Source organism: Rana temporaria, chromosome 9 (genome assembly GCF_905171775.1).
Source record: "Rana temporaria chromosome 9, aRanTem1.1, whole genome shotgun sequence".
Classification (NCBI taxonomy): Eukaryota; Metazoa; Chordata; class Amphibia; order Anura; family Ranidae; genus Rana; species Rana temporaria.
The window spans coordinates 58,041,651-58,102,785 of NC_053497.1; the positions used below are offsets into that span (position 1 = coordinate 58,041,651).

At 43.8% G+C, this 61,135-nt stretch overlaps 1 protein-coding gene across 1 annotated transcript; it reads left to right on the forward strand.

Annotated features, from left to right (window-relative positions):
• Positions 1-15,087: 15,087 nt before the first annotated feature.
• On the forward strand, positions 15,088-60,612 carry CLPTM1 (CLPTM1 regulator of GABA type A receptor forward trafficking). Its single transcript, XM_040323568.1, has 14 exons — positions 15,088-15,218; positions 31,138-31,262; positions 35,526-35,649; positions 36,127-36,285; positions 38,627-38,744; positions 41,100-41,185; positions 41,281-41,401; positions 43,870-44,114; positions 47,744-47,837; positions 47,935-48,125; positions 50,052-50,147; positions 54,239-54,374; positions 58,612-58,779; positions 60,037-60,612. Exons 1-14 carry the CDS (start codon positions 15,126-15,128, stop codon positions 60,222-60,224), a joined length of 1,944 nt encoding a protein of 647 aa, XP_040179502.1. The 5' UTR covers positions 15,088-15,125; the 3' UTR covers positions 60,225-60,612.
• The last annotated feature ends 523 nt before the right edge of the window (positions 60,613-61,135 follow it).

Below are 61,135 nucleotides of genomic sequence, written 5' to 3' on the forward strand. Positions count from 1 at the left end.
CACTGAGAAACGCTGCTCTAGGTGATGCTTTAACAGCATTCACAGGTCAGCAGTTTGGAGTTTACCAGTAATGACGGCCCTTAAATTATTGCACTCACTCTGGTGTAGGTGGCAATACCTTTTCGTACATATGCGCACTTGTCACAAATTCATCCAAAAATTACCTTTTACAAGAAAGCTGGGAGTACAGCAAAAACATTTAATTAAATGCTTGTCTGCTATAGCTCCAGAACAGTGACAGTAGTGGTAGAAAAAACGGTGAAAGGCTTCAACAACATTTGCTTTGTAAAGGCTTCTATGTGACAAGGGCCTAAGGGCTAGTTTACACCTGCTTTCTCTATGAAGAGTGAGACTTGTTCAGAGAGGATCATTTTATTGCCTCCTTTTCGCTGGTTTTAACCCCCTTTTAAATGCTGGACTGTCAGGTGAGCTGTGTGCGTTTACAGGCTGGTTGCAGTGCGGCCCTATTCACTTGAATGGGTTGCGCTCAGTGGGCGGTAATGCCTGCTGAGTGTGACAGGATGCATAATTTCTGCTGAAGTCAGGAAGCAAAACGCCACGGGTTGTGTACATCCCCAGCTTCTGCCTCTGCAGCTAAAGTGGGAGCAGCTAAGGGGCGATAAAAACACAGCTCAACTGCCGTTTCCTTGCCCCCCATCTGCAAGTTTTAACAAGCCCTAAAAGGCTGATTTACACGTGCTGTTACTACAATTTTTAATTCAATTTTTTTTCCTTTTGCTATTAAGCAATCCAGCTATTATAGTACCTCCAGGACCACCACAAGTTGTATAATCCCTTCCAGTGCTTCCAATGGTACTCTCAGAATCCCTACCAGTACTTAGAATGGTGACCGCAGAATCCCTGCCAGCACTTCCAAAGCTCTCTGGAACAACACTGGGTGTGTCGTCTGACCCAAAGGGTATTTAAGCATCAGTTCATACTGGCCTGTTGCTGACTTAGATTGCCCTGACTATTCTGCTTCTCACCACCTCTGTCTGGACCTGACCATTCTGACCATTCTCTTGATACCGCTCCCCACAATCACTGCCTGGAACTGACCACTCCCAGCTGGACACCTGCTATGACCACTGCTTGGACCTTACTATTCTGTTGGTGATCCCCTAGTGTACACTTTCCACACTGTTACCTTCCTGTCCTTGCTTACCCCTTTGTGGATCAATCTTGATTGCTGCACCCTGGTAACAGCCCACAGCAAAGAGCTCCAGGGGCTACTAGCGCTCACGGTCCATCTTTGCAATTGGGAGTTCTACTAAAGACCAGATAGTGTTTTAGGGTATTGCCTTAACTATCTCATAAAAGGTTGCAGATTTTTTTGTGCATTTTATACAGTATTGGTTTAGGTCTCACTAGACATTGCGACTCTTGGTGCGGGCAGTGAGCCTACAATTGTTGGCCAAAATACAAGCTAATACCTTTTTTTTTTGGTTGTTTTGAGAAGCAAGTCAAAATACGTTCTGAAGCTTCCCTCCAAACACTTTGCATATTATTCTATATATAATGATGTTCTGTACCGGCCAAATATGCTACAGAAATCTCCCTTCACTAAGTCTGGCTGCAATCATTTTTAACTGTGGTCAGCTGAATCTGCTGCCTGTTCACTTCCTGAATTTACACAGAGGCACGCCTCTAGCTCTGCAGCTCTCATTGGCCCTTTTACAACTCATCCCCCCTCCCTTTCTGGTAAACAGAGTGAGAGCTGTACATAATGTCATAAGCCTAGGCTTTTTCCCCAGACTAGAAACAGGAGGTGGGCTGTATAAGGTATTTACTGGCAGAAAAAAAATGTTTTACTATCCAACGTTAAAACAACAAGGGCAAAGCATTTAATAGCTGGAAAGATGAAAAAAAATATTGAAGTTCTGCTTTTAATAAGAAGTATTGGCATCACTAAGAGGCTAGTTTACAAGCATTGTGCATCTACACTGGATGGCCCAGGGAGGCCTAAAAAGCAGAATATGTTGATGTAGCGCCCCCACCTGGCCAGGGTAGAGGGTTGACTTGCCTCAAGCGCAGAGAGAAGTATGACATTACCACAAGGTGCATCCATGGCCATTGTGGAGATCATCGTGATAATAAAGGGTGGCAGTCACTTTAGCCCTTTTTCTGTATTTTATTGCTCCAAATCACAGGGAAAGGGTCAGGATGGAGGTTGCAACAGGCTGCCAGACATTTTCTTCTTTACAAGGATCATCTGATGGCAAACTCCAATCCCCCTCCAGCAGGACTGCCATCGGGGTCCGCTACTTTGCCCTTTTCGGCCAGATAGGAAGCTTAAGGAATTCTGTGCTAGGCCCCATATAGATTGCAAGCCTACATAGTGCAAACACTTTCCCAAGTCGCAGCCTGGGGGAAAGAGAGCTCACCAGGCCACTCCCCAAGCTTTTAAAACCTCTCCCAGCATGCACCACTGGCAAGAACCTCCTAGTGGTCACCAGAGAGGACATTAATGCCCAATAGCAAAAGATTGTTACCGCCCCCATAACTATTACCCTGAGTGCCAATGACACATAGTGGCAGTAGGGAACTACAGCTATCCTAAACCTAGGGAAGAAACCAAATGAGAAAAACTACAAATTGTCCTGAGCAAACTACTACCTAGGAAAGTAACATTTACTAGACACCTCTGATGACAAGTTGGCTTTACAAATTTTAACTTCAACCGAGAAATCAGTCTCGGTTACACCCCTCCTAACTGCCCCACTATTGGACAGTGAAGTCTAAGGCACTCTGGGGGGCAGAAAAACAGTCCAGAGTTTTGTGGTGTTCAATGTTTGCGTATTAGTATGCTTAGGGGTTTCCAGGAAACTTTGGGTTCCTGCTATACAATGCTGTTGTTTTATAATTATTTTGGATAATGATAGGTTTACTTTTAATACTATGGACTTCCCTTTTTTCCCTTGAAAATCAAGTTGCTGCATTGCTTCCACCGGTATTGCCCAAACAATGAAACAAAAAAAAGTGTGGACTCCCTTACCCTAAACAAGCAAGGATGTTTACTATGATACATAAACGACCTGGGGGGATGGGGGTTAGCATTTCAATCTCTATATTTGTGGATGATACTAAGCTAAGCGGGGCAATAACTTCTCCACAGGATGTGGAAACCTTGCAAAAAGATCTGAACAAATTAATGGGGTGGGCAACTACATGGCAAATGAGGTTCAATGTAGAAAAATGTAAAATAATGGTTGGCAAAAATGTGAATGCAATCTATACACTGGGCGGAGGACCTCTGGGGGAATCTAGGACAGAAAAGGACCTGGGGGTCCTAGTAGATGATAGGCTCAGCAATGGCATGCAATGCCAAGCTTCTGCTAACAAAGCAAACCGAATATTGTCATGTTTTAAAAAGAGGATTAACTCCAGAGATAAAATGATTCTTCCGCTCTACAAGACTCTGGTCCGGCCACACCTAGAGTATGCTGTCCGGTTCTAGGCACCGGTCCTCAGGAAGGATGTAATGGAAATGGAGCGAGTACAAAGAAGGGCAACAAAGCTAATAAAGGGTCTGGAGGACATTGGTTATGAGGAAAGGTTGCAAAAACTTAACTTATTCTCTCTGGAGAAGAGATGCTTGAGAGGGGATGTGATTTCAATTTACAAATACCATACTGGTGACCCCATAATAGGGATAAAACTTTTTCGCGGAAGGGAGTTTAACAAGACACGTGGCCACTCATTAAAATTAGAAGAAAAGAGGTTTAACCTTAAACTACGTAGAGGGTTCTTTACTGTAAGAGGATGTGGAATTCCCTTCCACATGCAGTGGTCTCATCGGGGGGCTTCGATTGGTTTCAAGAAACTATTACATAAGCACCTTAACGACCACAACATACAGGAATATACAATGTAATACTGACATATAATCACACACACAGGTTGGACTTGATGGACAGGGCCGCCATCAGGAATTATGGGGCCCCTTACACAGCTTCAGGCATGGGAACCAGGGGGGGGTGCTGCCGCTTGAAATTGAGAAGCAGGGGGGGCCTTTACAAAAAAAAGAAGAAATATATATAATATTATATATATATATATATATATATATATATATATATATATATATATATATATATATATATATATATATATATATATATATACATATATAAAGAGGGGGTAGCCCTGGGGACCTCTGGGCCCTTTAATAAAAAGAAATAAAAAATCTATATATATTTTTATTTTTTTTAAAAAGGGGGGTTGCCATATAAAACATTTAATGTTTTTATATAAAAAAAGGGGGAGTTGCCATCCGGGGCCCTGGGGACCTCTGGGCCCTTTAATAATAATAATATTTTTTATATATATTTATATATAAAAAGATTTTTTTTTTTTTTTATAAAAAAAAAAGGAGGGTTGTCATCCAGGGCCCTGGGTATCTCTAGACCCCTAAAAAAAAATGTCCCTTTTTAAAAAAATATATATTAATTTATTTTAATTTTTTTATAAAAAAAAAAGGGGGTTGCCATCTGGGGACCTCCGGACCCCTAAAAAAAAAGGGGGGTTGCCATCCGGGCCCCTGGGGACCTCCTTGCCCCTTACAGGTGTACTGCCTGTACCCCCCTGATGGCGGCCCTGTTGATGGACATGTGTCTCATTTCAACCTCACCTACTATGTAACTTTAAGGATATACATACTTGTTCAAGGTCAAAAACCGAATACTTTTTGAACCCAGTTGGTCAGTACACGAGTCAGAAAACACGTGTTTTTTTTGTTTTTTTTTGGTGATTGGCATTAGCAGCCACTATGCGTCTCTCAGGAAAGGTTTGCTTTAATATGACAAAACTGTTTTTGGGACACATAAAAGAGATTGGACAAATGATTGAGGATATTTTGGTTAGCGCTGAGCATGGCTTAGCTATTCAAGTTATCAGTATGTAAAAGATTTCTATAATGCTAAACAATGCTATGTTATTAGTGACTGATCCATGCAACACTGAAAAGCCCTGAATACAATTTTTTTGCAGACGTGTGCCAGAGCCTGCTTCTATGGCCTGGCCGAAGGAACAAAAACTGCATTATTTAAAAACGTTATACTGTAGGCATCTATTGGCTGTCTCACAACCTTGCCTACCACAATAATATCACTATGTGAATAATACTATATACTGTATGAATAAGAAATGTGCGAACACTCTCACTCTGGTGTTAAATCCTCTGTACCAATAGTACAGAGGACACCAAATTTAAAAAAAGTAGATGATGAATAAATTATCATTATTGTTTGAATAATGTAAATATTTGACCATCAAGATGAAACTTCCCCAACATAAAATGCATGTGAGATCTTATCCAGAAGAATTTAAAAAAATTAGTTTGTATAATGCATTCAATTGTTTTCACAGTTGTAAACTGTAGACCAGTGCAGCAGTGGTTTAAAGTCTAGTCTGTATAGTGCGTTCAATCGTTTACACAATTTCAAAGGTGCAGATTAGTGCAGTAATGATTCACAGCTTGAAATTCGTTTATTAAATGCTCATCCTTAGATTGGTGCTCCAAACACAAAAAAGAAAAGAAAGACTTACCCGTTCAGAATGAACACTTATGGGTAGATTCAGGTAGGGGCGCCTAAAATTAGGTCGGCGTAGCCTAGCGTGTTTACACTACGCCGCCTTAAGTAAGAGAGGAAAGTACATGATTCAGAAAGCACTTACCTCCTTACTTAGGGTGGCGTAGTGTAAACACGGCGGGCGTAAGGGCGCCTAATTCAAATGGGTTGGGGGGGGGGGCGTGTTTAATGCCAATGAGGCTTGACCTCACGTTTTTTGACGTTTTTACTTACTGCGCATGCGCCAGGCGCCTACATTACCCAGGGCGCATTGCGGCTAAGTACGCCGTACGGGCCTATTGATTGATCGTCTTTCATTCTAAATGTTGTACACTGATAGGCAACCCAAAAGCAATAGCGTTTTACATTTCTCAACCTTACAGTTACACCTCTGCAGTATATATACTGTATAGTTATATAGTTAATCTGGTTGAAAAAAGACACATGTCCATTCCGTTCAACCCAAAAAAAAAACTATCCTATAGACCAGGGGCAGGCAACTTGGGGCCCTCCAGCTGTTGCAGAACTACAAGAACCATCATGCCTTTGGTAGTAATTGTAACTGCCAGCCTTGCAACGCCTCATGGGAAATGTAGTTCCACAACAGCTGAAGAGCCCCAGGTTGCCTACTCCTGCTATATAGACACTTGTACAGACAGTTGTTCCAGAGAATGGCAACAAAAAACAAAGCATAATCTAATTTGTTCCAGCAGGGAAAACATTTTATACATTTATGAACGTCTACAAGCCGTCTTTAAGCAGACACAAGAGTCAGGAAGTTTACTCATTGCTGCCTCTTCTAATTGTATAGTTGTACCTAAATGAAGGATGAATAAGGGAACACATTGGAAAATTATGGGAAGACAAAAGAAAGTGAAAGAAGGCGAAGGCACAAATAATGGTTTAATTAATAGTGGTTTGTTAATAATAGTTTAGTTGTGTTTGTGGGATTCAGGGTATAATCAAATTGCCATTTTTGGAGTTAAGAAGGATTTGTTTTCCTCAGACATAATGAGCCAGAAACATCTCTGGTGTTTTCCACATTTTCTATAGATTCATAGAGCAGTGCTTCCTAAAACAGACCTCGGGGAACCCCACATATCTGTGAATTAGTCCAAATGACTTAACTAGGGGAGCACCGATAGTAGCCGATACCAAGCATTTGCATGAGTATCGGTACTAGTGCAAATGCTCCGATGTTGATCCGATACCTGTTGTATCGGACCAGGCATCCACGGTGTGGGAGCGGCCTCACAGGTGATTGGTGCACTGGTGGGGGCAGTTCCAGTCCCCCCCCCCCCCTGTATAGCCTTTCAATAAAGCAGCTGACAGCCGCTTCTCCCCTCTCCCTCCTGTGGCTATATGGGAGGATCGGTGCTTGTAACTGCCCCCACTGATTACCCCTGATTGTCTCTCTGTGTACTCCTCTGGTGCCCTGGCTTCAGGTGTCCTCCTCCCTCTCTCCGTGTCCTCCAGGTCCCACTCTGTGCTCCGTGGGTCCTCCTCCGCCTCTCTCCTCCGGGTTTTCCTCTGTACTCTGATCGAACACCCATGCGATCCAATTTTGGTGCTTACCAAAAAAAAAGGGTCCTGTGCAAGTTTAGTCCAATGCGATGCGTTTACAGCCATGCTGTCTCTGTGGCTGAAATCACATGGCACGGACATTGCATGTAATTTGCATAATTGTGATCTCACACCACGCGGCTCTTACTCATTTAGTTTTAAGGTGACCTGACACATGCATGAAACCCCCAACACAAAGAACTGTTGGAATAAAATTGCAATAGCCAATATCTGTCTGAAGTGAGCAATGTACCTGGAGATCTTGCAGTTTTGGCAGGACACAATTGGGTCAACAACCAACATAATTGTTGCCTATCTTGAGGATCATCCCTTGAAGAAGTGGACCAAGAAGTGTCTTGGAATGTGGACTGCTGACATTGCTGTAGCATTCAGCCAACTAATAGACATAAGATAGTTCTATTGTTTCGCTTCTTGGTAATGAATGTAATGTGAGGGGAAAAAGTATTTGATCCCCTGCTGATTTTGTATGTTAGCCCATTGACAAAAAATTGGTCAGTCTATAATATTAATGGTAGGTTTATATAGAAGTCAGTGTCTCGAGGGTCTTTTTATATAGAGATCGGTTTCTCAGGAGGTCTTGTATAGAAGTCAGTGTCTCAGATGGTCTTATCTAGAGGTCAGTGTCTCTGGGGGTCTTATATAGAGGTCAGTGTCTGGGGCGGGCCTTATATACAAGTCAATGTGTTGGAGGGTCTTATATAGAGGTCAGTGTCTCTGGGGGGGGGTCTTGTGTATAGGTCAGTAGGTGTCAGGGGGTCCTATATAGTGGTATGGAGGTGTTGAGGGGGGTCCTATATAGTGGTATTGAGGTGTCAAGGGGGGTCCTATATAGAGGTAGGTCTTATATAGGAGAAGGGGATTGCCAAGCTTCATATTGGCACCTTAGTGACTTCATGCACCAGGAATTTGGGGTCACCTCTGGAACAGTGGGACCTGCAGGCACCTTGCAGTCCCTAAGTTTATTTTGAATGCAAAACAACGACAATTGTGACAGATGCTCTTTAATGGTTCTAGATCAGGGGTGTCGAACTCAATTTCATCGTGGGCCGCATCAGCATCTGTAAAATTAGATGTCCAGCGCATCCCCTCCCCTTTACATTAGATGTCAAGAGCCACCCCACCATCAGAAGTTGAGTCCCGCACTCTTCCTTACTATACAATGCACCCTCATTCCTTATGCTGCTACTGGGAAGAAGCTGAATGCATTTTTTGAAAGCAGAAAGTAAGGGTCTGGTGTAGGACCAGAGGAGGGCTGGAGCTCTCCTGCAGCTGAAGAAGAGGTGCGAGGGCCACATGAAATGGCCTGGAGGGCCGGATTCGGCCCACGGTCTTGTGTTTGACACCTGTGGTCTAGATGATTCTGCAGATAGAAATTGGAACATTGCTTAGGACAAGAGGAATGATTAATTCAGATTTCTAGTAGTACTGGACTTGTCGCCACTCCTGTTTAGGGATGGTGACCGCTCTGTCACCTACATGTAGTGGAGTTGTCACTTCCTGCTGTGGGGACATCTGTGCAGAAAGTTCTTGTCATACGATGGACACGGCGAATACTAAGCGTCTTCTATCAGTTGGTGTGTTTACCTTCTATAGATTCTAGAAGGGAACATTTTAATTTCTTCCTCAAACATACCACACATTTGCATCATTGGTTTTATTTCACCGCTAATATATACTCGGCATTGAACTTGTATAGCGATTTTTCTCCAAGACTCCAAGTACTTGGAAATGGCATTGGCTGGGAATCGAACCCAGGTCAGCTGCTTAAAAGAGAGCTATGCTCACCACTGCACCACCAACGCAAGGTAGCATGTCTTTGTAAGGTAGGAGGAAACCCGCGTAAGCACGGGGAGAACATGCAAACTCCATGCAGATAGTGTCCTGGTCAGGATTTGAACCAAGGACCCAAGTGCTGCAAGGCTAACCCCTAAGCCTCTGTGCTGCCCATATGCGCTCTTAGTTCTCTAAGACCAATGGGAGTGTATAGCTTGTATGACAGTGTAAATTTGCTGTCCCCTCAAAATAACAACACACAGCTATTATTGTGTAAACTACTGGCAACAAAAGTGAGTACACCCCTAAGTGAAAATGTCCAAATTGGGCCCAAAGTGTCAATATTTTGTGTGGCCACCATTATTTTCCAGCACTGACTTAACCATCCTGGGCAATGGAGTTCACCAGCGTTTCACAGATTGCCACTGGAGTCCTCTTCCACTTCTCCATGATGACATCATGGAGCTGGTGGATGTTGGAGATCTTGCAGTCCTTCATTTGAGGATGCTCAATAGGGGTTTAGGCTGGAGACCTGCTTGGCCAGTCCATCACCTTTTACCCTCCGCTTCTTTAGCAAGGCAGTGGTCATCTTGGAGGTGTGTTTGGGGTCGTTATCATGTTGGAATACTGCCCTGCAGCCCAGTCTCCAAAGGGAGGGGATCATGCTCTGCTTCAGTATGTCACAGTACATGTTGCCATTCATGGTTACCTTAATGAACTGTAGCTTCCCAATGCCAGTGATCTGCCGATATGGTTCTGGCTAACGAGATGGTTCCTGTAAGGACTGCGCAGGCGCAATCCTTGCCGACGAAAATCTCCGAACCTCGGCCGGCATCCAGGGCGCCGTGGAATTTGAGGAAAGTGGCCAGTCAGCCTCACGTCCTTGCTTCGCTCGGACGGCTTGCCCCGCTCGCTCGGCCTCCTGGCTCTTTTTTTAACATCCTCCAATCCACGGGGATGTTAAAGAATGAACCTGGATGCCGGCCGAGGTTCGGAAATTTTTGTCGGCAAGGATTGCGCCTGCGCAGTCCTTACAGGAACCATCTCGTTAGGGGAACCTTAACGACAAGTCACCGGCAGCATGCATGCAGCCCCAGATCATGACACTCCCACCACCATGCTTGACTGTAGGCAAGACACACTTGTCTTTTTGTATTCCTCACCTGATTGCTGCCACACATGCTTGACCCATCTGAACCAAGTTTATCTTGGTCTCATCAGACCACAGGACATGGTTCCAGTAATCCATATCCTTAGTCTACTTGTCTTTAGCAAACTGTTTGCGGACTTTTTTGTGCGTCATCTTTAGTAGGGGCTTTCTTCTGGGACGACAGCCATGCAGACCACTTTTTTTTAATAATTATTTTTTATTTTTATTAACTGCTTGTTCATATGATGGCCGGATGGTGCATCTCTCGTTCTGGGCGGGTGTCATATGACGTCCTCGCCTTACCGAGCCACTAGCGGGGGTGCGTATCACTTGGAACCTGATGCGCGTGCCCGGCGGCCGCGATGTCCGCTGGGCACCCGTGATTGCCCAGTAATGGAGCAGGACCGTGGATCTCTGTGTGTAAACAGAGATCCACGTCCTGTCAGGTGAGAGGAGACTGGTGTGTGTTCCCAGTACAGAGGAACATCGATCGGTCTCCTCCCCTTGTGAGTCCCCTACAGTTAGAATCACTCCCTAGGACACATTTAACCCCTTGATTGCCCCCTAGTGTTAACCCCTTCCCTGACAGTCACATTTATACAGTAATCAATGCACTTTTATAGCACGGATCGCTGTATAAATGTGGTCCCAAAATAGTGTTTAAAGTGTCCGATATGTCCGCTGCAATATCCAAGTCACAATAAAAATCGCATATCGCCACCATTACTAGTAAAAAATAATAATAATAATAAAAAAACAAATTGCTATAAATCTATCCCCTATTTTTGTAGACGCTATAACTTTTGAGCAAACCAAAAATTTTACCAAAATAATGTAGAATACATATCGGCCTAAACTGAGGACATTTTTTTTATTTATTTTTTAAATGGATATTTATTACAGCAAAAAGTTAAAAACATTTTTTTTTATTATTTTTCTTTTTAAACTCGTCACTCTTCTTTTGTTTATAGCGCAAGAAATAAAAAATGCAGAGGTACATGCACTCAACTTCTTTAGTCGACCATGGCGAGGCCTGTCCTGAGTGGAACCTGTCCTGTTAAACTGCTATATGGTCTTGGCCACCGTGCTGCAGCTCAGTTTTAGGGTCTTGGCAATCTTCTTATAGCCTAGGCCATCTTTATGTAGAGAAACTATTCTTTTTTTCAGATCCTCAGAGAGTTCTTTGCCATGAGGTGCCATGTTGAACTTCTAGTGACCAATATGAATGAGAGAGCGATAACACCAAATTGAACACACCTGCTCCTTATTCACATCTGAGACCTTGTAACACTAACTAGTCACATGCCACTGAGAGGGGAAAATGGTTAATGGGGTGGACCCCATAGACCACTCCATGAAGGACCTCGCTGGTGGGAAGCATTCTCATTTCTCCAGCAGAGAAAGACTCCTGGTGGTTCCAAACTTCTTCCTTTTTACTGTGCTCATTGGGACCTTCAATGCTGCAGACATTTTTCAGTACCCTTCCCCAGCTCTGTGCCTCAATACAATCCTGTCTCGGAGGTCTACAGGCAATTCCTTGGACTTTATGGCTTGGCTTAATATAGGGTATTGTTTGTAGAATTGCAATGTAAACAAAGCAGATCCCCGTTCTGACAGGGGAGTATAGAGAGATCATCTGTTCCTAGTGATCAGGAAGAGCGATCTCTCTCTCTCTCTACACTCCCAGTCAGTCCACTCCCCCACAGTTAGAAAGGACCTCCCTAGGACACACTTTACCCCTTGATCGCCCCCTAGTGTTAACCCTTCCATGCCAGTGTCATTTATACAGTGTCAGTGCATATTTTTTAGCTCTGATCTGTGTATAAATGTCAATTGTCCCAAAAAAAGTGTCCGATCTGTCTGCCGCAATCCCGCTAAAAATCTCAGACTACCATTACTAGTAAAAAAAAAAATAATAATAATAAACATGACATAAATCTATCCCCTAATTTGCAGACACTATACATTTTGTGCAAACCAAACAATATAAACTTATTGCATTTTTTTTTTTAACCGGTTACCGACCGCCCACTGTATACATACGTCCTGTTTTTAAAGATGGATATCTCGGTAACGGCAGCAGCTGCTGCCACAACCGAGATATCCATCTCTTCAGCGGGCGGGCCTGTAAACGATAACGGCGGTCTCTGCAGCAGATTCGCCGCGAGATCGCCGTTATCGGTGGCGGGAGAGGGGGCCCGCCGCTCTCACGCGCCCTCCGCCACTTACCGGAGCCGTCGGTAGCGATCGGGTGCTGCTGCCTGTTGTGTGAGGATGCGAGTGAGGGCAAGATGGCCCCCACCCGTCCTCATAGCTTTGCTGGGCGGAAGTGGCGTCAAAACGTCATTCCCGCCCAGCCTCTCAAAGGCACATTTTTTTGTTGTCTTTTTTTTGTTTTTTTTTGTTTTGCATTTAAGTCTAAATATGGGATCTGAGGTCTTTTTGACCCCAGATCTCATATTTAAGAGGACCTGTCATGCTTTTTTCTATTACAAGGAATGTTTACATTCCTTGTAATAGGCATAAAAGTGATAAATTAAAAAAAAAAAAATTATTTCAGTGTAAAAACCTATAAAATCAATAAAAATAAATAAGAAAAAAAAAAAACAATTTTTTAAAACGCCCCGTCCCGACGAGCTCGCGCGCAGAAGCGAACGCATACGCGAGTAGCACCCGCATACGAAAACGGTGTTCAAACCACCCAAGTGAGGTATCGCCGCGATCGTTAGAGCGAGAGCAATAATTCTAGCCCTAGACCTACTCTGTAGCTCAAAAAATGCAACCTATAGAATTTTTTTAACGTCGCCTATCGAGATTTTTAAGGGTAAAAAGTTTGACGCCATGCCACGAGCGGGCGCAATTTTTAAGCGTGACATGTTGGGTATAATTTTACTCGGCGTAACATTATCTTTCACAATATATAAAAAAATTGGGGCCAAATTTATTGTTTTATTTTTTAATTAAAAAAAGTGATTTTTTTCAACAAAAAAAAAGTGCGCTTGAAAGACCGCTGCGCAAATACGGTGTGACAAAAAGTATTGCAATGCCCGTCATTTTATTCTCTAGGGTGTTAGGAAAAAAAATATATAATGTTTGGGGGTTTTAAGAAATTTTCTAGCAAAAAAAAACTGTTTTAGTCTTGTAAACGCCGAATCTGAAAAACAGGCTCGGGGCTTAAGTGGTTAACCACTTAACAACCGCCCTATAGACGAAATACGTCTACAAGGCGGTTGCTTAACTCTGGGAGGGCGTCAATGTACGTCCTCCCAGAATCGCACTCCCGCGCGCCCTGTGGGGCGCGCACACGGGAGTATCCGTGACCGCCGGGTCCTCCGGACCCGGCTGATCACGGATCACGGTAAATCGCCGCTGATAGCGGCGGTTTACCACGTGATCGCTCCGTCCAATGACGGAGCGATCACTAGTAAACAAACCGGCGTCATGTGATGACGCCGGTTCCTCCCTCTCCTCTCTGTACCGAACGGTACAGTGTGAGAGAGGAGAGGGGAGAGAGCGGAAGCTGCTGCTGCGGGCTGGATCTGTGACACATGCAGTCACAGATCCAGCCAGCCATCCATCCCTCCCTGTGCAATACTCTGCAATGCCCCCATACTCTGCAATGCCCCCATACTCTGCAATGCCCCCATACTCTGCAATGCCCCCATACTCTGCAATGCCCCCATACTCTGCAATGCCCCCATACTCTGCAATGCCCCCATACTCTGCAATACCCCAAAATACTCTGCAATACCCCGCAATACTCTGCAATACCCCGCAATACTCCGCAATGCCCCGCAATACTCCGCAATGCCCCGCAATACCCCGCAATACTCCGCAATACCCCGCAATACTCCGCAATACCCCGCAATACTCTGCAATACCCCGCAATACTCCGCAATACCCTGCATTGTCGTTTATGGGGATTTTTAAGTAGCAAAGTTTGGCGCCATTCCACGAGCGTGTGCAATTTTGAAGGGTGACATGTTGGTTATCTATTTACTTGGCGTAACTTCATCTTTCACATTTATGTAAAAGAATGAAGAAAAAATACTAAATTTGCCAAATTTTATAACAGAAACAAAGAAAAATTATTTTTTTTTACAGAATTTTCAGTCTTTTTTCTCTTATAGCGCAAAAAATAAAAAACCCAACGGTGATTAAATACCACCAAAAGAAAGCTCTATTTGTGTGAAAAAAGGACGAAAATTTCATTTGGGTACAGTGTTGTATGACTGAGTAATTGTCATTCAAATTGTGAGATCACCGAAAGCTGAAAATTGGTCTGGTTATTAAGGGGGTTTACGTGCCCAGTGGTCAAGTGGTTAAACAAAAATTTTGAGGAAAAATACATATTGGCCTAAACTGATAAATAAATAAGTCTTTTTTATTGGATATGTATTATAACTCAAAGTAAAATATATATATATATATATTTTTTTTTTCAAAATTGTCGGTCTTTGTTTGTTTATAGCACAAAAAATAAACACAGCAGAGGTGATGAAATATAGCCAAAAGAAAAGCTCTATTTGAGGGAAAAAAGGACATACATTTTCTAGTAGGTGTCCCTCATTCCCATCTTAAAATGTGGGGAGGTATGGTAACCTCTTCACTTTCGATATGAGACTAGCATCCAACAAAAACAAACGATCGTCCGAAAATCTGATTGTGTGTACGAGGCTTAACTGTCAGGTCGTTTTGCTGCCCAGCATTTGTGTAGTTCCCCTTTAAATAAATCTCAAATATCAGAAACGCACTGAAATGAAAAGGTCTATGCAGAGTTTAGCATCGCCCTTATAAATGGCCACTCTGTGACACGCTACGCCCTCAATGAACTGTAACACTAATAATGGTGTGACGAATTGCTCCCGAATGAAAGATTGCCCTCTTCAAACATGTCGCCCGCTTAGCCCCATATTCCATTGCCCTGTGTAAACATGGCGGCCAGCGCTTCACGCACGGGAACACGCAAACAAGGTGACCGAAGCCAGAAGTCGTCGTCTCTTTCTGGCGACGTAAGGCGTTCCTATTGGCTGGAATTGCGGTAGTGTATGTGCCTGTGTTCCAGGCGGCGTCTCACGAGATCCGGCGAGTGCAGTGACAGAGCAAAGAGCAAGATGGCGTCGCCGGGGGGTGAGATTCAGGTAAGTGAATTGATGAGCCGGGCCTCTATATAGAAGGAGAGGGGGGATGTTGGGAGTGGACGCGGCTCACTGTTACCATAGCAGCGAACGTTCATACAGTACAATGTGAATCGGCCTTCCACTGACCACACGTGGGTGCCTCCTGTCCATGGACAGTCCGGTGGGGCCCGCAGGCAAGATTGGCCCTTCTGTCCCTTATATAGACCTAGAGGAGGATTGCAGTGGGCTCAGAGAAGCCCCCCATACATAGCCAGACACCAAGTGCCCCCTGTCATGTGATGGGCAGGGCACAACTGTGGCCTATTCTCTGTCCCCTCATTCATTGCAGGAGATGGTGGGCCCCTGGACAGGGACTGGAGGTCTATCGCTGGGGGTTCTGTCTGATCCTTCTAGGACCTGCCCAGCTTTTACATCCTTTTCACAGGGCTGCTCTGATCTGATCTGATTCCTATGTCATGTAAGGCTATGTGTGCACCGCTGAAAAGTGATCTGCTGTTGGATCACCTTTCAAAGGTGTTTGACAGGTAGTGAAGGGGCACCACTGTGTGGCCTTCGCTTAATTGGGTTCTATTGGGTGGCCGGTACTGCCTGCCGAATGTGACCGGAAGATCATTTTTGCCACAAAGCATGACTGCCTGTGTACACCCCTCCCCCTCCCAATCCACTGTCTAACATACCCCCCCCCCCCAAATCCACTGCCTGTGTACACCCCTCCCCCCCAATCCACTGCCTGTGTACACCCCTCCCCCCAATCCACTGTCTGTCTAACACCCTCCCCCCAATTCACTACCAGTGCACACCCTCCCCCCATCCACTACCAATGTACACCCTTCCCCGTCTACTGCCTATATAACCCTTTAATCCACTGCCTGTGTACTACAGCCCCCCCCCATCCACTGCCTGTGTACTACAGCCCCCCCCCCATCCACTGCCTGTGTACTACAGCCCCCCCCCATCCACTGCCTGTGTACTACAGCCCCCCCCATCCACTGCCTGTGTACTACAGCCCCCCCCCCCATCCACTGCCTGTGTACTACAGCCCCCCCCCCCATCCACTGCCTGTGTACTACAGCCCCCCCCCCATCCACTGCCTGTGTACTACAGCCCCCCCCCCATCCACTGCCTGTGTACTACAGCCCCCCCCCATCCACTGCCTGTGTACTACAGCCCCCCCCCATCCACTGCCTGTGTACTACACCCCCCCCCACCCCCTGCCTGTGTACTACACCCCCCCCCCCATCCACTGCCTGTGTACTACAGCCCCCCCCCCATCCACTGCCTGTGTACTACAGCCCCCCCCCCCATCCACTGCCTGTGTACTACAGCCCCCCCCCCCCATCCACTGCCTGTGTACTACAGCCCCCCCCCCATCCACTGCCTGTGTACTACAGCCCCCCCCCATCCACTGCCTGTGTACTACAGCCCCCCCCCCCATCCACTGCCTGTGTACTACAGCCCCCCCCCCATCCACTGCCTGTGTACTACAGCCCCCCCCCCATCCACTGCCTGTGTACTACAGCCCCCCCCCCATCCACTGCCTGTGTACTACAGCCCCCCCCCCCATCCACTGCCTGTGTACTACAGCCCCCCCCATCCACTGCCTGTGTACTACAGCCCCCCCCCCATCCACTGCCTGTGTACTACAGCCCCCCCCCCATCCACTGCCTGTGTACTACACCCCCCCCCCCATCCACTGCCTGTGTACTACAGCCCCCCCCCATCCACTGCCTGTGTACTACAGCCCCCCCCCATCCACTGCCTGTGTACTACAGCCCCCCCCCCATCCACTGCCTGTGTACTACAGCCCCCCCCCCATCCCCTGCCTGTGTACTACAGCCCCCCCCCCATCCACTGCCTGTGTACTACAGCCCCCCCATCCACTGCCTGTGTACTACAGCCCCCCCATCCACTGCCTGTGTACTACAGCCCCCCCCCATCCACTGCCTGTGTACTACAGCCCCCCCCCCATCCACTGCCTGTGTACTACAGCCCCCCCATCCACTGCCTGTGTACTACAGCCAGCCCCCCCCCCCAATCCACTGCCTGTGTACTACAGCCAGCCCCCCCATCTACTGCCTGTGTACTACAGCCAGCCCCCCCCCCCCCATCCACTGCCTGTGTACTACAGCCAGCCCCCCCCTCATCCACTGCCTGTGTACTACAGCCCCCCTCATCCACTGCCTGTGTACTACAGCCCCCCCATCCACTGGCTATGCAGCTTGTGGGGGGCGGTTAAGAATGTGGGTTTACTGCCCTCCCAGTGCAAGTGAGCCCTCATTATACAGTCAGGCAAGTGTCTGTTTGCATACAATTACAGCGAGTCTTTCAGGGTGCAGAAAAAATAAAAGTGGGAATAGGTCTGCTGCCCGTTTCTGATAATAAATAAAATATATATATTTGGACCTTTTTAGGATCCATTCACATCTGGGCATTTTGGAATCGCTGCAGTTCTGCCCACAATCTCATAGTACACTACAATGGCAAAAAGGCAGGTTCAGGTGCCATTATTTTCAACGGCACCTAAAGGGCAGTGTGGTTTTGCTGCAATTGTTGTGCGATAAATTGTGGCGAAATCGCACCACATTTTAAGTGCCATTAAAAATAGCGTCTGAACCTGCGGTTTTGCCATTGTCGTGTTTTTTGCGGGTAGAATCACAGCAGTTTTGTTGTTTTAACCAAACTCCCAGGTGCCAATGGTGCCTAAAGCGGGCTAAACAAAATAATTTAACATCGATGGGTTTAGTTCCGCTTTATGTATTGCCTCTGTTCAGGGGCTCCGGGCTTCAGCAAAATGGCCGCCTCCAGCAAGAAGAAACAAGAGCAATGCCGGAGGCAGCACACACCAATGTTGGCAGCATCCTTATTAATGTGGAATGTATATTCCTTGCTAAAGAAAATTATTATTTTTATCAAGGTTTGGGTAAAGTTCCGCTTTAAAGGGGTTGTAAAGGTTCCTTTTGTTATTTAAAGAAAAAAACATATACCGTGTTTCCCCGAAAATAAGCCGGGGTCTTATATTAATTATGCCAACAAAAGACACAGTAGGGCTTATTTTCGGAGTAGGTCTTACCATTTAATGTGATGTCTTCTCTCCCCCTCTCCCTCCCTGCCTGTCAGGAATCCCCAGTGTGAACTAAGTTAAAATGCTTGTAAAATCCTATAATCCACTTTATTACAGTATTATATAATGTACAACGTGTGTGTTCCTGTAATATAATTGTGCCAAATACCTTTGTTATAGCACCATTCTGCACTTCTGTGACCAGCCGGAGCTCTCTTCCCCACATTTATATTACAGAAACGCACATATTGTACATTATATACTACTGTAATAGAGTGGATTTTAGGATTTAGTATTTTTTAACTAGGGCTTATTTTTGGGGTAGGGCTTATATTGCAGCCCTCCTGGAAGAAAAACGCTAGGTCTTATTTTCAGGGTAGGTCTTATTTTTGGGGAAACAGGGTACTTACCTCCACTCTGCAGCTCGTTTTGCACAGAGTGGCCCCGATCTTCCTCTTCTGGGGTCCCTCGGGGGCTGTCTCGGCTCCCCCCGCAAGAGCTAACCCTCTTCTGGGAAGCGCTCTCCCAAGGAGGTTAGCTTGTGGGCGCGCTCCCGTGATACAGTCGGCGGCCATAGCTGCTGACTGGTTCACTCGGCCCGCCCCCCTGGTGCCCTGCGTCATTGATTTGATTGACAGCAGCGGGAGCCAATGGCTGTGCCAGGGCAGGTGTGGTCTTGATACTGACTATAAGTTCACTTCATGTAAAAAAAAATGTGGATTTATTATTTCATTATTATTATTATTATTATTTTTTGGAGCCTGTAAAGCATTGCACCAGCGATCAGCATGCAGGTCTACTTCAGGGCCTGTCAGTGTGCCGTACATCCCGTGTGGGCGAGCACATACACTGACCGGAAGGATCGTAAACTACCATGGTACTTCATTGAGAGCTACAAGCTGACAGCCGCAAAGGATGTTGGGACTTGTTCATTAACACACAGAGCTCTGCGTAGGTATGATGCAGTCATGTCTTCAAAAAGTGACAGCTAGTACAGGGAAGTTCTTCCCATGCTGCTGTCACAGGGGGAGGAGGGAAAGGCGAGTGGCTGCAGCAGTGAGAACATGTTACACCCTAAAAACTGTGCCATATGTAAATCTTTCACCAACTGGCGTTTATACTTTGTTGGACTTTATTCTGTAATTTTAATGGTTGATTACTTTTTTTTTTTTTTTACATATTAACTTGTTTAGTCATTTGTAGTCATGTAGACCTAAAGGTTAAAGGATAGTTTAACTAAGGTTATAGGAAAAGGGCATTTTCACAGAAAGTGCTCTCATCTCTGCCTCCCTTCCCTTTCATGCATATGTACCTGCATCCAGCGCCCTTTGCCTACCACGTGGTATCATCCTGTGAAATGCTGGTCATGCCTGTGCAGTAGATACTCATAGGCTTCATTGGGACCATCACTGAAATCTGAATACTGTCCCTCAGAAGTTTGTATGGTGGGCCATGGATGCAGGTAAGGACACAGGTGGGTTACTAATAAAAAAAAGAACGGGTTTTGGTGAAAGTGCGCGTATTCCTTATTGTGACAAAATCTAATATCTGACCGTGTAAACTAGAGCTAGTGTTCAAAAATAATTTCAACGTGAACGAGCTTTTTATTGCCCATTCACCTCCATTGGCCATTCTGCTTGTTGGGGATAAAAGTTGTTGGGAGATCCTGTAGTGTAAATAGTGGGTGCAGTTAGTCGGTTCACACTGCAGCGGCACGACTTCGGGGACGACTCTGCAAGTCGTCCTGAGGACGACTTCAGAGGCGATTTGCAAAACGACTTCTGTATAGAAGTCAATGCAGGCCGCCCCCGAAGTCGTACAGGAACCTTTTTCTAAGTCGGAGCGACTTGCGTCGCTCCTATTAGAACGGTTTCATTCCATTGCATTCAATGGGACGCGACTCGTCAGACGGCTGAGCCGCCGGACGTGTCGCCCCAGTGTGAACCGGGTCTTACTGTCTGAGGAATACATAGACCATTTGAAAGGGCCCTTCTAGACAACTAAAAAGGTTACTGGTGTTATGCAGTTGACTCTGTAAAGTAGGGTTGTCCCGATACCAAGAATTTGGCCGAGTACTTGTACTCAGGCAAATGGTCCGATGATTCACCCAATACCTGGGAAGTCGGGGTGATCAGTGCGGTGGGAGAGTTACAAGTACTCTCCCACCGCAAGTGAAATCAGCGGTGATCGGTGCTTGTAACTCTCACACACACGATCACCACTGACTGTCCCCGCATCCTCCTCCAGTCCCCCTCTCTCTTCTCCCCCTCCAAGCTGCTGTCCCCCTTGATCTGTCAGGGTGGAAAGCAGAGGTAGGAGCTGGTAAATCCCCTACCTTTTCCAAATGTACAGAGTCAGTGATCACTGACTCTGTCCATTCACATAACTGAAACATCGTAAACTGTGTTTACAATGTTTCAGTGTATAAATGTAGAGGAGCCGCTGTCTTCTCTCCATTCATTTTCAGCGCTGCTGAGAAAGGGGCCTGGGGAATCTGTGTCCCTAGTCCCTTTCCCTGTCTCAAAGGGGAGATGTCAGAGGTCTGTTAAGACCCCTGATATCTCACCAAAACCCCCAACCGGGCTGATAATAAATAAAATTGCAATAAAAAATTAAATTAATTGTAAAAAATAATAAAAAACACACTGACCACCCTTAAAAAAAAAAAAAATGTAAAAAATAAAAAAAATACTGACACACGTGCCACTGTTGCATGTGATTTAAAAAAAAAAGTATCGGCATCGCCGAGTACTTGGGGTGGGGGGGGGGTTAGTTTTGGTACTTGTACTCGGTCATAGAAAAGTGCTATCGGGACAACCCTACTGTAAAGTGACATTGATTCCAGCACTAAGTAGAAACCATCGGAAGGGATGTAAATGGGCTGCAGCCTGAGGAACCACATGCTCTCTAGACTATTCTAACAACATTTTGGCCTTTCAGTGTAAAAATTAGGAAGGATGATTGGACAGAGGAATTGCATATTATAGCTATAAAAGCCCCACTCCAGGCAAAATATGACCCCCCCCCCCCCCCCCGCCCTCATCTAACCCATCCTGCAAGGTTTCTTTATGTTCTTATTTGGTAAGACACATAAGGGCCCTTTCACATGGACGCTTTGTTGCAACTTATGGACTACTGCTTCAAGGACCTTCAGATTCTTGCTGTAGGAATGACTGGGTTATGCCATTAGCATCGGCTGCTCAGCCCATTTAAATTGATGTTGGGCTGACAGCGGTTACTGCTGATCACACGTAGCTGCACACAGAACAATTGGGGTACAGATAGAAATGAGCCTGGACGCAGTTTACTGCAGTACCCTGGACAGCTCCCTCGTTGCTGCAGTTTCCAGGCACAGGGAACTGCTAAATCCAGCACTGCAGATGCACCCTGACCTTCCATTCCCTGACAGCCCCCTTATGATGTCACTCATCTTCTGGATCCTGAGAGGAACTCACCCCTGGACAGAAAGCGACATGGACGCCTGAAGAAGAGCGGACACGTGAGACTGCAGCATCATAGGACTGTGGCTTTAGTGTGTTGCAGGCTTTTCTTCTCAATACAGCGATCAGTTGGGTGGTGGAGATTATCGTTTTCCCAGAGATAGGCTTTACATTTTGCGCAGAAGGCGTTTGCTTTACATTGTCTCATATAGTTGGGGTACCTACTTTCAAATTGCAAGAATTAGAGAGAATTCTGTGGGGATCTTGTATGTTACGGCCCACTGCTCTTTGTCCTTGGAGTGAGCTCTCCAAATACAACCAGCGGCATTCAGCTCTAAGTATAGAAATTAGTCCTACGTCTGTTTGTACCCTGTGACGGCCTGATACTAATTAAATTCAGCTTTATTACCCCCCTCCCTGGAAAGGTGGCTGACTTGCACTAAGCTAGTGACATTTTCACAGATTGTGTAAGGTACCGGGGAAATGGATAACCTATTAAGTCATTGTTAAGAAAACTGATATTTTCACAGGGTGAACACTTCAACTGTGTAGTTTAGGCTACTTTCACACTGGGGCTGCCCGAGCATTAGTACTAAAGCGCTGCTCGTTTTAGCGCCGCTTTTCGGCGGCTAGCAGGGCTATTTTAACCCCCGCGAGCCGCCGAAGAAGGGGTTAAAAGTGCCTTAGTTGCCGCACTTCCGAATCGCTTTTCGGGCGCTTTGGAAGTGCTGCCCATTCATTTCAATGAGCAGGGTGTTTTGGGAGCACTGTATACAAAGTAAACTCTTATTCCGCGTACAGACGATCGGAAAGTCCGACAACAAAACCGTGGATTTTTTTTCGATGGATGTTGGCTCAAACTTGTCTTGCATACACACGGTCGCACAAATGTTGCCGTAAATTCCCAACGCCAAGAACGCGTGAGGTACAACCAGTACGACAGCGCCATTAAAGGGAAGTTCAATACCAGTCGTGTTAGTAGAAGTTTGGTGAGAGACGATTCACACTTTTCAGCCTCATGCTTTTCAGTCCGTTACAGCGTGACAAATGTGCTATCTCCATTACGAATGCTAGTTTTACCAGACCGAGCGCTTCCGTCCCGTACTTGATTCAGAGCTTGCCTGGAATTTTGTGCGTTGGAATTGTCCACACACGATCGGAATTTACGACAACGGATTTTGTTGTTGGAAAATTTGAGAACCAGCTCTCAAACTTTTTTTGTGTGTGTGTATGCGGCATTACCGAGGAAATGATGTGAGCTGAGATTGCTGACCCCCTCCTGAACATATTGCTTGCCTGGCTGGCTTTGACAAGTCGGAACTCGCATTCTTTCTTTCTTTTTTTTTCTCGGTCATTCATTTGGAGAAAAATACATCTATTGGCTTAACATGAAATCCAGGCAGTCGGCACTTTCAGGAGGTGAGGTCAGCAGTGACGGTGTCCATATGTTTCTCAGACTTGCTGTGATTCCCACTTTCCCAGCAGCACACACTTTTCCCCTTTGCTCCATATAGCCACCCAGAGCAGCATTTGTAGGTACGGAGAGGTATATGAATTACTCTCCTCCCTCTCAGGTGACAACTCGAATGTTTGGTGATTGGCCCTGTGATCTTACAAGGAGGGGAGGGGGCAAGTCTCAACCCTGTGTAAGCTCTAACTTGAGTGACTCAGGTCTTACACTGGGCTTCCTTTCATCACTGTCAGAGCCTGAATGGAGGAAGGAGAGCGTGAAGGAAAGGTGAGTATGTGTTGCTTGCAAAATATGGCCTTCATGTTTCTTCCACGACAGGCATGCTTTTATGTTTGGAAACGTGGTTTAATCTGAACTTTTTGATTTTTATTTATCTCTACATTCAACATGATTTGTTAGGCCAGGAATGCTCTGGACAGACTCCGATTCTGCTTTCTAATTGCTTGTGTCAGTTCAGGCTCTGCACTCCCATGATTTGATTAGGACACCATAAGACACAATTATTCAGCCTGTACCTTTTAAATATGGCAAACTTGCAATGGAGAATATTCTGATCGGATGTATTCTATGAACCAGGATTAGATCAGACGTGCTGCTGTAATAATTGTGTTAGGAGAATGTTCTGTACACTGGGTGCAGTGACAATTCTGATAATAGAGCACCTGCAGGTATTGTTTGTCCTGTGTAAGGTCACAGACATTCTGATTGGCCAATCATCCCTAATGGAGCTGCGTTCACAATTCAGAAAGGGCCACAGTGCTTCTTTGACTGGGTTAAAAAAAAAGGTCACAACAGTCACTAAAGACCTTCCTTTGTGCAAGATTGAGTATAGAATGTTTGGTCCTGTCCTGGGCTCTTTGGAATTCTCTGAATATTCATGAGATATGGGAGGTCCTCGGTCATCTTCTGTCATCCTCGCACATCAACACCCAGACTGGCAGCAAGATGGCCTCTGCATGCATATGTGCTTGCCGGAGGATACAATGAAGGATCGTGTTGCTGCTTTATTAGCCATTCAGCACCCTGGGGGAAGGGAAAACCACTGTGCTCCTTGAAAGAGAAGTTTGCATTTCTTAAAAAAATGCATTCATACTCGGGTGGATTCAGTATCGGTTCAATGCTGCATCTGTCCCCTGTTGCTTCTAAAGCCCCATACACACGGTCGGACTTTTGGCCAACCAACTTCAAAATCTGCAATCTTCGAATTTGTCCGACCGTGTGTACGCTCCATCGGACCAACTTTTTCGGGTTTCATCCGACAAAAAGTTGGGTCTGCAAACGGACCAACTTTTCGGCAACAAAAGTCAGATGGTGCCTTGTCTGACCGTGTGTACAGCAAGCCAACCAACTTTTGGACAAAGTGCAAATACGCATGCTCAAAACCAATGTTAAAAGCAACAAACAATAGCAGAAGTTAACCAAAGGGTGGCGGTAAAGAGCAGAAAAGAGCAAAAAAAAAAAATGTGATGTTAGGAAAGTTTTAGAAAAGTTTGCAGAAAAGTCTGACTGTGTGTATGCTATGGGTGTGGCCGGACAAATCAATTAGGACAAAAATCCAAGGGAAACTTTGTTGGATGTCTGACCGTGTGTATGAGCCTTTAGACTGAGAACTGAGCGATTAAAGACTGCTGATCGTTCAGTTCTCGGTCTTCAACGAGCAGAAAGCTGGTGACAGTTACTCGATCTCTGCTCTGCCCCTCCAGCACTCACTGGAGCGACAGACTGTGGAGGGGTTGAGAGCGGCTGGCTCAGGTTCTAAGTGGCATGCTGAGAGGCTAAACCAGTTGCCAGTTGCTAGTTGTGATGGACCCCCGTACTCAAGAGTATGTCTGCTGTAAAAGCTTCCTTTTTTTTCAGTGCCAGAACGATCCAGGGTCCTGCGTGTTTTTGATGCAGCTTGGTGCTTTTTTTTTTTTACCCCTCTTTTTTTTTTTCTTACCTTAAAGGACAAGTTCCATTGTGGTGTTGATGCGTTTTACAGTGTTGGTGCAGGAAAAATGCAGCATATTTTATTTTTTATGCCAAAACCTTGTAATCTACTTTCTATGCATTTTTGATGTAGAAAAAATACGCACTGGCCTGCATGTGGTGTGAACTGGCTCTTAAAGGGGTTGTAAAGGTACAATTTTTTTTTCCCTAAATAGCTTCCTTTAACTTAGTGCAGTCTTCCTTCACTTACATCATCCTTCGATTTTGCTTTTAAATGTCCTTATTTCTTCTGAGAAATCCTCACTTCCTGTTCTTCTGTCTGTAACTCACCACAGTAATGCAAGGCTTTCTCCCTGGTGTGGAGTGTCGTGCTCGCCCCCTCCCTTGGACTACAGGAGAGTCAGGACGCCCACTAACACACAGCTCCTTTCTCTATCTGCAACGTAGAGCGTCCTGACTCTCCTGTAGTCCAAGGAAGGGGGGCGAGTACGACGCTCCACACCAGGGAGAAAACCTCACATTAACTGTGGTGAGACAGACAGAAGAACAGGAAGTGAGGGTTTCTCAGAAGAAATAAGACATTTAAAAGCAAAATGGAAGGATGAGGTAAGTGAAGGAGGACTGCACTAAGGTAAAGGAAGCTATTTAGTAAAAAATGTACCTTTACAACCCCTTTAATGTAAGTGTATGTTCAATAAGACCCTGTTCCTGCATTTACAGTTAACACATTGATTTCACATGGGGAGTTTCTGGATGTGTATCATTGCTTTGTATATGACCAATTAGCTGTGTCGCCCTTTTCTGGAGATGTGTCGCCCTTTTCTGGAGATGTGTCGCCCTTTTCTGGAGATGTGTCGCCCTTTTCTGGAGATGTGTGCATGTAATCGATGGTGCCGTACATTTCTGTAGATCGGTGTTGTGTAGCACACTGTATCTCCCTGAAATGAAACCACTTTGTCCCTTCAGAAGAAAACACAAAAGCCTCATTGTTTATTGTGTCCATATACAGAGGCTATTCAAGTTGTGTTTAGTTGTTAACAATTAGTGTTTATGCTTGTGTTAGACATGTGGGTGTGCGTCGTACACTTTTTGTAATTGTTTGAGGTTGTCCACTAACTTTTGTGTTTTACTGATTTTTGAACTACAAGTTACAGCATGGTTTGCCAAACTGATATAAAAATCTTTCTGCTGTCAGATATTTTTTTGGCATTTCCATTGCTTACCTTTCGGCAAGATTTTCGTTACAGTCCTTTCCCCACAAAGAAATTTCTCCTTGATTTAGAATGGCTCTGTTCCCTAAGGCCCCATTCATACTACTGCGACTTTAAAGTCGCGCGATTTTACCGCAATTTCAGGGAATGCCTGTGTAAGTGGCATCAAAATCGGACCAAAGTAGTGCAGGGACTACTTTGAAGTCAGAACGACTTGAAGTCATATTAATATGAATGGTTGCCATTGGAAATCATGGGAAACAACTTGTCATGCTACTTTGCCATCACAAATCGTGGGACAAGTTGTATAAGTGTGAAAGGGGCCTTGGTAAGGATGCCCACTGGTCTTGTAGCGTCGCCTAAGTGCCTATTCACACCAAATGCATTAGGCTGTGCTGGGCAGAAATGCCCAATGCAGTTTTTACATGGACAAGGCACGGCAAATTGTATTGTATCCTGTGCATTTACCTCACACCACTGCAGTGCAGAGGTGTGCACAGAAAAAAAGTAGGACATGTACTAATTTATTTTGCCGCAGCATGTTGCAATGCACCACACCTTCTGCTGTGAGTAAAATTAATGAATGAATGAAATGTTACTTTGACACTTTGCAGTAGAGTTGTATTAAAAAAAAAAAAAAAAGTAAACAATGCATTGTAATTTACTGCTAAACGCAGAACCTGCAACCATACTAGTAGGAACCCCATCCTACTGCAGCCGCTGGTACACACAGGCCTCAAGTAGTTCATTTTACATTGACCCTCCTTCATACATGCGTCAGCCAATTGACAGACCAGGAGACTCCTGATTTGTGAGGCCCGTTCAAGCCTGCTATAAGCAATTTACAGGCTCATCAATGCACCCACCCACAATTTTGGTCATTAAAAGTCAGCAGCTACAAATACTGCAGCTGCTGAATTTTAATATATGAACACTTACCTGTCCAGGGCTGCCACTGCCATCCTCAGTGAGGGAATCAGGAAGTGAAGCTTTGTGGATTTACTTCCTGGTTCCCTACTGCTCATGCGCGAGTCGCGCTGCGTGTCCTCACGGGTCCCTCCTGTCGTCTGGGACCTGTGTGTCTCCCAGAAGACAGCGGGGGAGGACAGTGTAGGCGCAGGACGTGACATAGGTCCCCTCGATCACCAAGGTGATCTATGCCCGGAAGTGGGAGCAAATACCTGTATTACACAGGTATCTGCTCCCTCCTCCCCCCCTGAAAGGTGCCAAATGTGACACCGGAGGGGGGGAGGATTCCAAAAAGTGGAAGTTCCATTTTTGGGTGGAACTCCACTTAAAGTGGAGGTTCCACCAAAAAAACAATTTTGCTTTAAACTGTAGCTTACGACTAAAAAAGAAAAAAAAAAGATTTTTTTTTTTTTTTACTTATCTGGAAATGCCTGTTGCTATGCGGTCCCACGAAATCTGCCTTTGAAACCACCTAGGATTCTGACATCATCTCCCTCTAATGCTCCTGGGAAATGTGTGTAATTTCCCAGGATGCAGTGCGCTGTCCAATTATCACTCCCCATCCAAGACTTCCAGGAAGTAAGTGCATGTAGGCTTCACAATGCCCACAAGCAAAATGACAACAGTGTAGATATAGTTTTATAAACTATCTTTTTTGAATATCTATGCAGATCGGCGGCGGATTGTAAAATAGTAAGTGACCAGATTTATATTATAAAAACGCAGGATGGAAGGACATACATTTTAAAAATGCTAATTGTGGTTGGAACTCCGCTTTAAGGATCTACAATTCCCATTGCGTGATGGGAATTGTTTATTTTGGCGGCTGCAGAAGTGACGTCGCCACAATCGCTTCTCGTGTTGCCCATGCATAGCTCCATTTCCCTCTAGTCAATCATGATGTCACACTTTTTAAAAGGTAAATGTAGCACAAATCGTGAAAGTGTAGACCAGGGGTAGGTGACCTTTAAGAGGTGGAGATCTACCTGAACAACATGGGAGAAGTCAAAGATCAGTGGGCACAGTGTCACCTCCTCACACCTGTTTTAAACCTCTAATTGCCATACTACCATGTCGCAATCCCATGCATTGCATGGCAGTCATGGGTTTAGATCATGTCATGTTGTGAGGAGGCAACATATCATCTCCTCACCACCTGTCAAACACACTTGGATCACTTTTCAGGGGAACAATAGTCCTGCTGCTCTTGTGAATGAGCCTTTAGTGTTCAGCGTGTGCTCATTCACACGTAAAGTTGGGAGTGGTAAAACCCTGCTGTTGAGTCATGGGTTTATCACCGCTGAGGCAGCGAGAGGTGCTGCAGCAAGAATAAAACCCCCTGTTGCTTTTGGTGGGTGCTACCACTTGCCAATCATGACCCATATAAAGAAATGGGACCACTCTGCAAGCGCCCGACGACTACATGCTTCTGCAGGGTCCAAGGGGTTAAAGCAGGTGGTGAGGAAGCAACACGCTATCTAAAATGCTTTCTGAAAAGCCAACCACAATACGCAGTATAGCAGCGCATTTGATTGGGCACCAAGTCTGTTTACATCTATGCGGGTGCGGGACTTATGGGCCGTACACAATGGCAGTTCGACTTTTTTAGCTTAATAGTCACAAGTAGATATTGAATAAGTGACTAATGTCACATATTCTCATACGTTATGTATTTGTATTGTATTTTCGGATGGCAACTATACTGACTAAATGAAAATCATATGATCTGGTATCGTATGAGGAAGATTTTCATGCTTGTCCGATCAAATAATATCGGATGAATTGTCGTGATCGGGTCTCAAAAGCTCTGTACCAACTATCCGATTATTGTACGATTCTTCCTCGGACAACCGTTTTTGTACGATATTCGGAACGTGTGTACGGGCCATAAGTAGGAACAAAAATTGTCTCTGGACAGCTGCACTCTGAACAAATTGTAGCCTTTATTAAAAGAAGATAGTGCTGTCCTTCTTTTAATAAAGGCTACAACTTGTTCAGAGTGCGGCTGTCCAGAGACAATTTTTGTTCCTGCTTTGCTAAGTGCATTGTCTGCACCTGAGTTATCTACAGCGCAGGATATTCATCTGGGTTCCCACCAGGAGCAGGGCTGTGGAGTCGGTAGATAAATGTTCCGACTCCTCAGTTTTATGTACTTCCGACTCCCCGACTCCTCTGTATTAATATGCGAATGTATTTTATACATTCCTTGAGGGAAAGAAACGCAACCTACCACAGGACTACTGGCTGGGAAGCCAACAGTCTACTGTATTGCACAGTTTAAGCAAAAGACAAACACAATGAAAACAATCAAGTGGCTGGATAGTAGCAGCAGGCATAAACATCAGGAACAGGATCTTTACCAGTTCAAAAATACAAACCACATTATTTGGTTGTTTTAGAACAAAAACAAAGCTTATCTATAATGAACCAAAAACAAAATCTGTAAAACCTAGAAATGGTTTATATTAATCTTGAAATGTAGTTATAGGCTTAGCAAATGCAAATCAATTCAATGTAGAGTTCTAAGGAAGAGAATTGCCTCTGCCAGATCCTCTTTCATAGAGTCTCTTAAGTCAGACTTTATTATTTTTAGGGCTGAAAATAATCTTTCGACACTGACTTGGGTGGGTGGCATTGCAGTAACTATTCTGGCCACATCACTAACGATCTCTGGATAAACAAGGATGGCTTCTTCAACAGTAAGTTTTGATGAGCGATCATACTTTTCAACTTCTTTTAGTGCTTTATAAAACTCCTGTTGGAATTTTTTTATTTGGACACTTACTGGTTCTCTAACATGCGTTCCCTGTAAAAGCAGAACACAGCCCTGACCAGGAGTGGCTATTCCCTTTTCCCTTACGGGCCATAAGTGTAGGGCTTGGTTCACACTTGTGTGGGTGGTTCCTGCTACGGGTCTTCACCTGTTCCACAAGCACCTGCACAGAAAAACACGAGATGTGTGCACATGTTATTAATCCTAATGGTACCCGCACGTACTGAAAATCGCAGCAGCTGCTTCCCACGTTTGGCACTGCACTTGGGTTTCCGTGCACCTGCGATTTGACAAATGGAGCAGGAACCTTTTCCCTGCATTTTCATTTTTTTTTTTTTTCTTAATTCGTGTTCAAAACTGATGAGAAGTGTTTCCCATAGAAGGCAATGAGCCTGTAATTTGCATCTGAATTGCACCGCAGTGCTCTGAAAACACACAGGACTTTTTTTAAATTTTGCAGTGAATTCGCTCTGCCGCTGCACTGCAGATATGTGAGCTGGCTCCATGGAAAGCCGCTTTGGTTCACATGTAATATGAATTGGATGCGACTCAAAACATGTGAACAAAGCCTCTTTTGGCTTTTCTGTTTTGTATGAACTGAAAAACGTATTGTTTTATAATCTGATCCCTGCTTATGTTCATAGAATTAAAAAAAGTTGTACTCTGGTTGAATAGCAAGTGCCGTACCAGCCCACCTCCTTCGATTGGGCAAAAAAAAAACACTTCCAGATTTGACAGAATAGTGGTAGCCAATTCCTTGATTGGCAGCACAGTGCTTGGTGCCTAAACCACTTATTGCCAGGTCTGAGCTTGGGGTCAGGGTCTCCTTAAATTACTATTGATTTTTCAGATCTTCAGATGAATTAACTTTTCAGCAGTAATAAGTGTATAGAACATGTAAGAAAAGTTTGCTGCCCCAACACCTTTTGGCAGAAGTAACCAAACTAAGGTTCAGAAGCTGAAAGCTAATGTAGTGAGGATATATTGTATAACCCAGCTGTGTTGCATGTCCTGAACTTTAGGTCCCACTGCTTTGATAGTTCATTGTGTCATTGTCTCTTTCAGGCCAGCATCAATGGCTCTGTCGGCACTGAAGCAGCTGTTGTTCCTGACCAACAGAATCCAAACGAGCAGCCGCCACAGCCACCTCCCCCCAATGCATGGCAGGTGATTAAAGGAGTTTTCTTCAGGTAAGTGAGCTACTATGAATGGTTTCTATCATTTCTCTGTCGTACATCACAGGGTACTTAATATTCATGACTATTTTGGTTTTGCTGCATTATTATGTTGAATTGACTCTAGCCAAAAAAGAAGGAATTCCCTGCCAAGGCATAGCCACACCCGTTCAGTCAAGCCTCAATGTGTATTTTGAACATCCCTGCTGGGGTAGGGAAATGCTTCACTTGGATGGGTTGCCTGTGGCCTGAAGTTCAAGAGGAACATACCTGGATTCCGCGAACATACCTGGAATCCGCATGCAAGAACGGAGACAGACTGTAATAATGCCGGTCAGTGCCACATATCTAGGGTATGATATATCGATTGACCTCACTGGCCGGTTGCTTTACAGCAGGGGTTTGCAACCTCAGCCCTCCAGCTGTGGTGAAATACAAATACCATTATGCCTCTAAGAGTCATGCCTGTGATTGTTGGGGTCTTGCAATGTCTCATGGGACTTGTAGTTTAAAAACAGCTGGAAGGCCGAGGTTGCCTACCCCTGCTTTATAGGTTCCATGGTATTGGTTCCCTTGAGGGAAAGGGTGGCATATTTGAGTACCTGAAGGTCCTACGAGGGGGAGCAAGCTGTGAAGATTGGGCCTTCTGACACTGCAACATGTACTGGTGAGTGCCTCTGTGTTGAAGCATGTGGCAGTTTTCCTCTGTGTTTTTGGGTGGTGCAGGCAAAATTGTACATGCTAAGTGATATAGTGCAGTCGAGATGTTCAGAAGGGCGTGGCGTTCATCCCCAAAAAAAGAACAGTCTTCCTTGCAGCTCTGGGAAAGGGTCATTGTACGTGTGGTGGGAGGATAAAGGTCTCGTGGCTTCCATACCAACCTGTTTACCGATCCCTAGCCAAATGGAGATGTCTGGTCCCTTCCAGACATAAAGGGTCTCAATAATTTTTGAGAGCACAGAAATTCAGGATGGAGTCCACCTGCTTGGTAATTGATTTGTTTCATCAGAGGGACTTTCTGGCTTCAAATAATATTAAGAATGCCTACACATCCCAATTTTTCCAGCTTGGTCCACAGTAGAGGATCCCTCACTACCAGTTTCTGATGTGGCCATTTAGTCTATTAACCTCCATAGTATTTACCAAGGGTGCTGGCTCGGGTTCTTGGGTAGTTGAGGGCCTGGGGTATCCCCATTGTGAGATATGACGACGACCTTCTATTTATGGAACTATCGGCTCAAAAGCTGGTATCAAATATCCATCAGACGGTACAGGTCCGGAAAGATTTGATTGGATGCTGAACCTTTTAGATGTCTGCTTTGGCTCTGATCCAACTCCTAAGTATTTAGGCTTAGTCCTCAGCACAGACTCTCGGTATGGGACGAATGCCAGGAATCCTTGAACCTGACCTGCTAATGCATCTGACTCCCAAGACCAAGTTATGACCGCAGATTCCAGTTTGTTGTGCTTTGTGTTCTGGAGAACATAGTTGTCAGAAGTACAAAATATAAATTTTTATAAGTGGTACCTTCGTCCCATCAAAGTTTAAACGAGAAATTGGAAGAAAGCTGGGGTTTGCACTTTAATGGTAACGTATATTAACTGATATCAGGTAAAATTTAAGATGATACAAAAAAAGTTTTATTACAAAGACAAGATAAATGTTACATATAGAATAAAGTTATTTGATCATGACAAATATAGAGTAGCTAAACATCCCATAATTTTAGATAGAATATCAATACCATCCATAATATATTGATTTTAGATTGCTCAACATGTTTTGCAGCTTTTTGTATTACCCGCTTCTTCAGGAGCGTTGCTTACACATACATTGTCAGATGGTATATACATAAGGTTGTCATGAGACATAGGGAATAGTGCCAGAGGATAGAGCCAGGGACCGGAGCATATAATGACCCACCCCAGAGGACATAGGTATTCCTGGAGGGACATCCACATTCGATATAAATCTTTCGTGTGGGGAAGGCCCCTTTATACAAAGCTGTGGCTGTCAGTGGTGACACCAAGATCGCCTCTAAACATGGTGGTGATCTGTAGTCCTCTTACACAAGTATGCCCAGGAGAGTTTGTGCTGATTGAAAAGTGTGTGTACAAACAATACACCCTTTGTTAACCAGGGAAGGGAAGTTCCCTATACATGCAGTCTTCATATATAGGATGCCCATAAAAAAGAGCACAGTAAGTGGATTCAAAGTCTCCCAGGTATTTGTGTGTAGGGTTTCGGTGGGTATTGTCACCATTGACAGCAACAGAAAGGATGCCCGAACGCTCCCCATACATGGCATACGTATGTCACAGCTCTCTGCTCAGACCAGATGGGAGAGCTGAGCGATCAGTGGTGTTTGATTGCTCAGCTCTCACTTTAGAGCCGGCAGGGGACAAATGCAGATTTGGGTTGTTGCTGCATTTTTATTTTCATAATACCGACAGTTCCTTCTTGAAGAATTCTCTTGGAAAATGTATCTTTTTTTTTTTTTTTTTGTGTACGGACTCCGCTTTGCTCAGCGGGGATCGCTCCATCGATCCCTGATGAGCAGGCAGATGACAGGTCGGTCTCTGCACAATGCGCAGGGACCGTCCTGTCAGAACGCCGCTTTCCCCTATGGGGGTTCAGATGAAGACGGACCTTGGAGTCCGTTTTAATCCGATCTGCCAGACAGATGGAAAATTAGGGTTTCCATCCATCACACTCGGGGTGGGTCAGATGTCAGCGGGCATGTCACTGCTGACACTTGTGGCTCCATAGACCTGCACAGAGCATCCGTTCAGGTCCACCTAAAAAATCGACAGTGTTAAAAGGGCCTTAAGGAACACCGTATTTTAAGTGAATTGGAGAGAAGTGGGCAGGTTTTACAACAGGAAGCCGGGTGGAGGCAGAAAACAAGACTGTAGCATGTAGCTCCTGGACACCACATTACTTACCCAGGCATCCAAGATGCTTTATGATCAGGTGTCCCCACTTGTCTCTGAATAATTGAAACCTGTGTTCCTTAATAAACTTCAAGAAATGGTTTCCTGTTTGTTTGTTTTTTGCAACACCCTGTTTAATGGCGATCACTGTCAAATGACAGTGATCCCCAGCTGGGATTCGATGTGTTCATCTTTCAGCTCCTTTGCTGAAACTTTGTATGTTTTGGTACCAAGTTTGTGTGCATATTCTGCCCACTTAAACACGTATCCATAGATGCATGTGTATGTATGCATGCTGTCACACTGGGGAACAGATTCCCTTTAGATCTGAAAGACTTATCTGTATGCAGACTTGAAGATTCGTTCACCATACCATTTTAAGAGGTAATATAATTCTGCTGTAACTAGTGTAGGTACTATTGTCCCTTCTGAGCAAACACGTTATTCAATAGGCACCAGAAACATTAAAATAATCCAGAATTTCCAGCTGAGTCAAATTGTGTGTCTTTTCTGGGTGCCCACTGCTGCTCTTCTACCAGTTTCTACGTTGGCAGTCTGACAGGCCTAATGCTGTCAGATATTGTAAGGCTCTATGTTGGGAAGAGTGCTTTGCAGCCTGGAAGCATCACCAGTAAACTGTCTGCACAGGTGAGATATTCTGTGCAGATGGTTTACCAGCCATGGGATTGATTCTTGGCATTTCATTAATAACAATTAACTAAGCTTGATCACACCATTTGCAGTGACATGCATTTTCTGCACTCCATAAACGCAGGTCATTACTAGGACACATAGAAAATAATCGTCTTCTAGGTGCCCCGTTCACACCATAATGACGATGTGCAGTGTGGAAACATTTTTCTGTGGCAGAATGCAATGTGGTGTTGTGCAGTGGCATGAATGACGTGTCTGTGACACTTCAAAATAACAGAAAAGGGTAACCCGTTTGAGTCGCATTGTACCATGCTCAGCCTGAGCTTTCACTGACAAATGCCCCCATGGTAAAACTGTTTTCCTGTGTGGGCCACTTTGAACATAGCTTAGAATTTGTTCCATGCCACCTTCCAATTCCATTAATTTCTTCTGGTGGTGTTTAAAGATTGTTCAGGTATCATAGATGTATTGCATCCCCCTTTAGCCAAGAAATGACTGCATGGTTTTCTAAGGTATGAGGATGACAACCATTTGTGACCAGCAGGTGGCAATGCATCACAGTAGTCGGTAAGGATGCTGTTTTCATAGAGTGAAGTCTTGCACAGGGAGGAACTGTAACCTGAACTGTTGTGAATTTGTAACGGTAGTAATCAGATATTTATATAAGGTCCATTTTTCTTTCTTTTACAGGATTTTTATAATATGGGCCATCAGCAGTTGGTTTCGCAGAGGCTCGTCACCCCAGGACACAGCCACATCCACCGGGGTTGCCCGGCCACCAAGCCGCAATCTTTTTCCGAGAGACACTTTAATGGTATGCTTGTTACATCCAGACCACTAGCATTGACGAGGGTGCAAATACAGCTTTAGAGGGTTGTTTTGGGTTGCCCACAGATTTAAAGCTCTGTTCCATCCAGATATGAAGTAAACCCTCAGGATTGCCGTTATGTACTTATTCATGAAAAGGTATTTTTCAATGCCACTCGTTTAGGTACCTGTATTTGATTTGGTTTTGGTTTGTTGTAATGCCCTGCACAGCAGCACTGAGGTGGGGGAAGAAGGGGTGGTGCTTTGGGCCAATGATATATTCTGCATCCATAGGTGCCAAAAAGAAACATGCAGAGAGATGATCTTCTTAGTCTGCAGGGTTTTACCACCCCGCAACTGTAAATGAGGCCTAACGAGCTTTGTCGTAAAAGAACTACATGATATATGGTAGAATTTTGATTTGATAGTTTCCTTTTAAAGCTCCTCTATTTCTTATGATTGATGTTTGATTCTTGTATTACAGGACCTTCATGTTTTCTTGTCGGAGAATGAACACTTCACAGAGTTTAACTCCACTGCAGCGCTCTTCTGGGAGCAAAGGGACTTGGTGTACGGAGACTGGGGCAGTGGTGAGAATGGAGATGGCTGCTATGAGCAGTATTCAGAAATCAGTGTTCCAGAGGTGAGCTTCTTCTGGATTGTTTAATGAGCTCTTCACCACTGGAATATCGGTGTTTTGTAGATTAGGATCAGATATCTGATGCAAGAATACTGGGAGATGGGTTCCTCTTCAAATGTGCATTAATTCCATTGAAATGCTTTGTATAATAAACGAGCATCTCTTTGTGTTAAAGAAGAACTTTGATGTTAAGTTACCATCTAAACAGAGAACATTGTTTAGGAGATCCGCTTATGTGCACATTATGGTCCCTCCTGCCTTTAGAAATGAATGTTGTAGTAAACACTTACATATACCCACTTCAGCCCCGGACCATTTGGCTGGCCAATGACCAGAGCCCTTTTTGCAATTTGGCACTGCGTTGCTTTAACTGACAATTGTGCGGTCGTGCGACGTGGCTCCCAAACAAAATTGACTTCCTTTTTTTTTTTTTTTTTTTTTTTTCACAAATAGAGCTTTCTGGTATTTGATCACCTCCTGCAGGTTTTATTTTTTGCGTTTTAAACAAAAATAGAGTGACAATTTTGAGGAAAAAAACACTATTTTTTACTTGTTGCTATAATAAATATCCCCCAAAAATATATATAGGGGATAGTTTTATGGCATTTTTATAATTTTTTTTTTTTTTACTACTAATGGTGGTGATTTTTATTGTGACTGCGACATTATGGCGGACACATCAAACACTTGACGCCATTTTGGTACCATTGTCATTGATACAGCAACCAGTGCTATAAAAACGCATTACTGTAAAAATTACAGACAGTGAAGGGGTTAACCAGTAGGGGGGGCGTGCAAAAACAATAAGGATATGGACAGCCGCACTCCAGTAACTTGAAAAAGACGTGCCCTTTATTGGGTACAGGAAAAAATGCACTACAGGTATCAGCACACAGTGGGATAAACAGCTAACGCGTTTCGCATTGAGTGCCAATGCTTAATCATAGCTATTAGCTATGTCCATATCCTTATTGTTTTTGCACATCCAGTGCATTGCCAGCACCCATCTGCTTCTGAGTGGACATCAATTACCTTAGTGAGCTCACCTGGAGCGGCAACTCTCTTCCTGTAACCAGTAGGGGGCGCTGAAGGGGTTAAGTGTGTCCTAGGGAGTGATTCCAACTGTAAGGGGATGGGCTATGTGTGACACGACACTGATCACTGCTAACTATTACAGGAAGCTGTGATCAGTGTCTTGTTTACATCAGTATTTCCCTGTTCTTCCTCTCCGTGAGATGATCGCGGGTATCCCTGTGGACATAGAGTCCGCGGGACCTGCGGTCGGACTCGTGGAGCTTGCGGAGGCCACAATGTTGCATCACAAAGGGGACATACAATTACGTCCATCTGCCCAGCCGTGCCACTGTACCAACGTATATCATTGTGCGCTGGTCCTTAAGCGGATACTCAGTGAAGTGACTGACCTCAGGTGATGCACAGAGATTAACCAAATCCTCCTACATAAATTGCAGAATGTATACGTTTTTCTGAGTTAAAAAAAAAAAGGGGAGAGTGGAGAGCTGAAGTTACTCAGTAGAGCTCAGTGAGCAAAGCTCTGACAGTTGTTTGGAGGAAGGAGACACACCCCCTTCACACAGGAACAGAGCTGAAGCTGTCAATCAACTGGAGGTCCCTCCCCTGTCCTTGTTTTTTTTTTTTTCTTGGTGTCAGAAAAACTTGTCAGAAGTTATTCATTCTGATAGCAGAGGAACAAAGGGTAAAACAGAAATGACACCCAAACAGAAAGTACACGCTATAGAGCAGGCATCTCAAACTGGCGGCCCTCCAGCTGTTGCAAAACTACAAGTCCAATGAGGCATTGCAAGAATGACAGTTACCAGCATGACTCCCACAGGCAGAGGCATGATGGGACTTGTAGTTTTACAACAGCTGGAGGGCCACCAGTTTGAGACCCTTGCTATAGAGGGATATGTTTTGTTCATATTTTATGTCTGAGGTTTACAGTACAGCAACTGTAAGGCAAAATATCTAAGGTACACATGCCATGAGAAGAGCTATAAATGCTGCCATTGATTCTGCTGAAAATGCTAGTTGACTGGCTATCATGATGTCCTGCAGCCTTTATTTTATTTGAGTCATGCAACAAGTATGCAGATCAAGAAAGTCTGAGGTCAATCAGAAGCCCTAATCTGTGTACTTGTTGTTGTGGGTCAGTGACTCCAAAGTAATGAAACGAGAGGGTCCGTAGGACAGACTGGCCATTGGCATTATTATTATTAGGCTGTTACTGAGGTAGTTTAGTTTGTTGCGCAGATGGTGACATAAAAATTCATATAGCACTGCATGTTTAATAACTGAGATTCTGCTTCTTGGTCTGTCTTAGGGAGTACAGAATAATGGCTCCTATTATATTCACGTATATCTGACAAAGAGTGGCTTCCACCCAGACCCCAGCCAGAAGGCCATATATCGGAGGCTGGCCACTGTCCATACATCTCGCAGTAAGAAGTTTTATTCTCATATTCTTTTTCTTCTAAGTTTGCATTTATTTTGTATTTCCTCTCACTTTATTTACCAAAGATTTATTCAGCTGCATACAAAATGCTTTCCCGGAAGCGGTAGGTAAGCTATTAGAAAACAGTCAGGCTGTGTCCGATAAGCCTTCTAAATGATAGAGCTCAGAAAATTGAATAAAAAAATTATTATTGAACTCCATTCTAAATGCTTAGGGCCCTTTCACACCTATGCGATGCAGCAGCTTTGTTAACACAACGCATAGAAACACACCATGCACACCTTAGAGGAAAATGAACAAATGAGCAACATTGCAATGTACTAAGGTAACATACCTGCGTTGTAATGCAAGATAACGCACTACTATGCGTTGCTGGGCACTACAGTAACACAAATGGTGCATGTCTGGTTTTAGGTCTATTATGGTGTGTTGATGGCCCATTTTAAATTAAAAAGTTGGCTTAACGCAACGCATATTAATGGATTGGTTTGCTGCTAATGTGTCCTAAACTGCCCGCCATCTCCTTGTTACCCCTTCCTGTTTTTAACTGAGGGGGGGGGGGGCTAGTTATTGGAAAGAGCACGTGTTTATGTGGCGATCGCTGTCCTAATGACTGCCTGAAAACCAGATTTGCTTACTTGCTGTCCAATTCCTTCACAGTTCCAACCTACTTAGGGAACTTCTGGCAAGTTTTTTTTTTTAATGTGCGTTTTCTACTTGCCATTCTAGTCTGTGAGTTTCCGGCTTTAAAGTACTTACAGATATAAGGATGGTTGAATGATCCAACCAAACGTGAAGCGTTCATGTGTCTGTAGCTTTTCCCTTGTGCTCCTCTGGCAGGGGAAGAATTGACTTGCAAGAGTCGGTTCACACATAGCAGCGGCACGACTTCGGGGGCGACTCTGCAAGTCGTCCTGAGGACGACTTCAGAGGCGCCCCCGAAATACTACAGGAACCTTTTTTCTAAGTCGGAGCGACTATTAGAACGGTTCCAAAGCATTGCATGTGGCGCGACACGTCAGGCGGCTGAGCCGCCTGTCGTGTCGCCCCAGTGTGAACCGGGTCTTAGGGTGACTTTTCTTTTTTCTATAGACACTAATATGCATGTTCACACAATGGGGAAGTTAAAGTGGTTGTAATTTTATGCATTTAAGATAAAAAACCTTCCGTGTGCAGCAGCCCCCCCCCCCTGATACTTGCCTGAGCCCACCTCGATCAGCGATGTTGCATGAGTGACTCGGCTGGCCAGGAATTTCCCTCCTGATTGGCTGAGACAGCAGTGGAGCGCCATTGGCTCCCACTGCTGTCAGTTAGTGAGTCAATGGGGGGGGGCAGGCTGCGGCTCTGTGTCTGAATGGACACACAGAAGTGGCTCTGCTCGGGTGCCCCCATAGCAAGCTGCTTGCTGTGGAGGCACTCAGCAGGAGGGAGGGGCCAGAGGTGCTGAAGAGGGACCCAAGAAGAGGATCTAGGCTGCTCTGTGCAAAACCACTGCACAGAGCAGGTAAGTATGACATGATTTTTTTTATTTAAAAAAACAAAACAAAACAAGACTTTAGTATTACTTTAACATATTTGTGGTAGCGTTCAATACTGAGAGAGCTTGTTCGGTGGCCGGACCTGGCTGCTACGGTTTTCACAAAAATGTAGGCCTCTTGCACATGAGTAAAAAAAAAGGTTTGCAGCATCTGTTATTTTACGGCTCTGAACACTGCTACATTGTTGGTGGGAACTTTAAGATCTGTAATGCAGCATTAGGCTAAGAGCCATGAAAAGAACATTTTAAGTTTTGAGTTGTCTTAATTGTAATGAATATGCAAGCGTATACACGTAACTTGAAATGCAAGCAGCTAGAGGATGTTTTTGCTGGCCTTTTGCCAGCAAGATCTGCATATTAACATTGCCAATTTTTAATGTCCCATGTGCAAGAGGCTTCACGCTCTTTGATTCTTCTCTTTTGGGTGTATTTTCCCATTTCCCTTTTTACCTTCTGTTTTAGGCTTCATGTTAATGGTCTTACAGGGGCTGTGCAGAGGGCAGAGCCTGTATAATTGCCCTGCTAGGACCCACTGGCATCACGTACAGCCAGCCATTGAGATGAATTAGATGATGCGGCCGTTACCCATTGACATCTGGGCCCAGAAGAGTGATTGCACAGACTCTGCACGTTGTATTGCTGTGTACATGAAGCCTTACTTTTTTTATTCCTTGCTTGACCCCCCCCCCCCCCTTTTTTTTATTTCACTCCTAATGTCTCTTTCTTATCTTTCCTGTGTAACCCACCTTGTTTTTTGTTGTGGTTTCCTTATTGCTTCATTCTAAACACTTGACTCTTTTGTAGTGATTAATAAGTACAAGCGCAAACGGTTCCTCAAGACCAAAAATCTTCTGACAGGGGAGACGGAGGTTGATCCAGAGATAATCAAGGTGTGATTCACAGATTCAGTCAGATTGAGTTGTCATTATCTGTGCTTTTACATTTTTGTAATGTCTAACAATCCTTCCCTTTTCTTTTTTTTCAGAGGGCTGAAGATTTTGGACCAATTGAAATAATCTCTCACTGGCATCCAAATATAACAATTAACATTGTTGATGATCACACTCCATGGGTGCAAGGAAGTGTCCCGCCACCTTTAGACCAATGTAAGTAGGGGCCTGGTTTGAGACAGTACATTTCAGTATCCATGAAAATAACAGCAGTACGTATTTTTCCAGATTTTAATGTTGGTCTTACTCTGCAGCATTTCTACGATTTGATTATTCAGTATAGTTTCTGACCAAGACTTGCTGTTGAATTTATTAAGGGTGCTTTCACACTGAGGCGGCGTCGGCGGTAAAGCGCAGCTATTTTTGGTGGCGCCTTACCGTGTTTTTGCGGAGGTATTCGGCTGCTAACGGGGCGCTTTTAACCCCCTGTAGCTGGCAAAAAAGGGGTAAGCGATTCTTTTACCGTCGTTTTGCGGCACTATTGGGCCGCTAACAGGTCGGTTTTTTAATTCTCCCCCCCCCCCCCCCAGCGGCCGAGAAAGTATTAAAACTGCCAGCAAAGTGCTGCTGTAGTGGCACTTTGCTGGCGGTCCGGCGGGTCTGCCCATTGATTTGGACAGGGGCGCTGTAGGAGCGGTGTATTGCTCCTACAGCGCCTCAAAGATGCGGCTAGCAAAACTTTTTTTACCGTCCTGCCAGTGCACCGCTCCAGTGTGTAAGCCCTCAGGCTTTCACACTAGAGTGAATGGAACCCCTCTTTCAGGGTGCTTTGCAGGCGCTATTTTTAGCGTTCAAGCGCCTCAGTGTGAAAGGGGTCTAAAGGTGCAACCTAGCTAATTTTCTGTAAATTTTGTTTAACACTCAGGGGTGTGGAAAAAAAACTACTACTTATCATAGGGACTAAATCAGGGACCCAATCTACTTGTCCCTCATGATAATCTACTTGTCCCAATAAAAAACATATTTTTTTTAATCTGAGGTGTTTTTAGGAATAGTAGTAGGAACAAAGGGGCGCCAGACTAAGTGCAGCATTAAAAACAGGGATTTAAATAAAAGATCAAGACAAGTGACAACTCATGAAATGGTAGATAAAAACAAGCGTTTTGGACAGACATGTCCGTCCCAAGGCTTCTCTGATCGTCCCATTGCTGTGGCTGCCTCGCATGCAGGCTGTGTTGGTCTGTGTATCCTGGATGGGAGCAGGAAGCGGCCAAATGCCACCGTGACCAGCGTGGCATGCAAAACGTCGCCGGATGTGATGTCACACAGGGGGCATGTGGGACGTGATGACGATACGCATTGACATCTGGTCCCAGAAGAGTGATTGCACGGACTCTGCACGTTGTATGGCTGTGTACATGACCTTGCTAGTTTTAACCCAACTGTTCATTGCCCCAATCCTACATGTTGCCTCTCCTCGAATATGTATGTCAATACCCTAAGGCCGGGTACACACGGACAAACATGTATGGTGAAAGCGGTCCGTCGGACCGTTTTCACCATACATGTCTGCCAGAGGGCTTCTGTACGATGGTTGTACACACCATCGTACAGAAGTCCGCGCGTAAACAATACGCGGGGCGTGTCCGCGGTGTCGCCGCGTCGATGACGCGGTGTCGCCGCGACAATGACGCGGCGACGTGGGCGGCCCGCCTTTAAAATGCTTCCACGCATGCGTCGAAGTCATTCGACGCATGCGAGGGACGGCGGGCGCCTGGACATGTACGGTAGGTCTGTACTGACGACCGTACATGTCCGAGCGGGCTGAATTCCAGCGGGCTGTTTTAAAACAAGTCCAGGAATATTTGCCCGCTGGGAAAAGGCCCGGCGGGCAAATGTTTGCTGGAATTCGGCCCGCTCGCGCCCACACACGAGCAAACATGTCTGCTGAAACTGGCCTGCGGGCCAGTTTCAGCAGACATGTTTGCTCGTGAGTATGGGGCCTAAGGCTACTTGTACACTAGCCTACCCTGACTGCAGCCATGGGAAAATGCAATACGCTGTAATTTGCATTTTCCAGTGGTCAAAACATTCCTATCCTAAATGCAATTCTTCCACGTTCAGGAGAAGGTTTACCCTCGCCTAAACAAGGCGGCTCCTAAACTCTGCTAAAAGCCTATGTGTACATTGACACGCAGGCTTTTATGGAGTTGAGTTTAGGAGCTTTGGCAAAAAAAAGCCAAAAGCTCCTAAACTTCAGTTTAGGAGCTGCCAGTATACATGAAGCTTTATTTCTTTGGGGAGATGTCTCCAAGGAACCACAATGTACCAAAAAATGTTAAATATGTATCTGGCACCTACTAAATGGTAACTGTTCCAATGTAACTCAGTGTACCCTCTCCCTTTCATCCGATATCCAAATATACCCTTTGAGAAAAATGAGAAAAAAGCAAATGTTTTTTTTTTCTGTAACGTGTGGTTGCAGGAAAGAATCGCACCGTCTATGGCCGGACTAAGAACCATTGGTTGCCGTACTTTTTAGGATAATCACAGTAGTGGTTTTGTCATAGCAACAAATTGGGTTAGAGTTTTTATCTTTGTGGTGTGGATTGGAAGATTCAGGTCATGATGGATCTTGCTCAGTTACCATTGTGTCATTGAAAAATCTATCTTTTCCTCCTCAGATGTGAAGTTTGATGCCGTCAGCGGTGACTACTACCCTATTTTATACTTTAACGATTACTGGAATCTGCAGAAAGATTACAGCCAAGTAAACTCCAGCGTGACATCACTACCATTACGGATTTCCTTCTGTCCCCTGTCCTTGTGGAGGTGGCAGCTCTATGCATCTCAGAACTCTCGTAGTCCCTGGAACTTTCTGGGAGAAGACCTTTATGAGCAGTCTGATGAAGAACAGGACTCTATTAAGGTGGGTACAGTTGTCAGGACGGGTGGTAATGATATAAAATATAACTTCTTCAGGGTACAGTTGGGTCTAGAAGAATGATCATTCACATGGTCTCTTGCCACCTTTTGTAAAAGAGGATTTAGGCATTTTGGTTATGGTGAAACTCTAGTAATGTTGAGATACCTGTCCTTTATACAGTGGAGAAATGAGTTGATCCCCTGCAGATTTTGTAAGTTTGCACGCCTACAAAGCAATTAAGAGTCTATAATTTTTATCATAGGTGTATTTTAAATGATGGAGTCAGAATGTCAACCAAAAACCTACATAATACAAATGTTATAAATTGAGGTTCAGTGAGTAAAATAAGTATTAGATCCCCAAAAAACATGACTTACTACTTGTTGGGTGAAACCCCTGTTGTTGGGTAAGACATTTCTTGTTGTTGGTTACCAGGTTTGCACACATCTCGAGGGATTTTGGTCCACTCTTCTTTACAGATCTTCTCTAAATCCTTAAGGTTTCCGGGCTGTCACTTGGCAACTCAGTTTCAGCTCCCTATATACATTTTCTATGGGAGTAAGGTTTGGAGACTGGCTAGGCCACTCAATGACCATAATGTGCTTCTTCTTGAGCCACTCCGTGGTTGCCTTGGTGGTATGTTTTGGGTCATTGTCATGCTGGAAGACCCATCCACAACCCATCTTCAGTGTTCTGGCTGAGGGAAGAAGGTTCTCATCCAAGATTTCACAATACATGGTCCCATCTATTGGCTCCTCAATGCGGCAATGTCGGCCTGTACCTTTAGCAGACAAACAACCCCAAAGCATAATGTTTCCACCTCAGTGCTTGACTGTAGGTATAGTATTCTTAAGGCCATAGTCAGCTTTTTTTCTTCCTCCAAACATGGAAAGTCCCCCTCCCCAAGAAGGCACATGTACAGGCCCGTCTGAAGTTTGCCAATGAACATCTAAAGGATTCAGAGGAGGATTGGGAGTAAGTGCTGTGGTCAGATGAGATCAAAATTGAGCTCTTTGGCATTAGCGCAACTCTTCGCGTTTAGAAAAATGCTGACTATGACCCTAAGAACACCATCTCTACAGTCAAGCACAGAAGTGTAAACATCATGCTTTGGGGTTGTTTCTCTGCAAAGGTACAGGTCAACTTTGCCACATTAAGGGGCCAATGTACGGGCCATGTAATGTAAAATCTTGCATGAGAATCTTCTTCCCTCGGCCAGAACACATGAAGAACCTGAAGATGGGCTGTGGATGGGTTTTCCAAGATGGCAATGACCCATAACATACTGCCAAGGCAACAAAGGAGTGTCTCAAGAAGCACATTTTAATGTCATGGAGTGGCCTAGCCAATCTCCAGACCTTAAAGTGGTTGTCAGCCCCATTCGTGAAATCTGACCTTGGCACATATATCTGTAGTGTTTACTTGTCTCTCTCTCCAAAGCTCCAAGTCATGTGTCTTTCTGCTGCTCCGTTCCTCTGTTATCAGCATAATAACTTCTGAGAACTCCCTGACACAGGAGATAAAAGCAGCAGAACATTTGCATCAGAGAGGATGCTTAGAGATAAGCAGAGAGCTTGTCTATTCAAACTGCAGCTCTGAAAGTTTCTTCGTTCATCTGCCTATGTGGAAGGGGCGTGCCTTTCCTCCAATTAGCTCTCGCATAGTGCAAGCCCACACTTCCCTCCCACTGCTGAAACAGGGGAAAAAATATTTGTAACACAATGTGTATTTTCTAAAGAACGTAAAAATTTGAAGACCGCAGATATACATGTAAAACTTATGTAGGGAGATTTGTTTCATCCCTGTGTATCATCTGAGGCTGTGCACTTCGCTGGGTATAGGAGAGGGTTTACATCACTTTTAATCCTATAGAAAATTCTATTGGGGGAGCTGAAACTTCGAGTTGCCAAGCGACAGTAAAGAAACCTCAGGGATTTAGAGAAGATCTGTAAAAAGGAGTGGGCCAAAATCCCTCCTGAGATGTGTGCAAACCTGGTAACCAACTACAAGAAACCTCTTACCGCTGCACTTGCCAACAATGGTTTCTCCACCAAGTACGAAGTCATGTTTTGCTTGGGGATCAAATACTTATTTTACTCACTGAACTGCAACTCAATTTATAACATTTGTATCATGCATTTTTTTCTGGATTTTTCGGTTGATATTCTATCTTTATCATTTAAAATACACCTATGATAAAAATGGTAGACCTTTCATTTCTTTGTAAGTGAGCAAACTTGCAGGATCAAATTTCCCCACTGTAGGTGAACTGTACATAGTAAAGGATTTTGGCAAATGTGCTTGCAGATTCATACCTGTAGGCCTTACCATGTGTTAACTGAAGGCAGTTGGCACAGAGGATTCCAAAGCAGTGAGCCACATGCAAGTGTAACTACCATCATGAAGCCACCATTTTGTTGAAGTCCAGAGCAGTCGCTTCCTTATTGGATTCTCTCCCTCTCTCCTTGGTCTCAAAAACTGTCACTTTCTTCAATTAAAATATGTACATTTCCAGCCTTGATTGTCTTGGTGAAATTAGGCAGGCCATACATTATACAATTTTCTTTCATGCAGCCACAGGTTGCAGAAAGGAAAATTGACAGATTTCCCCATCAACACAGTCAATGTTGATGGGGAAATCCCTCCTGCAGTGCCATTGTGCTCTGCTGGTGGAGAGCCTTCCCTGCCGGCAAAGTAAAACGATCACTGCTGGCGGCTATAGCCGCCATCAGCAATTGAAAGTCAAAAACCTGACCGGCTGGTTGTACTGAAGTCAACCAGTTTGCGTATAGATGGATTGAATCTTGGCCGGTCCCTGCTGAACCAGCCAAGATTCTATCCAGCTATTTAGATGGGGAGGTTGACAAAAGCTTTACAGTGCTAAGGTTCACAGACTGCTGATGAGGAAGAAAGGAGAGAAAATCAGGGAGATATGAATCCTTGTACGTTTAACTTGCATACCCCCCCCCCCACAGGTGACACCATGTTGTCCTGCCGCTGCTCCTTTCACGAATCGGAACCCCCAAACATTATATATAAGATTTATGCAGTGATCTTTCAACCGTATTTTTTTTTTTTTTGTAGAAAATACACTTTCATTTTAATGCAAAAAACACTATATAACCCAATTTTTTGGTGAAATATAAAAGATATTACGCTGAGTAAATATGTACCTATCAACATGTCATGCTTTAAACTTCCTCGTGAAATGGCGCCAAACCACGGTACCTAAAAATCTCCATAGGCAACACTTTAACTCCAAACTGGTAACCTGTAAAAAATTTAGAGGAGGTCTAGCGCTAGAATTATTGCTCTTGGTATAAAGTTCATGGCGATACCTCACGTGTGGTGTGAACACCACTTACATATGCGGGCATGACCTACGTGTGCGTTTCCCTCTATCCCTTGTGATAGAAATGAGGCATGACAGGTCCTCTCTATGGAGACATTTGGGGTATATAATGCCCCAGAGCTCTCTGTTACCCTGGAAAGCATGAGATTTAAAAAAAAAAAAAGATCTCCGCTTTCCAGCAAAAGCCGGAAGTGACTGCAGAGCATAAGACAAGACCGTGCATTACTGGATTTTAAACAGTATAGGCAATAATTTTTTTTTTTTTTGTTCATCTTTCAAGGTGGCTCTTCTGGAGACAAACCCTTACCTCCTCGCGCTCACTATAACGGTTTCCATTGTACACAGCATCTTTGAGTTTTTGGCGTTTAAGAATGGTACGTTTTTTTATTTATTTTTTTACCTTTTTTTGTAATGTAATGCAGGTTAGCAATTTTAGTTTTATGTCATCACATCCTGTTTATCATCTTATAGATATCCAGTTTTGGAACAGTCGGCAGTCTTTGGAGGGTCTGTCCGTTCGATCTGTCATCTTTGGGGTCTTTCAGTCTCTAGTTGTTCTGCTTTATATCTTGGACAATGAAACCAACTTTGTGGTACAGGTCAGCGTTGGCATTGGTCTGCTTATTGATTTTTGGAAGATTACCAAAGTCATGGATGTCAAGGTAAGGGCTAATCATAGCTAAAGTAAATGTCCAGGATAATGTGGGTCTTTGTTATGAGTTTCTGCATTCTTCATCAACTACTTCAAGAGGAGCTCCAGCCATTTTTGTGTCAAGTCAGCAGCTACAAAAACTGTCACTGACACCATGGCCGGATCTAGAGGGGGTGCTGATTTAGTTGTGCCCCCAGGTGTGTCTCTTCATGGACGATGCACCTGGCTGCTGAGTGCCCCCCCCCCCCCCCATCCCCACACTCTCAGCCAGGACAAGGGGAGAGCAGCTTGGAGCCATACATTTAGCAAAGAAGAAATGACAGAGAGTAGATGCCAGGAGATTAGCGGTCATTGAAGGAGATAGAGGACATGGTAATCTGTGTAATTTGCTATATGGAAGAGCATTCCACTGACAGCAGTAAGGAGAGCACAGCATAACCCACATGTAGACTGGGTTTATCTCTGAACCGGTCGTGGACAAGTTGACCAGCCCATACTGTAAAACTGGCTATCAAAACTGTGGGAGGGAGGGGTTTGCCTGAGAACTATTTTCTCTTCCTGTAAAGATGCTTAAGTTAAGACAGTGAATCCGACTTTGGAGGCGACTTCCATTGAAATCAATGGGTACAAGTTGCCTTAAAGTAGTACAGGAACCTTTTCAGAAGTCAGAGTGACTTCAAGCGGAGTTCCAACCACAATTAGCATTTTTTAAATGTATGTCCTTTCATCCTGCGTTTTTATAATATAAATCCGGTCACTTACTATTTTACAATCCGCCACCGATCCGCATAGATATTCAAAAAAGATAGTTTATAAAACTATGTCTACATTGTTGTCATTTTGCTTGTGGGCATTATGAAGCCTACAAGCACTTCCTGGAAGTCTTGGATGGGGAGTGATAATTGGACAGCGCACTTCATCATGGGAAATGATGACACACATTTCCCAGAAGCATTAGAGGGAGATGATGTCAGAATCCTAGGTGCTTTCAAAGGCAGATTTCGTGGGACCGCATAGCAACAGGCATTTCCAGATGAGTAAAAATATATATATATATATATATATATATATATATATATATATATATATATATATATATATATATATATATATATATATATATATATATATATATATATATATATATATATATATATATATATATATATATATATATAAATAAATAAATATAATATTTTTTTTTTTTTTTTTACTTGGTCTAATGAGCACAATAATAAAAAAAAAAAAAAATTGGGATGGAAACTCCACTTTCAGTAGTGTACATTAAGACGGCTCCATTCACTTCAGTGGAATGTCTCATGTCAGGCGACTTTGGGCGAGACAAGTCGGATCCTGAGTCGCTGTAGTGTGAACCGGCACTTAGAGAGTGAAGTTCTGCTTTAACATTTCTGGGAGTTTGGCTACAACACTTTGCAGGACAACGCCTGTGTATAGCTTCAATGACTGAACAAAAAAGACAAAATGTAGGTTGAGTTCAGGTAGAGAGGTAAAGTGTGAGTGCAGGCAGGGAGCTCCTCCAAGCTGCAGCAATGTCAAATGAAAAGATCCATAAGCTGCAAATCATGAAGCAAACCCATGTGCATGATGTGAGATGAATGGCAACTTCAGCCAGGCCACGCCTCCAACATGTTTTGCTCCGCCCCTTGGGCTTAATCATCAGGAACATTAGTCACGTTGCAAAGCTCTGTGCAAACTGATGGCGCTACATAAATCCTGTATAATATAATAATGAGGTGACCTATGTTGTATTGAATTTAAAGATGCAAGCTGCTGGTAGTGTACTTAACATCTGACATTTTGTGTAAAAGGAAATGAAGCCTGGAAGAACTTTGTTACAAATTAAAGCTTTAATTATGAAATATATTTGATTTTGTATTCTTTAGTTTGAACATGTACCTCTCTTTGTTTCTCGCAGCTGGACAGAGAACAGAAGGTGTTTGGAATCTTCCCCCGGTTGATAATAAAGGACAAGTCCACATATATACAATCCTCCACAAAAATATATGATGATGTAAGTGTGTTTTTTTTTTTTTTTTCTTTTTAAAGAGCTTTGGGATAACCGTTTTTTCTGGTAGTCGTTTTAATTGTAGGAAGCACAACAACAAAACGGCCAACCACCCACAAGTGTTTTATACTTTAAACAAACACGTCATAGTGAATTTGATTAAATTACAGTTGGGAAGAGCATCCCTTTTAAATAGGAAGTAAACCCTGATGGGTTTTACTTCCTCTTTTGCCCGCTGCAAAGCCTGCAAATGAAAAGCATAATGGGCTAGTATGCATAGCATACTAGCTCATTATGTGCCACTTACCTGCCAAAGAATCCAGCGATTTCCCCTGTGTAGGCAGCGTCCATCTTTTGTCCCCTCTTCCTTCCGGGCTGCGGACTCCGGCTCTGTGATTCGCCGGAGCCGCGTGACGTTAACAAGTGAAATATCTCCTAAACGGCACATGTTTAGGAGATATTTCCACTACCTATAGGTAAGCCTTATTTTAGGCTTACCTATAGGTAGAAGTAGTCAAAAAGGGTTTACAACCACTTTAAGGCTTCATGTACACGGAACATTGTTCAACTTCTCCTGAATGATTTAACTTGACCGCTAGAAACCGGCATCTAAAAACGTAAGTTTAGCTGTGTTTGCGTCTAGAAGCATTTGAAAAAATTTTATATATTTTTTTTTTTCTGATTAGAATTAAAAATGTCTGTAAACGTAACGCTGCTAAACGCGAGTTGCTGTGTTTGGCACTTGAAATGCCTCTAAACACAGCTTCTGAACACTTTTTTTTTATTTATTTTTTTACCTAGGAACATCTATAAACGACCCTGTGTACACGTACTGATAAGATAACATAGAGGAGAGTTCAGGAGCAGTTAAAAACAAATGCCCAACTGCTCCTAAACGTCCGTTTACCTGCAGCAGTGTACATGAGGCCCTTTTCCCAGGTCCAGCTGGGGAGAAAAAAAAAAAGTCAGCAGCTAGAAACACTGTAGCTGCTGACTTTTAATAAGCACACTTGCCTGTCCAAGGTGCCCATGATGTTGGCTGCCCGACATCGCCTTTTTGGCTTATTTTTTTTTTAGGGTGAACCTCCACTTTAATTGAACGTATCCGTCACTTCTACTATATAAAACTAAATATGTTGCTTTAGAGCATACATGTAATTTCCTTTCATATCTATCAAATTCTCCTCTGTGCCATCTTGGATTACATACACTTTTTATTATATGTAAGCCTAATTTTCTTGAATTTGGGTATAAGCCATGTCCACATGCATGACCCCTGTCCATTGAGAATGCATTGCTGGCCGGTAGGACTTTCTCATTGGGTAGGGAGTAGCAAATAGACTGAACCTAACTGCATGGGTGTGTGGAACTTGTGCCACAAACTATTCCCATCAAAGCAAAGTGGAGACTGGACATTAAAAGAGGTGTCCCGGAATAGGACCACCCAAAGGCGGCAGGGTTGTTTTGTCACAGAGCACGGAGGACAGATTCCATTTAGTACAATGAAAGATCTGATGTTTGACACTTTCCAGAACAAATGCCTATATAGACAGCTTGCAGTATTATTCCTATGATATCTTCTTATCCTTTTGTGGCATGGGTTTTCCCAGCATAGTTTTATCTGCATCTTTCCATTCCCTTTTTTCTGCTTAAAGCCTAACTGCATTTTTGTTTCGTACAATAAATTGAAACTACTTCCCATGCTCTTACATTTTATTTAGATCTACAGTGGGGAAAATTATTTGATCCCCTGTAGATTTTGTAAGTTTGCCCACTTGCAAAGAAATTAAGGGTCTATCATTTTTATCATAGGTGTATTTTAAATGAGACCGAATTTCACCCAAAAATCCTGGGAAAAAAAACACATGATACAAATGTTATAAAACATGACTTGTACTTGGTGGAGAAACCCTTGTTGGCAATCACAGAGGTTAAAATGTTTCTTGTAGTTGGTGACCAGGTTTGTACACATCTCAGGAGGGATTTTGGTCCACAACTCAAAGTTTCATCTCCCTCTGTACATTTTCTTTAGGATTAGGGTCTAGAGACGTTTTACTAGGCCACTCCAGGACCTTAATGTGCTTCTTATTGAGCCACGCCTTTTCTGCCTTGGTGGTATGTTTTGGGTCATTGTCATGCTGGAAGACCCATTTTCTGTGTTTTGGCTGAGGGAAGAAAGTTCTCATCCATGATTTTACAACACATGGCCCCGTTCATTGGCCTCTCAATGCAGAAAAGTTGGCCTGTACCTTTTAGCAGAGAAACATCCACAAAGCATAATGTTTCCACCCTGTGCTTGACTGTAGGGATGGTGTACTTGGGGTCATAGTCAGAATTTTTCTTCCTCCAAACATGGACACGGCGAGTTGAGTTAATGGCAAAGAGCTCAATTTTGGGCTAATCTGACCACAGCACTTTCTCACAATCTTGTTCTTGTTCTGACTATGACCCTAAGAAGACCATTTCTACAGTAAAGCACGGAAATGGAAACCTCATGTTTTGGGGCTTTTTCTCTGCTAAAGGTACAGACCGACTTTGCCGCATTGAAGGGCCAATGGATGGGGCCATGTATTATAAAATCTTGGATGAGAACCTTCTACCCTCAGCCAGAACACTGAAGGGTAGGTCATTGGTTGGGTCTTTGATCATAACAATGACCCAAAGCATACCATTAAGTGGCTCAAGAAGAAGCACATTAGGGTCATGGAGTGGCCTAGACAGTCTCCAGACCCTAATCTTATAGAAACTGTATAGAGGGAGCTGAAACTTCGAGTTGCCAAGAAGTCTTACAGTATTACTAATTTTTTTTTTTTTTTTGGTTACCTGTTTTGAGTTGGAGGAAGTCTAAAATTATTGCTCTTGCTCTAATGTTCACGACGATACCTCACATGTGTGGTTTTAACAGTTTTCATATGTGGCCGCGACTTGCGTATGCGTTCGCTTCTGCGTACGAGCACACGGGGACAATGCGCTTTACATTTTATTTTTTTGGTAATTTTGATCACTTTTATTCCTATTACAATGAATGTAAACATCCCTTGTGATAGAAATGTGGCATGACTGGTACTCTTTACAATGAGATATTGGGTCAATAAGACCCCACATCACACCACCTAGGCTGGGAAGCCTGCAATAAAATAAAAATAAATCGCGGCTTCCTAGCCGAGGCAGTGACGATTGTCTGTCTGAATGCAGAGACCGTGCGTGATGTCATAACATAGCGCCCTGGCCTCCTCCAGTCACCATCTGGTCTGCCAAAAATCTCTATGGTAAACATCTGGGGATCGTATCGGTGAGTCGGTAGAAGCACAGGAGGGCGGATGTCCCCTCTCGCCTCCCGTAAGAATGATCAGGCAGCGGAACAGCCACTATGATCGTTCTTATGGTGTAGGAAATCGCCGGCTAAAAAAGCTGATATCTGAATGATGCCTTTTAGTAGCTACAGGTATCATTTAGATATACCCACTCAGTCAAGGTTGTCACATGACTGCGGGCGGGAAGTGATTTAAGGATTTAGCGAAGATCTGTAAAGAAGAGTAGACAAAAATCCCTCCTGAAATGTGTGCAAACCTGGTAACCAACTACAAGAAATGTCTTGCCAATAAGGGTTTCTCCACCAAGTCATGTTTTACTTGGAGATCAAATACTTATTTTACTCGCTGAACTGCAACTCAATGTATAACATTTGTATCATGTTTTATTCTGGATTTTTGGTTGATATTTTGTCTCTATCATTTAAAATACACCTATGATAAAAATTATACACCCTTCAAGTGGGCAAACTTACAAAATCTGCAGCGGATCAAATAATTTCCCCACTGTAAATATATTGTTTTAATGTTTTTTAAGCCCCACTGGAATTTTCTTTGACTTGGGGGCATTGTTGCCTATGAAGGGAGTAAAAGCCATGAACTGCACTGTGGATGACTGTCTTGTTGGCTACAGAGGTAAACTGGTATTGTGAATAACTGAGACAAAATAAGGTAAACATATCAATACGGTTCATAGTCTATGCCTAGTGATCAGCAGTCTCTGAGCTTAGAACATGATGCACTTTTTTACCCCAAATGTAATCGCGTTATTTGTTGTGTTTCCAGATGGCATTCCGGTACCTGTCCTGGATCCTCTACCCACTGCTGGGATGCTATGCAGTATACAGTCTGCTGTACATAGAGCACAAGGGATGGTATTCCTGGGTACTCGGTATGCTGTATGGCTTCCTCCTCACATTTGGTAAGATTAACCACTTGCTTACTGGGCACATAAACCCCCTTCGTTCCCAGGCGAAATTTCAGCTTACGGCACTGCGTCGCTTTAACTGACATTTGCGCGGTCGTGCGACGTGGGTCCCAAACAAAATTGACGTCCTTTTTTCCCCACAAATAGAGCTTTATTTTGGTGGTATTTGATCACCTCCTGCGGTTTTTATTTTTTGCGCTATAAACAAAAAAAGAGCGACAATTTAAAAAAAATATATATATTTTTTTACTTGTTGCTATAATAAATATCCCAATTTTTTTTTTTTTTTTTTTAAATAATTTTTTTCTCCGTTAAGGCCGATACGCATTTTTTGACGTATTTTTGTAAAAAAAAAAAATCGCAATAAGCGCAAAAGTTATAGCACCTACAAAATAGGGGACAGAATTATGATTTTTATTTTTTTATACTAGTAATGGTGGCGATCTGCGATTTTTATTGGGAGTGCAATATTGCGACAGTCGTATCGGACACTTTTGACACAAATTTGGCGCCATTCACATTTATACAGCGATCAGTGCTATAAAAATGCACTAATTACTGTATAAATGTGACTGGCAGTGAAGGGGTTAACACTAGGGGGTGAGGAAGGGGTTAAATGTGTATCCTAGGTGTGTTCTAACTGTGTGGGGGGAGGGGGGTGACTGGGGGAGGTGACCGATGCTGTGTCTCTATGTACAGACACAGATCGGTCTCCTCTCCTCTGACAGCACGTGGAGCTCTGTGTTTTACACACAGAGCTCCACGTCCCTGCTGTCTTACCGACGATCGCGTGTACCCAGCGGACATTGCGGCCGCCAGGTACACGCATCGGGTCCCCAGCTATGCGCCGGGACAGTGTTTACCCGCTGCGCGCCCCCCAGTGGCGCACGCGGGTAATGCTTTCAAATGACATCCCAAAGACGTCCAGTTGGCACCTGAGAGCCGCGCTGTTGACGTCTTTTGTCAATAGCGCTGGTCTCAAGTGGTTAAACAGAATTGTGATCTAGTCTATGGCCATATTTCTATTTTATTACGTTCATTAGGCTGGCAACCCACTTAAATCCCAGCTACAGCCTAAAGAGCAAAACAAAAAAATCATTTGCCCTACACTAGTGAAAAAAAAAAAAAACCTGCAGCTCTCCTTGTGTTACTCGCCTGTCTCTGGCACTGTCTTTCACAGACTTGCTGCTCTGCAATTCAGCACAGTTCAGTTCTGAACTGAATGGTTGTGATATTGAGCGAAATTCTTGCTCTTGGCTCGAAATAAATGTATGCTGGACTGTTGCAATTTATGTAACCCAGACACTGGGCCAATACCAAAAATTGGTGCACTGTCTGAACAAATCAATCCTAAATTGCATTAATCTGTGAAAAAACAACTTGAAAGTTTAAAGAAATATGTAAACCACAGAAGCAAAATATTGTGTAAAAATAAAAAAGCAATAGGGCATATCGAGCAGTAAATGAATTGAAAGTGTAAAGATAAATTTAATTGCTATCAATATTCAAAAAAGATCATAAAGAGTTTCTGATTTAAAAAGTTACGTATTGATCCTGAATTACAGGGATCAAAAGAGCATGAAATCCATCTCCAGATGAGAAGCTTCCATACAAAAAACAAATTGTGACAGGATGCATCCTTGGTAGACTGCAATAGACTATTCGTGAACCAGCCCTTATATCATCATAAGATCGCTCCCCTTGTGATCACAGATGGGAAATAAGCAGGGAAATAAACTCCATAGTGCAGCGCATTTCTGTGTGTGATGGAAAGGTATGCAATTTTTGCGTGCGTTCCAAACCGGCACAGGTGTCACCATAGCCTTTGTGTTTAGTTTATGTGGTGAGTTTACACTTTTAATTGTACAGAGTTTGGATCAGCAAAGGGTTAAATGGAATGGTCTAGGGCTGCAACTAACGATTATTTTCATAATCGATTAGTTGGCCGATTTATTGTTTCGATTAATCGGATAATAGCCAAAAAAAAAACCTTTTTATACATATTTTTTTGGGCCAATTTGCAGATTACAAAACACAAATTGCCACAAAAACACATTGTGAACCCAGGCCTGAGGTGTTTAGTAACATAATGGTGTAAAAAAAAAAAATAAGTACAAAAAGGGTAAATAATCGCTACTGTAAGGGGTTCTTTTTTTTATTTTTTACTGTGGGACAATGAAAGTAATATTTACAGTAGCGATTTGCTTTTTTGTACTATAAAGAGCTAATTTTAGTTTTTTTAAACCCATTATGTTACTGGCCGATTTATGAAAATTGTAATCGATTAATTTCATAATCGATTAGTAGTTTCGGCCCTAGAATGGTCATAATGTAACCAACAGGAGGTTGTTTTCTTTAAACCGTAATATCATTTAGGCTACTTTCACACTGAGGCAGGGGTGCATTAGCGGTAAAGCGCCACTAGTTTTAACCCCCCCCCCCCCCCCCCCCCCCCCCACTAGCGGGTGATGAAAGGGTAATAAGTGCCCATGTTACAGCGCTGCCAAATCTCTTTGCAGGTTTTTTGGCAGTTCTGCCCATTCATTTTAATGGGCAGGGCGTTTTGGGAGCAAACCGCCCCAAAGATGCTGCTTACAGAACTTTTTCTTCTGTCCCTCAAACTCACCGCCCCATTGTGAAAGCACTCAGGGTTTCACATTCGGGAGGCATAAGAGGCGCTTTACAGAGGCTATTTTTAAGACTAAAACGCCTGAAAAGCGCCTCAGTGTGAAAGGGGTCTTATTCAGTGCTAATGAATGGTGCTGCACTGTTACAAATAAACTGCACAATATACATACAATTATAAAAGTTCAAACATACAATAGAAATTCAACTCTTGGTGTAAACTGAATGTGACTTCTAAAGTGGAACAGTGAAGTACTCTAAATGAACACAAGATGGCAGTCACAACTCCAAAGTCCACTCCATATAACTCCATAAAGTGCAATAGTGAAATACACGTCCAGTACAAATAAGTAAAGTAAGCAAGACTATAAAATCACAAAGTGCTCGATGGATACATAACGTGCAATAGTGATGATCTCTAAATACAATAGTAGCGAAAACGTGATTGTTCCAATCTTGATCGTGCAAGCAACACCGATGTGGTGGGTATCTCTCTTCTTGCCACGCAGTGACACCTCTAGAAGGGGTAGCCTCTTGCCTCACAGCTGTAAGGTAACAACATGGAAATATAGTGATGGTCTGGTATCCTCTGCGGGACCTTTCCTGGGTGTCTGGTCGATCAAGTAGCCTGGGGGCTTGTATAGATCCAACAATCAGTAATAGTAGGTGATGGCTCCACTATACCCTGCTTTTACATACACCCCAACCAAGTTTTTTGGTACCCCCCTCCCACTTCTGTAATCCTCCCCTCTCACAACATCCTGGGACATGTCGCATGCCCCAGGAGGCAGATCAAGCTTGCATATGTGCTGTGGAGAACCAGCTTTGGTTCCTCAGGAAGGCTCAGCTGACTCTATATCTAAGATGGCAGCAACAGGGTGACATATTGGTAAGTAGAACCAGTTGCAAGAAGATAGCGGTGGTCTCCAGGCACTGGTTGGTACGTTCTACCTGATTTCTAAGTCAACAGCTACAGTATGTTTATGGCACCACAACCCGGTAATGTACAAAATTTGCATGTTACCCTGATGCAAAAGTGTAATTCTGCAATAATAATCTAATATATGGTATAATGTGTGAAACATGCAACTCGTTATGTCCCGTGTTCACATATATATATATATATATATATATATATATATATATATATATATATAAAAAGCTATTTGTTCAACTTGCTAAAGCCCCGTACACACATGCTGAATATCGGCAGTTCAATAGAAACTGGTCAACATTCTGCCTGTGTGTATGGCAGCCGGTCTGACAATTCAGCCAAACGTCCGACTTTTGTTAAAGGGGCGTGACTGAAAAAGGTATACCGATTTGGCATCTGATCAGTGCGCTCAGCCAATAGCTGAGAGCGCTGACCGTTGTGTTCTGGGGGGGCGGGGGGCGGATCCCCCTGTCAGAACACAATAGCTCAGCAGGAAGATCTCTATACTAACATCAGATTTTTCCTCAGCTCTTTAGTTTCTTCTTTGTTTAGCCTGCTGGGATGAACAAAAAATGATTGTGTGTACTAGGCTATACTAGGCATTAGTCTTAAAGATAAAAAAAATTCCCTACTCAGAGGCGGTTGAATAACTTAATATTATCTGTATTACAGGGTTTATCACAATGACTCCACAGTTGTTTATTAACTACAAGATGAAGTCAGTAGCCCACCTCCCATGGAGGATGCTAACCTACAAAGCTCTGAACACCTTCATCGATGATCTCTTCGCTTTTGTCATCAAGATGCCTATGATGTACAGGATTGGGTGTCTGAGAGATGGTAAGGTTCCTTTTGAAATATTTACAGGCTTGCACAAAAAAAATTGAATCTCTTGTTCTATATTTATAGTACTTTTGGAAATCAATATTGAGCTTTTAGTTTTTATTCCGTCACAACTAAAGCCCAATTCAACTTTTTATTTTTTTTGCCTTTTTCTTTTATTTATTTATTTATTTTATATATATATATATATATATATATATATATATATAATGTGTGTGTGTGTGTGTATATATATATATATATATATATATATTCCCTGTGGGCACGTTTAACGGGACACTAAAGGTTTTTTTAAATAACAAACATGTCATACTTCCACCGTGCAGCTCGTTTTGCACAGAGTGGCCCCGATCCCGGTCTTCTGGGGCCCCTCGGCGGCTGTCTCGACTCCTCCCCGCATCAGCTAACCCCCATCATGGGAAGCCCTTTCCCAAGGGGGCTGTCTTGCGGGCACGCTCCCGTGTTGCAGCCAGCGGCTATAGCCGCTGACTGTATCACTCGGCCCCACCATTGATTTGATTGACAGCAGCGGGAGCCAATGGCTGCACAGCTATCAATTAACCAATGAATGCGCCAAGAAGCCCGGCCGAGAAGCCAGCGCGTTCACGGGGCAGGACTTTTGAGGGGGTCAGGTAAGTAAATGGGGGGCTGGGGGGCCCGCTAATCCTCGGATGTTTTTTTCACCCTAATGCATAGAATGCATTGAGGTGAAAAAAACATGAACCTTTACAACCCCTTCATAGTATTTGTAAAAAGCAAAACCTTTTTTTCTTTTTGGATGGATTGAAGAGGGATTGGAACACCTACCGGTTTTTATCGTGTTTTTTAATAAGATTCACACTTTCTATTTGTCCTGTTAACCATTACCAGTACAAAATGGGAAAAAAAAAGCATAAAAAAATCCTACATTTTTGTTAATGGGGGGGGGGGGGGGAGGAGGAGGAATCTTCCAATGGAGACATTTGGTTCTTGTGACATAGGGAGAGGTGGGGGGATTTACTCTCACGCTGTCACCTGCTGGGCACATATGGTATTGCGCTGTGATCTTATACATAGATCAATCACTATGGTGCAATTTCAGTGTACTGAGAACTGTGAACAGGATGACGAGGGTGCTGCCATTGTATATAGTGTGGCTATGGGAAGTGGGTTCCTCTGTGTTTGGGGTCCCAACGAGCTAAGGGATTCCCCTGCATATGCAAATCCCTAATTTTTTTTTGCTTTTAATATTCGTTTTAATTCTTTTCACTGCAGATGTGGTTTTCTTCATCTATTTGTACCAACGCTGGATTTATAGAGTGGATCCCACACGAATGAATGAGTTTGGGACCAGTGGCGAGACACCTGCTCCTCTACAAGCCCAGGATGGGCCAGCAATCCTTCCCCCCTCCCCTGAAGACACATCTCAACCCAAACCAGCAGAAGACAAAAAGAAAGACTGATTTATTTCTCCCCCCCCCCCCCCCCCCCCATCCTTACATGAACTGTTCATCCCCCTCTGCGGGGGGTAAATCGGCTGCTGTTTTATATATAAACCCCTCCTGTCCCCAACCCTCTTTGTTGAGACGTTGTTTCCCCGTCATGTATATGGGACTGGTGAAGTTTGTCTTTCTCTGCCCGCCCTCTTACTTTCAGTCATCCTCTCTCTGCCTGTTTCCCTCTTCTCTTGTTTCCTTTTCCTCTCTCTGGCCAAACTCCCTCTTGCACTGCTGTCTCCTCTTATATAATTTCGTTGTGACGTGTCTCTTTTCCTGCCCTCTCAGTCATGACTTCTCCACGGGATCAATGCGTAAATTGAGTTTAATAAATAAGGCCGCTCTTTAATTTTAATTTTTTTTGTTTTGTGCGGCACTTGGGAGCTTGCAAGCTTGCTTGCGTTGCACCAAGGGATCCCACCCTTTGCTGTTTACATCCCATGTCTTGGGGTAACGAGTTACACACACACAGCCAGGGTCCTGAACATCCCTATAAATTGACTGCACACTTTCTCAAATATGAGTTATTAGGCACTTAAAACACACCTGTTGCCTTTGTGAAAAATCAATGTCCATCACTCATTGCGAGATTAATATCATTTTTTTTTTTGAGTCTCATCTGGATATATATATATATATATATATATATATATATATATATATATATATATATATATATAATCTCATTTTTTTCCCCCCAGAAGATAGACTATGCACACAAAAAGTGTGTGTATTTTTTCTTTTGTTGAGTCTATTATCCGGACTCATGGATGGGCCTACATTGACATTCTACTCGCTCTCCTATCTTTCCCTGCCTGACATCACTTAATTTATTCACTGCACTAACAAAATAAAAAAAGAATGTCTGTCGTGTAGGA

What these genes read in the sequence shown, in the direction of transcription:
- CLPTM1 (XM_040323568.1), top strand. Translation starts at nt 15,126, where the DNA reads ATGTGCCTGTGTTCCAGGCGGCGTCTCACGAGATCCGGCGAGTGCAGT. An exon ending in TTGATCCAGAGATAATCAAG is followed by an intron (nt 41,186 to 41,280) that starts GTGTGATTCACA and finishes CTTTTTTTTCAG; the next exon opens with AGGGCTGAAGATTTTGGACC. An exon ending in AAGAACAGGACTCTATTAAG is followed by an intron (nt 44,115 to 47,743) that starts GTGGGTACAGTT and finishes TCATCTTTCAAG; the next exon opens with GTGGCTCTTCTGGAGACAAA.